General features: G+C 39.1%; 3 protein-coding genes across 3 annotated transcripts; all 3 read right to left on the reverse strand.

The window, feature by feature from the left end:
- Positions 1–18337: 18337 nt before the first annotated feature.
- Positions 18338–21830, reverse strand: LOC133052852 (E3 ubiquitin-protein ligase RLIM-like). Its single transcript, XM_061137681.1, has 2 exons — positions 21587–21830; positions 18338–19929 (listed from the first exon to the last, which is right to left on the reverse strand). The coding sequence occupies exons 1-2, from the start codon at positions 21828–21830 to the stop codon at positions 18338–18340; spliced, it is 1836 nt and encodes a 611-aa protein (XP_060993664.1).
- Positions 21831–36524: 14694 nt separating this feature from the next.
- LOC133052502 (E3 ubiquitin-protein ligase RLIM-like) lies at positions 36525–40059 on the reverse strand. Its single transcript, XM_061137443.1, has 2 exons — positions 39816–40059; positions 36525–38161 (listed from the first exon to the last, which is right to left on the reverse strand). The coding sequence occupies exons 1-2, from the start codon at positions 40057–40059 to the stop codon at positions 36525–36527; spliced, it is 1881 nt and encodes a 626-aa protein (XP_060993426.1).
- A 26400-nt stretch (positions 40060–66459) lies between these two features.
- LOC133052388 (serine/arginine-rich splicing factor 2-like) lies at positions 66460–67008 on the reverse strand. Its single transcript, XM_061137250.1, has one exon. It carries the CDS (start codon positions 67006–67008, stop codon positions 66460–66462), a length of 549 nt encoding a protein of 182 aa, XP_060993233.1.
- Positions 67009–72089: the final 5081 nt, after the last annotated feature.

A 72089-nucleotide genomic window follows, 5' to 3' on the forward strand; every position in this document is an offset into this window, starting at 1 on the left:
ACTTTGCCAACAAAGGTCCATCTGGTCAAGGCTTTGGTTTTTCCAGTGGTCATGTATGGATGTGAGAGCTGGACTGTGAAGAAAGCTGAGCGCCGAAAAATTGATGCTTTTGAACTGTGGTGCTGGAGATGAGTCTTGAGAGTCCCTTGGACTGCAAGGAGATCCAACTAGTCCACCCTAAAGAGATCAGTCCTGGGTGTTCATTGGAAGGTCTGATGCTGAAGCTGAAACTCCAATACTTTGGCCACCTCATGCGAAGAGTTGACACACTGGAAAAGACCCTGATGCTGGGAGGGATTGGGGGCAGAAGGAGAAGGGGACGACAGAGGATGAGATGGCTGGATGGCATCACTGACTCAATGGACACGAGTTTGAGTAAACTCCAGGAGTTGCTGATGGACAGAGAGGCCTGCTGTGATTCATGGGATTGCAAAGAGTCGGACACGACTGAACGACTGAACTGAACTGAACTAAACTGAAGACACAAAGATGAATGTATATTAAGAATCTGTTGTCATTAGAGTATAAAAAAAATTGATCTCCGCAGAGGTGAAGTTACAGTTTTGAGAAGAAAGTGATTTGAGTGGGAGAGAAAATATGTTTCACTGCATTGGGGCTTTATTTTTTTTTTTTTTCAACTTGATGGATTTATTGTCATCTAGAATGTATCTTGGACCCAAATTAGAAAGTCAACAAAAAATTAAAGGATATCATGACTATATACAGCACGTTTACTTCTTTGTTGCTATTATACTTGATTATTTCTGTAGTTTAATAGGAAGGGTTTTAGTTTATTTGCAATATTAGAGTTAACATTCTCAGTATTACAAACAAAAATATCCAAATTTTTGGATATGTTATTTCAGTGTTGTTTTTTTTTTCTTTTTTCTCTCTTTTTTTTATTATTATTATTATTATTTTTTTCCAGTGGGTTTTGTCATACATTGATATGAATCAGCCATGGATTTACATGTATTCCCAATCCCGATCCCCCCTCCCACCTCCCTCTCCACCCGATTCCTCTGGGTCTTCCCAGTGCACCAGGCCGGAGCACTTGTCTCGTGCATCCCACCTGGGCTGGTGATCTGTTTCACCATAGATAGTATACATGCTGTTCTTTTGAAATATCCCACCCTCACCTTCTCCCACAAAGTTCAAAAGTCTGTTCTGTATTTCTGTGTCTCTTTTTCTGTTTTGCATATAGGGTTATCGTTATCACCTTTCTAAATTCCATATATATGTGTTAGTATGCTGTAATGTTCTTTAACTTTCTGGCTTACTTCACTCTGTATAATGGGCTCCAGCTTCATCCATCTCATTAGGACTGGTTCAAATGAATTCTTTTTAATGGCTGAGTAATATTCCATGGTGTATATGTACCACAGCTTCCTTATCCATTCATCTGCTGATGGGCATCTAGGTTGCTTCCATGTCCTGGCTATTATAAACAGTGCTGCGATGAACATTGGGGTGCACGTGTCTCTTTCAGATCTGGTTTCCTCAGTGTGTTGCATTGGGGCTTTAAAAGATGAGTAGGAGTTTTCTAAGTGAACGAAAGGGGAAAACATTTTCAATAGTGATAAGAGCAGTTGCCAACACTTGTAAAACAACAAAGACAGTAGATTTTAATTACTAAAAAAAGACATTAGCTAAATTGGCAGGCCAAGGCCACAAAATGGAGACATTTGTGACATGTTCATGAATTGGACTTTAGTGCAATGGAAAGATGTTAAAGTCTTTAGGCAGATAGTTGATGGTCAAATTTGCATTTTAGAAATAGTATTGTTAGTACTGTTGAGGATAAATATGAAGGGCAACAGGTGAGATGGGAAGGACAGAAATGGATAGAGGGCAGCCTAGGCTAGTGATGACAGGGATGTAAATCAGGGCGAAAGAATTTGATTAAAATGAAGGACTTAAAAGATAGCTAGGCAGCAGAACTGGTTAACCTTGGTAATATATTGGATAAAGGGCGAAGTGGTGAGGGAGAATATCTGAGGGAAATTCTGAGGTTAGGATTTCTTCTGCATTTCCATTTTTGCTTAGTGGGCAGTGGTATCAATACCATCTGATTCTGAGGTTTTATGGTGTAGCTTAAGAGGGAGCATGAGTGCTTGTATTTAGAATAGTGTGCAAGTTTCCTAAAGATTCAAACAGTCATATAGTCTTTCTAAATGTACACACAGAAACACATGAGCTAATAGCCCCAGATGTTTGAGTCCCCTGTAGTTGGCTCACAGTGTCAATGATTCTAGCTTCGTGAACTGTTTGTCCCTGGTTATATCCCAATTCTTGTGCGAGTAACATGGAACAGGGATCATCATCACAGAGACCTATTTGTTGATCTTGATTTTTTCTGAAATGAAAAATGGGGTGTATTTGACCAGATTTAGCTGTTCTTCTATTCTGGTTTTGTAATCAAGAGTTTTCTTTTCGTGACTCAGTCCAAGGAAGCTTCTGAACAAATTCTATGACTCAAAGGGAGAATGAAAATAAGCAAGAGATTTCATTCTCCCTGAATATAGGTAGAATGAGTTCCACGGCTTTAGAACTGTAAGAAATGATCAAGACATATGTGCCAGATACCTACTGAAGTGTAACAAACTACTCCAAAACTCAGTGGCACATACAATAGAATCCATGTTGTTATAGTCAGGGCTTTGTGAGCTAAGAATAAAGATGAAGAATACTGGGAAAGGCTCACCTCTGCTTCATCATGACTGGGCCTCACTCATAGTGGCATGACTGAGTGCAGATATATTAGACAACTTGACTGGTGTCATATGTCTGGGGCCTTGATTCTGGTTGAGTTTTTCTTTGAGTCACATCTTTTGGTACTGATATTCCAACAAAAATGGCGTCTTCATTCACAAATCTGGTGCCTGAGCTGGGCCACATAGATTGGAAAAGCTGGGACTGGTTCTCTTTCTGTCTATAAACTTCTTCAGATAGCTTAGGAGTCTTAGCAAGTAGTTGGAATTCTTACACAGTGAGTGGCTTCGCCTAGAGTAAACATTTCAACAGTTTTGGGTAGAATCTGTAAGGCTTCCTATGACTTAGACTCAGGAAGGCAAGAACACATTTTCTCTTGCATTCTGTTGATTGAATAAGCTACCAAATCAGTCCATATTCAAAAGGAAGGACATCAGACTCTAGCTTTCAATGAGAGAGATAGCCAAAATTTAATGGTTATGCTTAATATATGATAGCTCATGATCAAAGTCTTATAATGATGATTTTTCAATTTAAGTAGAAGTTAATCTCTTCCTCTGTTTTCTGAACTATATTATTTTCTGGGTGAACATTTAAAAAAAGGAAGACAGAATTTGAGGTTCTTTGCATTCAGCCTGATTTTCAAGATACTTGGTTAAGGATCTTCTTATTATGTAATATTAATAGCTTTCCCACACTAGAGACCATCGATAATATTAAGAGCTATTTACTGAGCAACTATAAATGCTAGGCACCCTGCTTATATTTTACTTTTTTGAAACTGAAAGTGAAAGTTGCTCAGTTGTGTCTGGCTCTTTGGACCCCATGGACTATAGCCGGCCAGGCTCCTCTATTCATGAAATTCTCCAGACCAGAATACTGGAGTGGGTAGCTGTTCCCTTCTCCAGGGGATCTTTCCAATTCAGGGATAGAACCCAGGTCTCCTGTATTGCCAGAGGATTGTTTACTGTCTGAGCCACCAGGAAAGTCCCTCAAGCCCCAGGCAGGATAGGTATTAGTATCCTCATATTGCAGATAAAGATCCTGAAGCTGGGGCAAATTAAGTGATTTTCTCAAAGTTACAGCAATAGAGACTATGTTTAGATTCAAACAAAGTCTATAGGATAACTCTCACTGTCTCCAGTATACTCTGCTGTTTAATGAAAAGACAGTTTTAGACATCATTACCCAAAGGTAGCAAAATATCAACTGAGATGCTTGAATAATGTTGGATCATTTTCATATAAAACATTTTATTCTAGGTGCCACTGTGTGTGCCATTTCAAGTTTGCTTTGGAGTTAGTCTAGAATATCTTTGTTTTAAGTTAATAAAGAGTAATTTTAAATTAAGAAGTATACATTAATCAAAGCTTGATATTTCATATTTTTTTTTCTTTCCCACCAGAAGGATGGGTTAAAAAGTTGAAAGCATTGGTACAGAAAAATGATTATAAGTAATGCGTGTTTCATGGAATACTGGAATTGGTTCTTTGATTCAAATCAAATTCAAATCATTGTTTTGAATCTAAACACGGAACTCTGGTTAATTGACATTACAACCTTTCCATTTATATAGGCTTGACACTTAGGAATTATTTTCATCTTTTGCTTATACTTACATCCAATTATGGAAATAAAAATCCATTTATTTAAGAAGGTCTCATCTCTCATGATTTCCTTTCTTCCTGGTTCTGCTCAGATTTAGACTTCTGATAGCCTTTCTGTTAGTGCTGTGTCAGTGGATAATTTGCTTCTATGCTTTCCTCCAGTTTTGAGCCATTTTAAACTTTCTCTAAGGCATGTCCTAGTTCTGTTATTCACAAGCAAGTTAGTTCATATTTCTGCAAATTTGTTTATTTGTAAAGTCTTACCTCATAGTATTCTTTTAATAAATAAGTAAAATTACATATACATGAATAGCATTTTTCTGGTTTTGCTATGTATATCTATATCTATATCTATATATATATATATACATATATATATATATATTTAAAGATGAATTTTATGGTTCCAAGAATAAAACTGATATGAGGTTTGTTTCTCAAAATAAATGAACACAGAGAACACAAAATGAATAAGCAATAGAAAGGCTCACAATATATGAGCGAAATCAAATTAAGCAGGCCTGCCATATACAGATTCACAGGTTGTACACTATAACCTTCCTGGGGGCACCATTCATGTAGAGAGTAAAGTGGAAGACAGTCCTAGAAATATGCAGTGTAGTGCCTGTACAACTGAACATGCAGGCCCTGACGGTGAGCTTTAATGTTATCTTCTGTTTTCCTTAGACCCAGTAGGGAGAAGAGAAGGCTATGATGAGCTCAGGGGAGAGTAAATGGTTACTTTATTATTTGCTCTCCAGGCCTAGTGCTTTGTATGCTCATATTGAAGGGAGGTTGGTGATTTTGTTCAGTAGTCTGTGGTCACAGGGAGCTGTGTTGCCTCTTTCACCAAGTATTTACACCACAGTGACAGCATGTGGTGTGGGTACAAATGGTTACCTCACATCTCTATCATGTGAACTCTCCCTTTTATAGTGCTAATTGGGTGTTGTAATTGCTCTTATGGAGAGTCACTCAATGGTCAGAGTCTGGGTTGCCTATTCAAAGAAACTCAACAGCTTTTCAAATTACATTACAAAAAGGCCCCTACATTTCAAGCATATCATTTTGCTTAAATTCAAACTACTGTACTATAATCAAGTTGCATCTCTTGCTTAGGTCTTAATGCCCACAATCCTCAACAAATTTAGTGGACAGTAGGTTGACCAAAGGGTGAAAGGTGTTTTGTTGTTTTGTTTTTTAAGTAGTGTTTGTATTCGGAACAGAGTTTGGATTTCCTTGTGGTGGGATTTCCTGGGGCTTCTTTAATATTCAGGCTAAATGCAAGTTCTCATCCACACTATTAGAATGCAACCTCTCTCTTCAAACACTTTTGACAACTTAGGCATATAGAATAAAGTAAAATGTATAGGAAGTCCTCATAAAATCAGTCTAAATTTCCCAACATTACTACCTTTTCATCTTTCAAACTTCAGTTTAAATGTTACTTCCATGCAAGCTGTTCTTGACCACTTTATTTGAAATAAAATTGTGTATGTCATGCTTTATCACAAAGCCTTAATAGTGATCTTTATAGCTCAACCTCTGTTTTCTGTCTATTCAGTTCTTTAAAGCAGGTACTACATGAATATGTGTTACATAGTGAAATAAGTCAAGGATGGTAGAAGGGCTACAGGGGGGAAGGGAGGGAAGAAGGACCTTTGGCAAAGACTCTGTCTTAATTCATTCTGGCCACTGTAACAATATACCACAGACGGGGTAGCTTATAAACAGTGGACATTTATTTTGCAATGTTCTAGGGGCCAGGAAGTCTAAGATCAAGATAACAGCATGGTCCCATTCTGGTGAGAGCCCTCTTCCTGATTCATAGCCAGAACCTTCTTGCTATGTCCTCAGAGTGTGGAAGGGAATTAGCAAGCTCTCTGGAGCCTCTTTTAAAAGGCATTAATCCCATTCATGGAGCTTCCCTGGTGGCTCAACAGTAAAGAAGCTGCCTGCCAATTCAGTTTTGATCCCTGGCTTGGGAAGATCCTCTGAAGAGGAAATGCAAACCACACCAATATTCTTGCCTAGGAAATCCCATGGACAGAGGAGGCTGGTGGGCTATACAGTCCATGGGGTTGTAGAGTCAGACACGACTGAGCGCCTAAACAACAGCAGCAGCAGCAGCAATCCCATTCATGAGAGAGGAATATAAAAAATACAACAAACTAGTGATTGTAACAAGAAAGAAACAGATTTATAAGTGAGGAGAAGAAATTAGTGGTTGCCAGTGTAGAGAGAGAAGTGGGGAGAGGCAATATTGGCGTAGGGGTTTTAGAGGTAGAAACTATTATGTATTAAATAAGCCTCAGAGATATATTGTATAACACAAAGAATATAGCCAATATTTTATAATAACTATAAATGGAGTATAACCTTTGAAAATTGTGAATAACTATATTGTACATCGACTATACTTAATACTCACAAAAAATCTGAAAAGGCGTTAATCTCATCCATGAGGGTGCCACCTTCCTGACCTAATCACTTTTCAAAGGCTCTACTTCCTAATACTTTCAATTTGAGGGGTTAGAATTCCAACATATGAATTTTAAGGGAACATAAACATTCAGACCATAGCAGTCTTCTTTGACCAAACTTGCTTCACACTCCTCTGAGTCCTCTTTCTAACTAGTCCCTCACATTAGTCTCTGTCCTTGGCCCATTTAGACTTGTTTTAGCATGAACACTGCTGGATCAGTTTAGCAAAAATCCTCTACTCTTGATAAACGATCAAATTCTTTATCTTTCGCCCTCTATATCTTATTACTCTAGCTTGACTACAAAATTATGTCAAATTCATTTAGCTAGAATTCTCCTTACTCTCAGTATTTCATCCTAGCCTCCTAGTAATTTTCTATCCACCAACCTCCATCCTGCTCCTTGCCTTTAAATCTCTACTTTTTCTATTACATTAGGAGTTGAGTCCAATTTCCCTCTTACTACAAAGTACCCATGATTTATCCTTACTATCTTTAGCAAGTGTCATGCTTACTTGTTTTCTTCACCACCTTCCAAGACTTACTTCCTTTATCCTACATCTCTCTGAATATGCTGTCCCTTTTCCCATGCCTTTGTTCACATGGTAATCTGTGCTTTGCAATGCCCTGCCCTTAATGCCCTAGCTCATATCAAACCCCTCTGCAATATCTGTGCTCTTCTCAGTTCAGTTCAGTCACTCTTTGCGACCCCATGAATCGCAGCACACCAGGCCTCCCTGTCCATCACCAACTCCTGGAGTCTACCCAAACCCATGTGTATCAAGTCGGTGATGCCATCCAGCCATCTCATCCTCTGTCGTCCCCTTCTCCTCCTGCCCCCAATCCCTCCCAGCATCAGCGTCTTTTCCAATGAGTCAGCTCTTCGCATGAGGTGTCCGAAGTATTGGAGCTTCAGCTTCAACATCAGTCCTTCCAATGAACACCCAGGACCGATCTACTTTCGGATGGACTGGTTGGATCTTCTTGCACTTCAAGGGACTCTCAAGAGTCTTCTCCAACACCACAGTTCAAAAGCATCAATTCTTTGGCTCTCAGGTTTCCTCACCATTCAACTCTCACATCCATACATGACTACTGGAAAAACCATAGCCTTGATTAGATGGACCTTTGTTGGCAAAGTAATGTCTCTGCTTTTTAATATGCTATCCAGGTTGGTCATAACTTTCCTTCCATGGAGTAAGCATCTTTTAATTTCATGGCTGCAATCTCCATGTGCAGTGATTTTGGAGCCCCAAAAAAATAAAGTCTGACACTATTTCCACTGTTTCCCCATCTATTTGCCATGAAGTGATGGGACCAGATGCCATGATCTTAGTTTCTGAATGTTGAGTTTTAAGCCAACGTTTTCACTCTCCTCTTTCACTTTCATCAAGAGGCTTTTTAGTTCCTCTTCACTTTCTGCCATAAGGGTGGTATCATCTGCAAATCTGAGGTTATTGATATTTCTCCCGGCAATCTTGATTCCAGCTTGTGCTTCTTCCAGCCCAGCATTTCTCACGATGTACTCTGCATATAAGTTAAGTAAGCAGGGTGACAATATAGAGCCTTGACATACTCGTTTTCCTATTTGGAACCAGTCTGTTGTTCCATGTCCAGTTCCAACTGTTGCTTCCTGACCTGCATACAGGTTTCTCAAGAGGCAGGCCAGGTGGTCTGGTATTCCCATCTCTTTCAGAATTTTCCACAGGTTATTGTGATGCACACAGTCAAAAACTTTGGCATAGTCAATAAAACAGAAATAGATGTCTTTTTAGAACTCTCTTGCTTTTTCTATGATCCATAGAAATGGGAAAGATTAGAGATCTCTTGAAGAAAAATAGAGAAATGGTACGTACTCTTCTAGTCCTGTATTAAATACAATGTCCTTCAAGATGACCTGTAAAACTCCTCTTTACATAACTATTTGCTATCTCTCATCTTCCTAAGTTATTTCCTCTTAGACTCTTAAATAGAACAATGTGTCCTTGTCTTCTACTAGATTGTAAACTGTAATGATGCAAGAACTCGGCATCATTATGTGCTTCCTAATGCCTAACACCAAATGCTACGCACAGTAGAAACTCAGTGAATACCTGGTTAGTAGAACTATGGTCCTACTCTATAGTGAAAAATTCAAAGGCTATTGAACTGGATTCTGATCTTCCCCACTCATGAGCATGTGACATTGAGTTTAATCTCTCAGTTTTAGTTTCATCATTTGTAAAATGCAATGATAACTAAATAAATGGGTTGCAGTAACATTAGATGACATTCTTTGTAAAATAAATAAAGTAAACACGATATTATATGTAAAGGTGTCTTCTGCTTAAGGTCAGAAATCTCTCTGAGGTGGCTCAATGGTAAAGAATCCTCCTGTAGCACAATCTCTGGGCCAGGAAGATCCCCTGGAGAAGGGCATGGCAACCCACTCCAGTATTCTTGCCTGGGAAGTCCCATGGACAGAGGAGCCTGGCTGGCTACAGTCCATGGGGTTGCAAGTAGTTGGACATGCCTGAGGAACTGAGCATGCATGCACGGCCTGTCTCAACCCCAGTAACATCAAAGTTGCACATCCTCTTCTGGGACACTTTGCAGGCTTTCAAAATGTCTACACAAGCGTCTGAAGTGTTGCCCAAAGTATCACAGTTTAACAAGGAAGCAATGAACAGGAGACATTTTGTGGGGTGTAACTTCATATAGGATTGCTAAACATAGTGTTGGGTCTTAATGTTATTTTCTAACATCCTTTCATTATGAATCAAAGTAATTCTAACCATGAGTTTGTTTTCTACATCTGTGGGTTTACTTCTGTTTGTTATTTATTTTTTTTTTTTTACTTCTGTTTGTTATTGAAGTTCATTTGCATCATTTTTTTTTTTTACATTCCGCATATAAGCAACATCAAATTATATTTGTCTTTGGCTTATGTCACTTAGTGTGATAATCTCGCTCTATGTCCATCCATGTTACTGCAAATATCACTATTTCATTCTTTTTATTTATTTATTTTTTCATTTATTTTTATTAGTTATAGGCTAATTACTTTACAATATTGTAGTGGTTTTTGACATACATTGACATGAATCAGCCATGGATTTACATGTGTTCCCCATCCCGATTTCCCCTCCCGCCTCCCTGCCCATCCCATCCCTCTGGGTCTTCCCAGTGCACCAGCCCTGAGCACTTGTCTCATGCATCCAACCTGGGCTGGTGATCTGTTTCACCCTTGATAGTATACTTGTCTCAAAGCTATTCTATCAGAACATCCCACTCTTACCTTCTCCCACAGAGTCCAAAAGTCTGTTATGTACATCTGTGTCTCTTTTTCTGTTTTGCTTATAGGGTTATCTATCTTTGCATATAGGTTATCTTTCTAAATTCCATATATATGCGTTAGTATACTATATTGGTCTTTATCTTTCTGGCTTACTTCACTCTGTATAAGGGGCTCCAGTTTCATCCATCTCATTAGAACTGATTCAAATGAATTCTTTTTAGTGGGTGAGTAATCTTCCATTGTGTATATGTACCACAGCTTCCTTATCCATTCGTCTGCTGATGGGCATCTAGGTTGCTTCCATGTCCTGGCAATTATAAACAGTGCTGTGATGAACACTGAGGTGCTCGTGTCTCTTTCAGATCTGGTTTCTGCAGTGTGTATGCCCAGAAGTGGGATTGCTGGGTCATATGGCAATTCTATTTCCAGCTTTTTGATGAATCTCCACACTGCTCTCCATAGTGGCTATACACTGGTGCATTCCCACCAACAGTGTAAGAGGGTTCCCTTTTCTCCACACCCTCTCCAGCATTTATTGCTTGTAGATTTTTGGATAGCAGCCATCCTGACTGGCGTGTAATGGTACCTCATTGTGGTTTTGATTTGCATTTCTCAGATAATGAGTGATGTTGAGCATCTTTTCATGTGTTTGTTAGCCATCTGTATGTCTTCTTTGGGGAAATGTCTGTTTAGTTCTTTGGCCCATTTTTTGATTGGGTCATTTATTTGTCTGGAATTGAGCTGCAGGTGTTGCTTGTATATTTTTGACATTAATCCTTTGTCTGTTGCTTCATTTTCTATTATTTTCTCCCATTCTGAAGGCTGTCTTTTCACCTTGCTTATAGTTTCCTTTGTTGTGCAAAAACTTTTAAGTTTTATTAGGCCCCACTTATTTTTGCTTTTATTTCCAATATTCTGGGAGGTGGGTCATAGAAGATCCTGCTGTGATGTATGTCGGAGAGTGTTTTGCCTATGTTCTCCTCTAGGAGTTTTATAGTTTCTGGTCTTACATTTAGATCTTTAATCCATTTTGAGTTTATTTTTGTGTATGGTGTTAGAAAGTATTCTAGTTTCATTCTTTTTCAAGTGGTTGACCAGTTTTCCCAGCACCACTTGTTAAAGAGGATGTCATTTTTCCATTGTAAATCCTTGCCTCCTTTGTCAAAGATGAGGTGTCCATAGGTATGTGGATTTATCTCTGGGCTTTCTATTCTGTTCCATTGATCTATATTTCTGTCTTTGTGCTAGTACCATACTGTCTTGATGACTGTGGCTTTGTAGTAGAGTCTGAAGTCAGGCAGGTTGATTCCTCCAGTTTCATTCTTCTTTCTCAAGATTGCTTTGGCTATTCAAGGTTTTTTGTATTTCCATACAAATTGTGAAATTATTTGTTTTAGTTCTGTGAAAAATATTGTTGGTAACTTGATAGGGATTGCATTGAATCTATAGATTACTTTGGGTAGTATAGTTATTTTGACAATATTGATACTTCCCATCCATGAGCATGGTATATTTCTCCATCTATTTGTGTCCTCTTTGATTTCTTTCATCAGTGTTTTATAGTTTTCTATATATAGGTCTTTCATTTCTTTAGGTAGATATACTCCTAAGTATTTTATTCTGTTTTTTTGCAATGGTGAATGGTATTGTTTCCTTAATTTCTTTTTCTGTTTTCTCATTGTTAATGTACTGGAATGCAATGCAAGGGATTTCTGTGTGTTAATTTTATATCCTGCAACATTACTTTATTCATTGCTTAGCTCCAGTAATTTCCTGGTAAAATCTTCCAAAACTGAACCAGGAAGAAATAGAAGATCTTAACAGACCCATCCCAAGCACGGAAATCGAAACTGTAATCAGAAATCTTCCAGCAAACAAAAGCGAAGGACCAGATGGCTTCACAGCTGAATTCTACCAAAAATTGAGAGAAGAGCTAACACCTATCTTACTCAAACTCTTCCAGAAAATTGCAGAAGAAGGCGAACTTCCAAAGCCATTCTATGATGCCACCATCACCCTAATACCAAAATCAGACAAAGATGCCACAAAAAAAGAAAACTACAGGCCAATATCACTGATGAACGTAGATGCAAAAATCCTTAACAAAATTCTAGCAAACAGAATCCAACAACATATGTAAAAGATCATACATCATGATCAAGTGGTCTTTATCCCAGGAATGCAACGGTTCTTTAATATCCACAAATCAATCAATGTAATACACCACATTAACAAATTGAAAGATAAAAATCACATGATTATCTCAAATAGATGCAGAAAAAGCCTTTGACAAAATTCAACATCCATTTATGATAAAAACTCTCCAGAAAGCAGGCATAGAAGGAACATAACTGAACATAATAAAAGCTATATATGACAAACCCACAACAAATATTATCCTCAATGGTGAAAAACTGAAAGCATTTCCCTTAAAGTCAGGAACAAGACAAGGGTGCCCACTCTCACCTCTACTATTCAACATAGTTTTGGAAGTGTTGGCCACAGCAATCAGAGCAGAAAAAGAAATATTTCATTGTTTTTATTGCTGAGGAATATTCCGTTGTATATGTGTGTGTATGTATATAAGCCATACCTTCTTTATCCATTCATTGGTTAGTGGACACTAGGTTGCTTCCATGTCTTGGCAATCGTATATAGTGCTGCAGTGAACATGGGGGTGCATGTATCTTTTCAAATTATGGTTTTCTCCTAGTGCTGTCTTGATAGTGACATACACTCCAGCCCACCTACCTTACCTGTATTTCCATACATTCTGAGTGAGTCAGTCTTATTTTTTTTGGTTTTTAATAAATCTGGATGCTTCCTAGTTAATAATTATCTCCATGTGCACATCTGAACCATTTGCATGGTTTCTTTGTAATGTATTATTAGAGAAGCTTAGAGCAACTTCATAACAACATAGAAAGTAACTGTCTACAAACTCTGTTTTAACTGTAAACTGTCTCTCTACCACTCCCAATACTCCTAGTCTGAAAGGTCATCAGAAATGAGCTTGTCTTTGGGGAGTACAAGAGTGGATAACAGAGAAATGAAGGAAATCATGAAATGACTTCAGTTGAGGATGATGGAGTGGGTAAATGCCCTTTGCTTGGAAACAAGATAAATTTCTTACCAGAGGAGAAATCTCTTAAAATATTCGTCTGTGCCAGTGATTAACTCTATTGCAAATTTAGTTGCATTAGGCAGAGACTGCAAGAAACAACTAGTGTATATGCCTTGGTATAGTAAAAAAAATGTTAACAGAAAGAATATTTCATTTATCTAGTTATTGAATAGCCTGAAGATAGAGCAGTTGAATACTATTTGTAATTTGTGTGTGTGTGTGTGTGTGTGTCTGTGTCTGTGAGCAAAGCTGTGTTTGACACATCCATTTTTTTCTGACTTAAAAACAGTATTTTAATAGATAATTGTGGTTTGAAGAACTGATTGATGTCTGACAGAAAGTTCTCCTCCTATTGATTACATGTGAAAATACCTAGGAGGGGTTGGGACTGACAGTAACCATGAGAAGACTTCAAAACTCAAACGAGAATCTAGTTGACAGCAGGATGTTCAGTACAGAAAATAGTTTCAGCGCTGACACTTTATTCTCAGGTTCAGTATCTATCCATCTATATACCAAATATTTGTGCAAAAGACAGCATAGTGTGGAGGGATGGAAGCTGAACTTGTAGTTGGGACATGGGGATTAGATTCCAGCTGAGTTCTTTCTACTGGTACTGTCTTGAAGATTTACGTCTCTGAGAAAAACATTCTTTGTTTTTAAATGATCTCTAAGGATCTTTTGGGCTCTAAATTTCTATGATACTCTGATCCTGTCTTATCTTTTTAAGGATATTATGTGTTGGAAAATATCTAGATAGATCAATAGATGTATGTATGGGTGAGTGGGAAAATGACAATACATATACACACATACACACATATATATGCACACTATATACACACATAAATATATGCATATATATATGACTATATATGTGTGTGTGTAACACATACAGATTTTTCTGTGCATGGGTGTCTATATAAGGTGACATGGTTTCTTATGAAAATAAATATTCACTTCAAATATGAAAATAAATCATCTATTTAAGAGGTTATTTAAGAGGTAAGGCCTCTTCACAGCAAATGGGTCTTGAAAGAGATTTTGAGATTATGAAAGATGCATTAAAATGATCCACAAATATTCATATGCATGTGTTGTGAAAATACTACTTAGTGGATACAAATATAAAAGGTGAAAATAAAAGTATCATGAATATATCCATAAAGAATCCTAATATTGAAAATTTACTGGGCAGTGCTAAGTAAGTGACTATCAGGAATCAGAGCTTGACAAAATAATGACTTTCACTTTTGATGGATAGAAAGGGGCTTCCGTGGTGGCTCAGATGGTAAAGAATCCACTTGCATTGCAAGAGACCTGGGTTCCATCCCTGGGTTGGGAAGATTCCCTGGAGGAGGGCATGGCAACCCACTCCAGTATTCTTGCCTGGAGAATCCCCATGGACAGAGGAGCCTGGCAGGCTATAGTGCATGGGGTCGCAAAGAGTCAGACATGACTGAGTGACTAAGCACAGTACATAAGTACTATTAGCAGAAACATATTTTTCTATCAGTAACCTTCATAAAAATCAGTTACATGTAAATGACAAACAGTGGAATCTACATTTTACTTCTTTAACCAACGTATTTGGTGGCTCAGATGGTAAAAATCGCCCTGCATTGCTGGAGGCCTGGGTTCAATCCCTGGGTCAGGAAGATCTCCTGGAGAAGGAAATGGCAACCCACTCTGGTATTCTTGCCTGGAAAATTCCATGTATGGAGGAGCCTGGCCGGCAACAGTCCATGGGGTTGCAAAGAGTCGGACACGACTGAGCAACGAACTTAACTTATTAACCAACATATTTAGGTTCATGGGACAGTAAAGACCACAGTCATCATTACTACAGAGCATTTTATTAAGTGTATATACTCACACAGTGAGTGGATAGATATTTAGTTCTGTATCCCAGACAGATTGAGTACATTTCTATAGTGTAGTTGGCTTTATTTGAGTGGAATAGGCCTGTCGGTGAGAGGTCATAAGTAATCAGCTGTCTGTATATACTTGGAAATTTAGAAATAGCTGAGAGTTTATTTAGATGGGTTGTCTTTAAAGGGGCTTCCCTGGTGGCTCAGACAGTAAAGAATCTACCTGAAACTCGGGAGACACGGGTTCAATTCCTGGGAAGGCACAATCCCCTGGAGGAGGATATGGCAACCCACTCCAGTATTCTTGCCTGGAGAGTTCTATGGATGGAGTAGCCTAGGGGGCTTGCAGAGAGTCGGAGACATGACTGAACAATGAACACTTTCACTTTCAGTCTGAAACAGGTGAAACTAAAAGTGACCATGTAATCATCAAACTTTAAAGCTGGAAAAAGTCTCATTCTTTTTCAAATGAAAAAGCATTAAGTGGGTCATTAAATGAGTTTTTAAAGTTTCATGGCAAGAGAGTGACAGGTATAGAATTTTAAACCCATGTTTCTGGTGCCATTGCCCTTTCCATCATACCATGTTTCTCCCCAACATTTCATGAATCAAAACACACACACACACACACACACACACACACCTCACACATGTACATATAAAGACCCAGGGTTTACTCTTCAATTTGCTTTCAAACATATGGAAACTTTAGGGATTCAATCTTTCAGGTAGTATTTCAGAGCAGATAAGCCAAACCCTGTTTCTCTCACTTGGTTTCAAGGATTGTTTAGTCTCTGAGTATAATTATTCATTCGGAATTTCACCTATTGGTCAACATTCAAATTTGTGATGGCCATGCTGTGGACTCCATTGTCTTGAGAGAAAAGCTTACATACTGAAGCATTTGGGTGGGTGAAAGGAACACAAGGAGAAGAAAATAGAGGAGGGGTATTTGTGAATTTGTAGTGAGTTGTTGCTTTTATACCTTTTTTTTTTTAGTTAATCTTTATTTTGTTGTGAGAAATGAATAGAAATAGAAGCTAAATAATGTCTCCTATTCACTTGGCAATTTCTTTTTATCCTCTTTTTATCAGGTAACATCTCTTCGAGGAATCCTCCCATACCCTCAAAAGATAATTCCATTGTTTCTCCTTTTATTTTCTGCAGGTTTCCTTTGGTATTTGTGGAATTCCTATTTGATGTGATGGTGGAAGAGCCCATTAGAGCCACTTCCTGTTACTAAGTTGAGAGGAAATGCTGGGTTTGGGTCACATTTCTTCTTGGTAGAGGTCATAAGGTGCCCCACCATGAAGTTGCTCAGTCATTCTAAGGGTGCCTAGCCAACTCACCTTCTTCTTTAGATCTTTCAGAGCTCACATTTGGTTGTCTTTTATTGTTTCCAGGATATATAGTTGGGTTTATAAAAGGGGAGCAGGGAAAGAGGAGCATAAACCATCTTATATGGATTAGAAGTGCTCTCTGTGCCTTTTAAGTGGTCAACTGATAGGGACATGCTCACTCTGTATAATTTCCCAATCAACTGTGCTGTTTATCATAATCTAACAATGGGAACAATACTCCAGCATATTTACAGGTCTCGTACTCAAGGGGAGGGGCTACTACAAGGATCATTAGGCATCATCTTAGAATTCTGTCAACCACAGAAGGTGCATGTGAATGTACTGAAGCATTAATTAAGCAATTATCATCCTTTGGAAGACTGGAACCTGTTAGGATAGTATGAAAACGAAGTACTGTTATAATTATTCTACTCACCGTAGATGAAGTACACCTGATATCAGAAATGCTTAACAAAAATCAGAATATTCAACAAATTTCAGTATTAGTTAATGTCAGTTTCAGAGGTTTGACCTAAGTCTTCATGTATGGCCATGCAGATATCTTTGTGTGAAAAATCTGCTAGCTGAAAGGTGAATTTAAAAACTTCACCACTACTCCCCATTTATATTTTGTAGTTATGTGCAAATACTGTGGCCACCAGCAAGTCACATAGAAAATAAAGGTCAATGATGTTTCTAACTTTAAATTTTTAGAGCAGGTTTATACTTAACACTACCTGCACTTGTACAGGTTGCAATTGTACAAAGTTACAACTGTTGCTTTAGGTTGTATTATGGTGTACTCTCACCTGTATCAGGATGGAAAATGTTAAGCAAAATTTTTTGCACTGGCCAATAGGGTCTTTTCCAATAGTCGGTTCTTCCCATCAGGTGGCCAAAGTATTGGAGCTTCAGCTTCAGCATCAGTCCTTCAGGTTAGATTTGGCTAATGTGAACTACTGACAAAAGATCAGAAGTCAGGAGGAAAGAAGGTAAGGGTATTCATTTCTGTGATGCGCCCTCTCCAAAACTTTGGATTGGCAGTGGCTGCCATTTTCTCAGCTTATAGCTCTTGCTGGGTGGACTTCTACTACACCTCTTAAGACATTTGGGGTTGCAGGAACTACTATCTCTCTATGTCCCTTCAAACCTAGTGGTTCTAATACTGGCTCCTCAGTTGCTAGCCTCTGGGTATTCATCATCTCTTGGTTTCTGTTCACTATTTTCACATTTTAGTCACCTCATTAAATGATATTCCATCACTCTTTTAAAGTGTGCCATCAGCTTTTGGTTGGACTCTGACTCATACATTGGTAGTGGGGAATAGGAGAAACGTTAAGGTAGTGTTAGGAGGATGGGATAAACTGCTGGAGGGAGATAGGAAGAGAAGGGTTTCTAAGTTTTTTATGGTGTTCTATGAAAATGACATGTCTCCTTTATGTGAATGACTCTAATGCAGTCTTAAATTGCTTCTTAATTATTTAATTGGGCTCCTGTTTGTTTGCATGCACAACCAGGATTGAACAGGGCCAAGAGATATCTGGGATTTATATGACTAGAAGATACTACTAGGATCTATCTGGATTGATTATATCATATTAGAACATTTCTCCCATGGCATCAGGAATATCCCAACCCAGTTCACATACTACATTTCTATTGAAATTCAGTGCACTGCTATGGTGTGTAACTCATTTTTATTGTCAGATAGAACAACACTGTTTGACTTTTTAATATTTCCTTTCGTTATCAAACATAAATTGGGGAAAGCCCAATAATTTCTTCAGGAACAAGTAATTCAGTTCCAATTGTTACATGTAGATTCAGATTGTTATATTTTAACATAAATAACTCTAAAAGTGAACATGAGGCAGCTGACTGTTGTCCAAACTGTAACAATTTATATATCTGACAATTCAGATCTCACATGGAATTATCTGCCTCAGAGGGATCCACTACTGGCCCACGACAAATAGGACAGGTTATGTGCTCAGCCAGCCAGTGATCAATGCAGTGATCATGAAATTCATGGGAGCAAGGTAGGATGCGTAGTGTGTTGCCTTCGGTGTACTCTGTGATACAAATGCTACAGGCTTTAAATTCTTCATTCTCTCCAAAAGATCTTAAAGCCAAGTTGTCAATCTGTGCTTTGGTAAGTCCTATAGTTTCGTATGGGTCATCTTCATTTAGGAGGAAAAACTGATCCAGACTAAGGGAGGACCCAGAGTCACTATCATCAAGTATTATTGGGGTCATTCGTCCACCTTCTTGCCTGGTCTCTGATAAGCCTGTTGATAAGCTTCTTTCTTCATTCTCTACCAAGATCAGAGAGCTAGTTTCTGAATCTTCATCATTTGAGCTAGAAATTAATATAGGACTGGATGCAGAGCTGGAAATCAAATAGGGGCTTGAATCTGATATCACTATTAAACTTGAATCAGGATCATATCTAGCATTTGAAGCAGAACCAGGTCGACTATCACTACCACTGGGTCCATGTCTTTCATTTGGTGACTCTCCCCTTTCTATGTATTCACTTGGAGGTGAGACACTATGCTCTAAATTACTGTCACTGTCCATAAGATTACTTGAGTAACTAAATCCTGTCATTGTCGGCCATAATGTACTCTGAGTTGGAACAGATGTTGTATCACTTAAGCTAGTATTTAAAATTCTATGAGCAGGATTTCCGATTGTATTGACATAAGCACTCTCATTGGCCTCGTCAGAATGTGAAAACACAGGCTTCAGTTCTTCTTTCTCACTTTCTGAAGTGGTAGTGTTGTTTGGTGAGTCAGATGTTAACTGAGTTCTACTAACTCTGCTGTCTCTCTGAGAACATGCTTGATAATGAACTCGTCCTACTTCAAGATTGAAGGGAGTGGTTGGATTTGTTTCCATCACTTTCCAAGATTCACTACTGCATGTTGTATCTGAATAACATTCTTCATGAACAGCATTCCTAGTTGTAGAAGTTTCAATAAGATCCCTATTTTGCAACTCATGTCCAGGCATTTGCTGTCTCAGTGTTTCTTCATGCCCAGTTCTAGAAAATCTCTCATTCTCACTTATGAGAGGTTGCTTAAAAGTCTGAGATGGTATATCTTCATTAATTCTTTGAAAAATTTCCCACAGTGAATGTGGAGGTGACCAACTGTCAGTCCTTGCTCTGGTTCTCCGATAGACTGGGCTCCTACTTCTTAGTCTTCTCTGACTTCCAGTCGGTGGGACTTCCATTAATGTTTCTGTCATATCTTGTTCTGGTGTAGATGGTCTTGTAAATAGTGACTCAGATTGTGGACTTTCCACTTGCCTTTGGCTGTCTTCCATATCTTCTCTTCTGGGAAGTTTTGCAGATGCTACACATTCATTCTCTGGATTTGAGTTCTCATCATCAGGGTCAAGATTTCTTTCTAAGCCAAATCTGAGCTCATCACTGTTAGCACTAATTGGGCTCTCTTCTTTCCAAGAAGGATTTTCTTTTTGTTCACTTGCCACATTTGCATCGCCTCTATCTGTTAATTAAAAAAAAAAGGGGGGGGGGGGGAGAGGCCATAAAAGAACTACCAACATTGGAACCATCATACAATAGCACTCTGAAACTTTGTTTAAAAAGCAAACAAAAATGAGAACTTAAGCACTCAGATGTTTCCAACTGATTTCACATTTACGGAGTTGATACTTTAAAAGCTATATTATCTAGATTTATAAGTAAAGGCAGGGAAGTTTCAATTTCATCTGAAAAAGAGTACACTAATCCTAGATAATTCAGAGGGTATCTGAAGGAAGTCTGTTTTTCAATATTTCATCATATACACAGCCCTGTATACCACTGTGGGAGGCATGTCAAGAGACATTTGTTTTTAGTCCACTGTCAAAACACCAAAGCAATTCTACAAGGTAAACACCAGTTAACATACAGTGCTAGTATTTTAATTCAATTGATATTATTGTCTAATTCTCATTAGTCTCCAACATCACTACTCCTAGGCTCTTATATGCTTTTGATAATGTCTAAGTTGTTTTACAATATAAGATTATTGCCCAAATATAAACAAAGGTTATAGGTTTAAAAGTATATGAATTTTGAATACTTCTTAATATTACCAAGGTTTTTAATTGGCATTAAGCTGAAAGTCAGATCAAATCAATAGACTGAACCTAGCATGGCACATATAAGATCATATTCAAGAACCAAAGTGATAGTATCCTCTTCATTAGATAGTAAAATCCTCTATTTCACACTGGGAGAGAAGGCACCAGATCTGAGGTTCCAGCAGGGTTTCTCAGCCTTAGAACTATTTACATTTTGGCACTGGGCAATTCTTATTTTGGGGAGCTACCCTGTGCGTTGTGTCAAATTTGGCAGCATCCCTGGCCTCTGCCCACTAGATCTAGTCACACCCATGCCTCCCTCTGTGACAACCAAAAATATCTCCAGCTATTGTCAAATGTCCCTAGAGTGGGGGAGAGCAAAACTGTCCCCAGTTGAGAACTATTTGGTTAGAATATAAAATATTTCTTTTTGCTATTTTTTTTTACACATCTATATAGATAGAGAGGGCTTCCCTCATAACTCAGTTGTTAAATAATCTGCCTGCAATGCAGGAGACCCCAGTTGGATTCTTGGGTCGGGAAGATCTGCTGGAGAAGAGATAGTCTACCCACTTCAGTATTCTTGGGCTTCCCTTGTGGCTCAACTGATAAAGAATCCACCTGGAAAATGGGAGACCTGGGTTCCATCCCTGGGTTGGGAAGATCACCTCCATTCCAGTATTCTGACTTGGATATTTCCATGGACTCTATAGTCCATGGGGTTTCAAAGAGTCTGACAGGACGGAGTGACTTTCACTTTCATAGATAGAGAAAATAATTCGGGACACAGGAGGAACGTTCCATTGAGGTACAAAACCAAAAACCAAACAAAAACCAATAGTCTACCTCACACTGTTTCCCAGTTAAAACAACCCAAATGTGAATCAGGAAAAAAAGAACCTACCCTGGCGTTCTCACCGCAAACCAAGTCAATGTCAGTTCTTTTTAATGAGAAGTTCCTTACCTAATAACTTATGCCACTTCTTTATAATTTACTATTTACTATTATGAAGTGATTATCTAATACTATGAAGTTCCTTTTTCATCCCATCCTGTTCCCTCCAAAGAGAAATATACCTGGATTTTCATCTGAGTTTTGTCGTAGGTTTTCTTTCATTAATTGCAGTCTCTGCAACAACTCTTCTTCTGTACTTTCACCTAGGGGGCCGAGCAAATTGTTGTCCCTCATAAGTATGTAATCTTCTTCACTCAGATCACTTACGAATCTGAAGTAATCATCTTCTCGAGCTTTTCGGTCTATCTGATCTCTGCGTCGGACCGAAACTCTGTCTTCTTCATCGTCGGAATCTGAGCTTTCCATCTTGATGAACAAGTGGAAAATTACCTGAATTTCATGACATAGTGCTGAAACGCAACAACCACAGTCAAGTTCGCTTCAGCTTCTACTTCCGCCTGGGAGCGACCGGAACACGTTCAGTCAGATAACGGTCCGGCTTGGTTCCCCGCTACTCCGCTATGGCACCTCAGCTCTGTAGTCTCTGGTGAGGCAATAGTTGAGATCCGCCTCTATCTCTTAACTTGCTGACGCCTTGCCTAGGCATCCATTGTCTTCCTTATGTAACTGAGTAGGGGCTGGATTCAGGTTGGGTTTCGTTTCGATCAAAAGCAGCCAGTATTTCTGAGGGTTTATAATGTACCAAGCACCATCCTTAAACTCTTCCCCCGCACCCCCGCCCCCCACCCCGCCGCAGCCTGTTCTCAGGCTTTCAGAAGGCATTTCATTCGCTACATTTTACATGACACCGGCTTCAAAATGCCACGCCAAGTCAGTCTCCTTAAATGTAGCATTCCTCATTTCCAGGTGCCGCGGGACCGCTGCCTTTTCTCCTCAAGAATTGCTCAGACCATAGACCCTCACTAAGAAAGTAGTTCAGAGTTTTTGATAATTCACCAGGGTTTTAGTTGACTCTCTTCAATGTGTCCTCTCCCTTTTAACTCTTAATTGTTTCGTCTTGGTTATAAGACCCCTCAATCCTGTTTCAAACAAACAGAAAACACAAAACTTGGGCAGGCTTTTCTGCTCATCCAGGGAATTTCTTCTCCACAAAAGCTTCCGTTTCATTTTTGTCCTTGTGTCTCTTGCAAACGAAACTAGCCAGATTATCACAGGAACTTTAAAAAATGGATCCCTAATAGTTATTTTTCCTACGGTATTGAGTACCAACTTTGCTGATTTTGTTCCATGTATCTTAGTGTAACCCGGATGGCTGTATTTATTGGTGAAAATAAACGAACACTTATTTGTAATGCTACCTGACGGAGACCTCTGCGAATTTCTGGACTCGTTAATACTATCAGTCCCACTTAACACTTGTTTGAGATTTTCTTTCAAATTATTCATGTAAAGACAAGATTTGGCTACTGAATTTGAGATTATTTAATTTGTCTTATTTAATAATTAATCCATCCAACATAAACTGGGTCCGTTTTTGTCCTAGCTCTACAGATATGTCAATTGTTGAAGCAGTTTGTACTCCCAAGTCAGTAGGAAACACCATCTGCAAACTATCACAATACAGTATATTTTAGAATAGATTTATATATGTCTTATTGTGTAAGTACAGAGACTTGTGCAACACTTATTTAATGGGCATTTCACAGAGGTATTATGTTTAAATCTGAATCTTTAAATATAGTTATCAGTTTCTATAGATGGAAAATGGCAGTTATGTGTTGGTAGAGAAAGGCTCTGTCAGAAAAAGTAGACTTGAAAGACCTTGGCTTATTTGGGCATCTGTGGCCACAATTTTGGTGTAGGGGTGGAAATACAGAATTAATCTCAGAAAGGATAACTGACACAAGCTGTAAATAGAGTTTTGATTTTTTCAAATGTAAGAAATAGGATACTGATTAAGATGTTTTGGTATATTTTGAGATCAAGTAGTGAATTTTATTTTCGCTTGCTTAGTGTCCACCCGTAACAACTCGTGCTGATAGCATCCTGATTTTCGTGGTGGAAAAACTCATTCTACAGCATTAGTCCAGTTGATTTAGGTTTAGCTGAATTCACTACCATGGCTAAAGGAAAGGATATATGATACAGCCATGTCCCATCAGCATGTCTCAAATTGGTAATGGTAATTGGTCAAAGCATGAGCATGTGAACAAAAGTATGTTTAAGAGCTAAATCTGAAATGTTAGCTAGATCTGGTGAAAATGAGAAATTCTTTTCCACTGAGGTTACTAAGCTGGTAAGATACAAACCTAAAGATGCTTGTGGCTATGTTATATACAGAGAATGAGAAAAATTGGCATAAATAGAGGAAAGCAAAGATGGAGAAAGAACAAGATATTTGAGAAAGAAAAAAATTGAGAAGTACCTGAAGCTATATTTGCCTTAGGACTTTTAGACCTTTAAAACAATGTATTTCATTTGTAAAACTATAAGCTTATGATTGGAAGGCTGATAATAGTTGTCATAGGAGAGTGATATGAGTGTTGATGATATAGTAGTAGTTGTTGTTATGTCGTTCAGTCGTGTCCAACTCGTTGTGACCCCATGGCCTGCAGCATGCCAGGCTTCCCTGTACTTAACCATTTACCAGAGCTTGCTCAAATTCATGTCCATAGAGCTGGTAATGTAGTTAGATGTCAAAAAGTAATTTGATAGAGGGGAGGTGGTCAGGCAATGAGTGAAATAGGTGTGGGAAATTAGTACAAACTTCCAGTTGTAAAATAAAGGAGTGAAAAGCATGAAATGTACAGTGTGGAGAATATAGGCAATAGCAATGTAATATTTTTGTAGGATGACAGATGGTAACTAGGCTTGTGATCACTTTATAATATACAGAAATATCTAATCACTATGTTGTGCACCAGAGACAGTGTTGTAGTGTTGTAGGCCAAGTATACTTCAAAAGACCAACAAACAAACTCATAGAAAAAAAGATAAGATTTGTGGTTACCAGAGGTTGGTGGGGGGGTTGGATGAAGGTGGTCAAAATGTGCATTCTTCTAGTTACAGGATAAATAATATAGGAATGTTATATACATTAATCATGTTGTATATGAAAGATGTTGAGTAAATCCTAAGAGTTCTCATCACAAGGAAAAAAACATTATTTCTCATTTATTTTGTCTCTATATGAGGTGATAGATGTTTGCTAAATTTTTCATGGTTATCACTTCATGATGTATGTAAGTGTAGGAGAACAAAACTTGCAACCCCAAAATGTTTCTTTGGCATGAAGATTATCTCAAGCTGGAGAAAGAAAAAATTTAGGTCCAAAAGTCTCAGGAAGAAATTTTGACCTTGCTTCTAACTGCCTAAAAATTTTAGATAAAAGGCCTATTCCCCAATAGAGCTATCAGCAGAGATATCTATAAAGAATATGGCTAGTTGTGGTGGGGAAAACACAGCAGGGCCTAGAGATCTAAGGCAGTTCTGTGTCCTATTGTCTACATGGTCCATTTGCCAAACATTTCCTTTGCTGTCGTCATATGAATCACTTTGCTTTCCTTTGAAGTCTCAAATACTATCTATGACATCCTCTTTTGTCTTTAGTTAAAGATGGTATTTAAGTTGAGGGTTTCAGCCATAGTTTTTAAACTTTGATTTTTTTTTTCCAGTTAATTTGTCTCATGACGTTTTACTTCTTAGACTAACTGGAAGAATCTAGATAGGTAAGGGAAAATTTCTTACTGCCCAACATAATTCAAATCATTATGCTGTGTGCCTTTAACTTAGTCTTAAATATCAATGTCAATTATATCTCTAAAACCTGGTATAGAAAACAAATAATTTATAATTAAGTTGCCAAGTAAAACTTATTTGCTTTTGTCCAGCCTATAAAATTAATATGTTCATATAATATGAATTTAATTAGATTTAGTTTTTATGAAAAAAATAAGAAAAGAGAATATTTCTGTCATTCATTAGTTTAATAAGTATTTATTAGGCATTGAAATTGTGTAAAGTTGAAAGAAATGAGCAATCATTTTCATTTGATTATGTGTAAAATGTAGTTATGACATATAAATATAATGTTAATATTGTGGGTAAATTTCTTGTATCTTTGTACCATGAGATCCTCTCAAAATGCCCTTACATGCATTTCATTTATTATACCGTGTATTCTGATACCTTGGCCCAGTAATCCTCATTTAATTCTTATATGAAGAGAAAATATGCTGAGGTGACATATCAGTGAGTGTTTGGTTTATATTAAGAAACAGAATGGCCCTGGTGGGAACTAAAATGTCTTTCACTGATATCTTAATAAAGAGTAAGATAATGTTATGTGACCAGTTAGCTCCCTCGTGGGATTTTAAGGATGCCTAAGTCAAGAGATATCTTGTGCAACAGGCAAATTTGGCCTTGGAGTACAAAATGAAGCAGGGGAAATGTTAACAGAGTTTTGCCAAGAGAACACACTGCTCATAGCAAACACCCTCTTCCAACAACACAAGTGATGACTCTACACATGGACATCACCATATGGTCTATACCGAAATCAGATTGATCTTTGTAGCCAAATATGGAGAAGCTCTATACAGTCAGCAAAAGCAAACCAGAGCTGACTGTGGCTGAGATCATGAACTCACTGCAAAATTCAGACTTAAATTGAAGAAAGTAGGGAAAACCACTAGACCACTCAGGTATGAAAGTGAAAGTCGCTCAGTGGTGTCTGATTCTTTGCAACCCCGTGGACTATGTACTCCATGGAATTCTCCAGGCCAGGATACTGGACAGATAGCCTTTCCCTTCTCCAGGGGATTTTCCCAACCCAGGGACTGAACCCAGGTCTTCCGTATCGCAGGTGGTTTCTTTACCAGTTGAGCCACAAGGGATGCCCAAGAATACTGGAGTGGGTACTGAAGAAGACTATCCCTTCTCCAGCAGATCTTCCAAACCCAGGAATTGAACGAGGGTCTCCTGCATTGCAGGCAGATTCTTTACCAACTGAGCTATCAGGGAAGCCCAACCATTCATGTATGACCTAAATCAAATCCCTTACTGTAATACAGTGGAAGTGACAAATAGATTCAAGGGCCCATTCAGGTATGACCTAAATCAAATCCCTTACGATTATACAGTGGAAGTACAAATAGATTCAAGGGATTAGATCTGATAGAGTGCCCGCGGAACTATGGACAGAGGTTTGTGACTTTGTACAGGAGGCAGTGATCAAGACCATCCCCAAGAAAAAGAAATGTAAAAAGGCAAAATGGTTGTCTGAGGGGCCTTACAAATAGGTGAGTTAAGAAGAGAAGCTAAAGGCAAAGGAGAAAAAGGAAGAAATACCCATCTGAGTGCAGAGTTCCAAAGAATAGCAAGGAGAGATAAGAAAGCCTTCCTCCATGATCAATGCAAGGAAATAGAGAAATACAATAGAATGGGAAAGATTAGAGATCTCTTCAAGAAAATTAGAGATACCGAGGGAACATTTCATGCAGAGATCGACACACTAAAGGACAGAAATGGTATGGACCTAAGAGAAGCAGAAGATATTAAGAAGAGGTGGGGAAAATGCACAGAAGAACTATACAAAAAAGATCTTCATGACTTAGATCAGCATGATGCTGTGATCACTGACCTAGGGCCAGACATCCTGGAATGCGAAGTCAAGTGGGCCTTAGGAAGCATCACTATGGACAAAGCTAGTGGAGGTGATGGTATACCAGCTGAGCTTCTTCAAATCCTAAAAGATGATGCTGTTAAAGTGCCACACTCAATATGCCAGCAAATTTGAAAAAATCAGTAGTGGCCACAGGTCATATTTCATTCCAGTCCCAAAGAAAGGCACTGCCAAAGAACGTTCAAACTACTGCACATCAGTGTTTTATAGTTTTCTATGTATAGGTCCTTTGTTTCTTTAGGTAGATATACTCCTAAGTGTTTTATTCTTTTTGTTGCAATGGTGAATGGTATTGTTTCCTTAATTTCTCTTTCTGTTTTTTCATTGTTAGTATATAGGAATGCAAGGGATTTCTGTGTGTTAATTTTATATCCTGCAACTTTACTATATTCATTGATTAGCTCTAGTAATTTTCTGGTAGAGTCTTTAGGGTTTTCTATGTAGAGGATCATGTCATCTGCAAACAGTGAGAGTTTTACTTCTTCTTTTCCTATCTGGATTCCTTTTACTTCTTTTTCTGCTCTGATTGCTGTGGCCAGAACTTCCAACACTATGTTGAATAGTAGTGGTAAGAGTGGGCACCCTTGTCTTGTTCCTGATTTCAGGGGAAATGCCTTCAATTTTTCACCATTGAGGGTGATGCTTGCTGTGGGATTGTCATATATAGCTTTTATTATGTTGAGGTATGTTCCTTCTATTCCCGCTTTTTGGAGAGTTTTAATCATAAATGAGTGTTGAATTTTGTCAAAGGCTTTCTCTGCATCTATTGATATAATCATATGGTTTTTATCTTTCAGTATGTTAATGTGGACTATGACATTGATTGATTTGCGGATATTAAAGAATCCTTGCATTCCTGGGATAAAGCCCACTTGGTCATGGTGTATGATTTTTTTAATATGTTGTTGGATTCTGTTTGCTAGAATTTTGTTAAGGATTTTTGCATCTATGTTCATCAGTGATATTGGCCTGTAGTTTTCTTTTTTTGTGGCATCTTTGTCTGGTTTTGGAATTAGGGTGATGGTGGCCTCATAGAATGAGTTTGGAAGCTTACCTTCTTCTGCAATTTTCTGGAAGAGTTTGAGTAAGATAGGTGTTAGCTCTTCTCTAAATTTTTGGTAGAATTCAGCTGTGAAGCCATCTGATCCTGAGCTTTTGTTTGCTGGAAGATTTTTGATGACAGTTTCGATTTCCTTGCTTGTGATGGGTCTGTTAAGATCTTCTATTTCTTCCTGGTTCAGTTTTGGAAAGTTATACTTTTCTAAGAATTCGTCCATTTCATCCAAGTTGTCCATTTTATTGGCATAGAGCTGCTGGTAGTAGTCTCTTATGATCCTTTGTATTTCAGTGTTGTCTGTTGTGATCTCTCCATTTTCATTTCTAATTTTGTTGATTTGGTTCTTCTCTCTTTGTTTCTTAATGAGTCTTGCTAATGGTTTGTCAATTTTGTTTATTTTTTCCAAAAACCAGCTTTTAGCTTTGTTGGTTTTTGCTATGGTCTCTTTAGTTTCTTTTGCATTTATTTCTGCCCTAATTTTTAAGATTTCTTTCCTTCTACTAATCCTGGGGTTCTTCATTTCTTCCTTCTCTAATTACTTTAGGTGTAGAGTTAGGTTATTTATTTAACTTTTTTCTTGTTTCTTGAGGTAAGCCTGTAATGCTATGAACCTTCCCCTTAGCACTGCTTTTACAGTGTCCTATAGGTTTTGGGTTATTGTGTTTTCATTTTCATTCATTTCTATGCATATTTTGATTTCTTTTTTGATTTCTTCTATGATTTGTTGGTTATTCTGAAGCGTGTTATTTAGCCTCCATATGTTCGAATTTTTAACAATTTTTTCCATGTAATTGAGATCTAATCTTACTGCACTGTCGTCAGAAAAGATGACTGGAATGATTTCATTTTTTTTGAATTTTCCAAGACTAGATTTATGCCCCAGGATGTGACCTATTCTAGAGAAGGTTCCATGTGCACTTGAGAAGAAGGCGAAGTTGATTGTTTTGGCGTGAAATGACCTACAGATATCAATTAGGTCTAGCTGGTCCATTGTGTCGTTTAAAGTTTGTGTTTCCTTGTTAATTTTCTTTTTAGTTCATCTATCCATAGTTGTGAGTGGGGTATTAAAGTCTCCCACTATTATTGTGTTACTATTAATTTCCTCTTTCATACTCATTAGGGTTTGCCTTACATATTGTGGTGCTCCTATGTTGGGTGCGTATATATTTATAATTGTTATATCTTCTTCTTGGATTGATCCTTTGATCATTATGTAGTGGCCTTCTTTGTCTCTTTTCACATCAAAGTAATGTTGAGAAAGAAGATTGGAACTGAACAAATCAACCTGCCTGAATTTAGGCTCTACTACAAAGCCACAGTCATCAAGACAGTATGCTACTGACACAAAGACAGATATATAGATCAATGGAACAGAATAGAAAGCCCAGAGATAAATCCACGAACCTATGGACACCTTATCTTCGACAAAGGAGGCAAGGATATTCAATGGAAAAAAGACAACCTCTTTAACAAGTGGTGCTGGGAAAACTGGTCAACCACTTGTAAAAGAATGAATCTAGAACACTTTGTAACACCATACACAAAAATAAATTCAAAATGGATTAAAGATCTAAATGTAAGGCCAGAAACTATAAAACTGCAAGAGGAGAACATAGGCAAAACACTCTCTGACGTGAATCACAGCAGGATCCTCTATGACCCACCTCCCAGAATATTGGAAATAAAAGCAAAAATAAACAAATGGGACCTAATGAAACTTAAAAGCTTTTGCACAACAAAGGAAAGTATAAGCAAGGTGAAAAGACAGCCCTCAGATTGGGAGAAAATAATAGCAAACAAAGCTACAGACAATGGATTAATCTTAAAAATATACAAGCAACTCCTGCAGCTAAATTCCAGAAAAATAAATAACCCAATCAAAAAATTGGGCCAAAGAACTAAACAGACATTTCCCCAAAGAAAACATACAGATGGCTAACAAACACATGAAAAGATGCTCAACATCACTCATTATCAGAGAAATGCAAATCAAAACCACAATGAGGTACCATTACATGCCAGTCAGGATGGCTGCTATCCAAAACTCTACAAGCAATAAATGCTGGAGAGGGTGTGGAGAAAAGGGAACCCTCTTACACTGTTGGTGGGAATGCAAACTGGTACAGCCGCTATGGAGAACAGTGTGGAGATTTCTTAAAAAACTGGAAATAGCACTGCCATAGGACCCAGCAATCCCACTTCTGGGCATACACACTGAGGAAAACAGATCTGAAAGAGGCACGTGCACCCCAATGTTCATCTCAGCACTGTTTATAATAGCCAAGACATGGAAGCAACCTAGATGTCCATCAGCAGACGAATGGATAAGGAAGCTGTGGTACATATACACCATGGAATATTACTCAGCCGTTAAGAAGAATTCACTTGAATCAGTTCTAATGAGATGGATGAAACTGGAGCCCATTATACAGAGTGAAGGAAGCCAGAGAGATAAAGAACATTACAGCATTCTAACACATATATATGGAATTTAGAAAGATGGTAATGATAACCCTATATGCAAAACAGAAAAAGAGACACAGATGTACAGAACAGACTTCTGGACTCTGTGGGAGAAGGCGAGGGTGGGATATTTCAAGAGAACAGCATCGAAACATGTATATTATCTATGGTGAAACAGATCACCAGCCCACGTTGGATGCATGCCACAAGTGCTCAGGCCTGGTGCACTGGGAAGATCCAGAGGAATCGGGTGGAGAGGGAGGTGGGAGGGGGGATCGGGATCGGGAGTACATTTAACTCCATGGCTGATTCATGTCAATGTATGACAAGACCCACTTCTATATTGTAATTAGCCTCCAACTAATGAAAATAAATGGAAAAAAAATAAAATATGTTTCAGATTAAAAAAAAAATAAAGTCAATATACTGAGGCATTCAGTATACAGGAAAGAGGACTGGCTTGAGGATTTAGAGACCTGGGTTGAAGTCTAATCATTAATCCATTATTCACCCAAATACTTACTCTTCCTAGACTCCGGTTTCTTAAATTCTAATATGTGAAAATTGAATCTATTTTTCATGGTTTAATTTAGTAAGTTTCTCAGACAAAGAGAATTGGGCAGTGAGAATTGAAAATGAGGCAGCAAAAGACACATATTTTATTATCTCACTTTATGTGGAATCTTAAAAAAAGAGAAAAGACAAAGCCAAAATACCAAGGTCTTTGGAAAAGAGCTCAGACTAGTGTTTACCATAGGTAGGGGAAGAGGGGTGGGGAATTAGAGCTATGTGTTCAAAAGGTACAAACTTCCAATTATAAGAAAAGTAAGTACTAGGGATGTAATGTACAACATGCCTATAGCTACCACTGCTGTGTGGTATATAGGAAAGGTGTTAAGAAAGTAAATTCTAAGTATTCCCATCACGAGGAGCAATTATTTTCCTTTCTTTTCTTCTTTCTTTTGTTTTTGTTGTATGTATATGAGGAGATGTATGTTAGCTGGACCTCTTGTGGTAATCATTTCTTGAGATATATAAATCAAACCATCATTCTGCATGTCTTAAGCTTATACAGGGATGTATGTCAATTATTTTTCAATAAAACTGGAAAAGAAAAAAAGAAAAAATAATGTCTGAAACAGAGTGTCACATTGGCCACTATAAATTAAAGAGGAGAGGTTGAGTGGGGCTACAGTTAGGACCAATAATGCTGAGATGAATTCCAAAGTCAAGCTAGAGTTAACTGTCTCCCATAATATTCACTCAAAACCAGTAAGTTACAATAGAGTGTTGAGCCAAAGAAGACAATTCTAAAAGATTCAGAGCAGAGCCACAGTAAAGTCATACCCAGCTTGGGGATCAAAGCCATAAGGTAGTAGCAGATGTGTGTGACATTGATTTTAACTTGCTAAATTATATTTATACCTTGGATCTCTAAAAGTTGATACTCAATTGTTTTGATATCTTTGTTTATAACACATGTGAGATGTATGACCTCAGTTATCTTTTCTGCTTCCTACTTTTATGAGTGAGAATATAATCACAACAAATTTTTTAAAACACCAGGAAAAATGCTTGCTCAGAAAAATACAGTACATACATAAACAAAAAGATGTAGCATGTTACTAGCACTTAGCAAACAACAAATTCTTAGCATCTTTCCTACTTAAGTTCGTAACTGAAGGTGGTCAGATTGACAACTTTGAGTGTGAAAGGAAAAAATAAAGACACATATACTTTTCAATTCACCTGCTAGGTGTGTTCACTGTATGCTCCCTTATATATGTGAGGCCTGGGCCTGGGTGACTGCAAGTACAGTTGTCAGGGTTTTTAACAAACTGGAGAACCATTTGTTTCTGCACAGCACATTACCTTTACATAGGAGCAATCAGCGGAAAACGTCAAGTAGCCAAGCATTCTGTATTACACAACACCACCGTCACAGTTAACCATCATTGCCCAACTGTTGTACAACTGTGTCTACTGCACAAAAATACATGCAACTAGAAATATGTTTGATAAATAATTCTTTAAAACTTTATTTTCACCTTAAATTTCTCTGTATCAACACAGATCCAGATTACCATTTAAATCCCAAGGTGAGTAACACATGTACATACACTTTATATTGCTATCAAAAACCTATCCATAGGCTCTAACTGCTTTCAAAAAGAATTTGTTATTCAGATAAGATTGTTAGTTTATTTTTTTGGAATTAGGCCAAAATAAATACATATTTTAAAACCTAGAAAGAAAATACAGAGAAAATTCTCACGATAGAATTATTAATGTTCACAATGACAGTAATTGATGTTGTGTATTTAAACTGATACACTCCAATGGAAAAAACAGATCAGGTGGAGCTCAGATGATTCTGGTATAAGTCTTAATGTGATTTGTCAGGGCAGATAGAAGGAGTATGATTTGGAAGATCAATATATGATAATAATTATTACTATTAGGTTAATAATACTACTCAGCAGCTGTGTTGAGACAAATTAAGTGGCTACATAGTTTGAAAGTCAGAGTGTTAAGTTAGGTTTATGATAAAAGCCGCGTACGCTGGTAGAATGAGAGAGGGTAATATGAAGTCAAGTTAGAGCTATGAGGTGTTGGTGGTTGTTCGAACAGGAAGCATATAGTCTTCTAAGAGCTTCAGTAGCAGGAATTAGGGATTCCATTCTCAGGAAAAATGGTAGATTATAATGTCATAATAGGCCTAGAACTGAGGCATTAAGGCATTTACTTGTCTTGTTGCCGTTCAGTTGCTAAGTCATGTCCGACTCTTTGTGACCGTCTCGGGCTCATTATAATCATTTTCTGGGTACAGGATGGATCCTATAGAAGACATTGTCCTAGTTTTCTTTTGCTGCATAAGAAATCAGTACAAATGTAGTGGCTTAAAACAACACCCGTTTAGTAGCTCACAGTTCTGTAGGTTGGGATACTGCCATGCAGTGGCTTGGTTCTCTGTTCAAGGTCTTAAAGGTCTGAAATCAGCATTTAAATACTTGTAAGATAATTCTAACATCTAACTCATCCTGATTTGGCATCATTTGTCATTTCTTATTCAAGTTGTTATGTGTCAATTTGTTATGGTATGAGTAGTGATATTTTATTTGGACATTTTGTTTTTTGGACATTTTGGCTATTATATTAGGATACTTTGGTCCCCATTTAAAGTTTTGTTTTGCTTTCTCATTTTGTCAGGCCTTTCATTTTTATAGGTTTGGCACATAGTGCCAAATTTTGTGGACCATGGTTCCATGACAATCTAATTTTCAGAACCTTTATGGTACCTTTTGTGTTGTGCAGGTGGAGCTACTTCTGCCCTACTTCTACTTACTTCCATAAGTAGCTGATGCAGCTACTTCCATAAGCAGCCTCCTCATGCTGCTTCTGGAGGATTGGGCCACTTGGTGCTACTGGTGGGGGAAGGGAGTCTCTGGACCACTTGATGAGGAGTACTTCCTGTGCCAGGCACTTGTGACAGGTTCTCCCTTGACTGTAGAGAATGAAGGGTACTTCCCAGGTTGAAAACCAGCAAGTTGGCTAATGTCTCTGGATAGGGGAGAGGAGTCTCAGGCCCTTCTGAGGAGGAGAGCATTTTCCAAGTGTGAGCTTATTGGTGGGATCACTTTTTCTGGCTAAGGAGCCACTGGTGTATATGGGTGGTGAAGGGGAATCTCGGGTTGAGTGGGGAGGAAATCACTTTATCTGGGGACTTATTGTCAGCAGGGATTTCAATTGCTCCTTCTTTTAGGTTCATCAGTGCTCATTTGGTATTTGTGGGATTCCTATTTGATGTGATGGTGGAGGAGCCCATCTGAGCCGCTTCCTATTACTAAGTTGAGAGGGAATGCTGGGTTTGGGTCACATTTCTTCTTGGTAGAGGTCATAAGGTGCCCCAGCATGAAGTTGCTCAGTCATTCTAAGGGTCCCTATCCAATTCACCTTCTTCTTTAGACCTTTCAGAGCTCTTTTTTGGTTGTCTTATACTGTTTCCAGGATATATAGTTGGGCTTATAGAAAGGGAGCAGGGAAAGAGGAGCATAAACCATCTTATATGGATTAGAAGTCCTTTCTGTGCCTTTTAAGTGGTCACCTGATTGGGACAAGCTCACTCTGGATAATTTCCCAATCAACTGTGCTGTTTATCATAATCTAACAATGGGAACAATATTCCATCACATTTACAGGTCTCACACTCAAGGAGAGGGGCTACTACAAGGATCATTAGGTGTCATCATAGAATTCTGTCAACCACAGAAGGTGTATGTGAATGTACTGAAGCATTAATTAAGCAATTATCATCCTTTGGAAGACTGGAACCTGTTAGGATAGTATGAAAACCAAGTACTGTTATAATTATTCTACTCACTGTAGATGAAGTACACCTGGTATCAGAAATGCTTGATAAAAATCAGAATATTCAAACAAATTTCAGTATTAGTTAATGTCAGTTTCAGAGGTTTGACCTAAGTCTTCATGTATGGCCATGCAGCTATCTTCTGTGTGAAAAATATGCTAGCTCAAAAGTGAATTTAAAAACTTCACCACCATTCCCCATTTATATTTTGTAGTTATGTGCAAATACTGTGGCTACCAGCAAGTCACATAGGAAATAAAGGTCAGTGATGTTTCTGACTTTAAATTTTTAGAGCAGGTTTATACTTAACACAGCCTGCATTTGAACAGGTTGCACATTGTACAAAGTCATGATTGTTGCCACAATGTACTCTCACCAGGATGGAAAATGTTAAGGAAACTTTTTTGTACTGGCCAATAGGGTCTTTTGCAATAATTGGTTCTTCCCATCAGGTAGCCAAAGTATTGGAGCTTCAGCTTCAGCATCAGTCCTTCAGGTTAGATTTGGCTAATGTGGACTACTGACAAAAGATTAGAAGCCAGGAGGAAAGAAGGTAAGGGTATTCATTTCTGTGATGCACCCACTCCAAAACTTTGGATTGGCAGAGGCTGCCATTTTCTCAGCTTATAGCTCTTGCTGGGTGGACTTCTACTACACCTCTTAAGACATTTGGGGTTGCAGGAACTATCATCTCTCTATGCCCCTTCAAACCTGGGGGTTCTAATACTGGCTTCTCAGTTGCTAGCCTCTGGGTATTCATCATCTCTTGGTTTCTGTTCATTATTTTCACATTTTAGTCACCTCATTAAATGATATTCCGTCACTCTTTTAAAGTGTGCCATCAGCTTTTGGTTGGATTCTGACTAATACATTGGTAGTGGGGAATAGGAGAAACGTTAAGGTAGTATTGGGGAGGGTGGGGTAAACTGCTGGAGAAGGGATAAATGGAAGAGATAAACTGGATAAGGGATAAACTGGAAGAGAAGGGTTTCAAAGCTTTTTATGGCATTCTGTGAATATAACATGACTTTTTTATGTGAATGACTCTAATGCAGTCTTAAATTGCTTCTGAGTTATTTAGTGGGTTCTTGTTTCTTTGCATGAACAACCAGGATTGAACACGGCCAAGAGATATCTGGGATTTATATGACTAGAAGATACTACTAGGATCTATCTGGATTGATTATATCATATTAGAACATTTTTGTCATGGCATCAGGAATATCGCAACCCAGTGCACATACTACATTTCTATTGAAATTCAATGCACTGCTATGGTGTGTAACTCATTTTTATTGTCAGATAGGATAACACTGTTTGACTTTTTAATATTTCCTTTTATTATGAAACAGAAATTGGGGAAAGCCCAATAATTTCTTCAGGAACAAGTAATTCAGTTCCAATTGTTACATATAGATTCAGATAGTTATACTTCAACATAAATAACTCTAAAAGTGGACATAAGGCAGCTGACTGGTTTTTTTTTTTTTATCATTATAACACTTTATATATCCGAGAATTCAGATCTCACATATAATTATCTGCCTCAGGTGGATCCACAACTGGCCCACGACAAATAGGGCAGCTTGAATGTTCTTCCAGCCATCGATCGATGCAGGCAGAATGGTATTCATGGGAACATGGAAGGATGCGTAGCATGTTGCCTGCAGTGTATTCTGTGATGCAAATGGTACACACTTCATGTGAATCATTCTCTGCAAAATATCTTAAAGGCAAGTTGTCAATCTGTGTTGTCGTAAGGCCTGTAGTTTGGTGTGGGTCTGCTTCATTTAATAAGAGAAACTCATCCAGGCTAATGGAGGACCCAGAGTCACTGTCATCAAGTATTATTGGGGTCATTCGTCCACGTTCTTGCCCAGTCTCTGATAAGCCTGTTGATAAGATTCTTTCTTCATTCTCTACCAAGATCAGAGAGCTAGTTTCTGAATCTTCATCATTTGAGCTAGAAATTAAGATAGGACTGGATGCAGAACTAGAAATTGAATAGGGGCTTGAGTCTGAGATCACTATTAAACTTAAATCAGGATTATATCTAGCATTTGAAGCAGAACCAGGTCGACTCTCACTACCACTGGGTCCATGTCTTTCATTTGGTGATTCTGCCCTTTCTATGTTTTCACTTGGAGGTGAGACACTATGCTCTAAATTACTGTCACTGTCCATAAGATTACTTGAGTAACTAAATCCTATCATTGTCTGCCATGATATACTCGGAAATGAAACAGTTGTTATATTTAAAATTCTATGAACGGGATTTCTGATGGTATTGACAGAAGCACTCTCATTGCCCTCATCAGAATATGAAAGCATAGGCTGAAGTACTTCTTCCTCACTTTCTGAAGTGGTAGTGATGTTCAGTGAGTCAGATGTTAACTGAGTTCTACTAATTCTGCTGTCTATCAGAGAACATGCTGGACAATGAACTCGTTCTACTTCAAGATTGAAGGGTGTGGTTAGATTTGTTTCCATCACTTCCCAAGATTCACTACTGCATGTTGTATCTGAATCACATTCTTCATGAGCAGCATTCCTAGTTTTAGAAGTTTCAGTAAGATCCCTATTTTGCAACTCATGTCCAGGCATTTGCTGCCTCAATGTTTCTTCATGCCCAGTTCTAGAAAATGTCTCATTCTCACATATGAGAGGTTCTTTAAAAGTCTGAGATGGTATATCTTCATTAATACTTGGAAAAAATTCCCACCGTGAATGTGGAGGTGACCAACTGTCAGTCCTTGCTCTGGTTCTCCGATAGACTGGGCTCCTACTTCTTAGTCTTCTCTGACTTCTAGTCAGTGGGACTTCCATTAATGTTTCCATTGTATCTTGTTCTGATGCAGATGGTGTTGTAAATAGTGGCTCAGACTGTGGATTTTCCACTTGTCTTTGGCTGTCTTCCGTATCTTCTCTCCTGGGAAATTTTGCAGATGCTACACATTCATCCTCTGGATTTGAGTTTTCATCATCAGGGTCAAGATTTCTTTCTAAGCCAAATCTGAGCTCATCACTATTAGCGCTACTTTGGCTGTCTTCTCCCCAAGACAGACATTCTTTTTGCTCACTTGTCACATTTTCAGTTTGTCCGGAAGTAGTAAGGCAGTCTAGTACAGAGTCATCACTGGATGTATCATCTGAAGCATGTCTCTCTGTTAATTAAAAAAGGGGGGGAGGGGCCATAAAAGAACTACCAAAATTGGAACCATCATAAAGTAGCACTCTGAAACTTGGCTTAAAAAGCAAACAAAAATGAGAACTTAAACACTCAGATGTTTTCAACTGATTTCATATTTACAGAGTTGATACTTTAAAAGCTATATTATCTAGATTTATAAGTAAAGGCAGGGAAGTTTCAATTTCATCTGAAAAAGAGTACACTAATCCTAGATAAATTCAGAGGGTATCTGAAGGAAGTCTGTTTTTCAATATTTCGTCATATACACAGCCCTGTATACCACTGTGGGAGGCATGTCAAGAGACATTTTTTTTTCAGTCCACTGTCAAAACACCAAAGCAATTCTACAAGGTAAACACCAGTTAACATACAGTGCTGGTATTTTACTTCAATTGATATTATTGTCTAATTCTCATTAGTCTCCAACATCACTACTCCTAGGCTCTTATATGCTTTTGATAATGTCTAAGTTGTTTTACAATATAAGATTATTGCCCAAATATAAACAAAGGTTATAGGTTTAAAAGTATATGAATTTTGAATACTTCTTAATATTACCAAGGTTTTTAATTGGCATTAAGCTGAAAGTCAGATGAAATGAATAGACTGAACCTAGCATGGCACATATAAGACCATATTCAAGAACCAAAGTGATAGTATCTTCTTCATTAGATAGTAAAATCCTCTACTTCACACTGGGAGAGAAGGCACCAGATCTGAGGTTCCAGCAGGGTTTCTCAGCCTTAAAACTATTTACATTTTGGCACTGGGCAATTCTTTTCAATTTTGGGGAGCTACCCTGTGCGTTGTGTCAAATTTGGCAGCATCCCTGGCCTCTGCCCACTAGATCTAGTAACACCCATGCCTCCCTCTGTGACAACCAAAAATATCTCCAGCTATTGTCAAATGTCCCTAGAGTGGGGGAGAGCAAAACTGTCCCCAGTTGAGAACTATTTGGTTAGAATATAAAATATTTCTTTTTGCTATTTTTTTTTTTTACACATTTACATAGATAGAGAGGGCTTCCCTCATAACTCATGGTAAATAATCTGCCTGCAATGCAGGAGACCCCAGTTGGATTCCTGGGTTGGGAAGATCTGCTGGAGAAGAGATAGTCTACCCACTTCAGTATTCTTGGGCTTCCCTTGTGGCTCAACTGATAAAGAATCCACCTGGAAAATGGGAGACCTGGGTTCCATCCCTGGGTTGGGAAGATCACCTCCATTCTAGTATTCTGACTTGGATATTTCCATGGACTCTATAGTCCATGGGGTTTCAAAGAGTCTGACAGGACGGAGTGACTTTCACTTTCATAGATAGAGCAAATAATTTGGGACACAGGAGGAACGTTCCATTGAGGTACAAAACCAAAAACCAAACAAAAACCAATAGTCTACCTCACACTGTTTCCCAGTTAAAACAACCCAAATGTGAATCAGGAAAAAAAGAACCTACCCTGGCATTCTCACCGCAAACCAAGTCAATGTCAGTTCTTTTTAATGAGAAGTTCCTTACCTAATAACTTATGCCACCTCTTTATAATTTACTATTTACTATTATGAAGTGATTATCTAATACTATGAAGTTCCTTTTTCATCCCATCCTGTTCCCTCCAAAGAGAAATATACCTGGATTTTCATCTGAGTTTTGTCGTAGGTTTTCTTTCATTAATTGCAGTCTCTGCAACAACTCTTCTTCTGTACTTTCACCTAGGGGGCCGAGCAAATTGTTGTCCCTCATAAGTATGTAATCTTCTTCACTCAGATCACTTACGAATCTGAAGTAATCATCTTCTCGAGCTTTTCGGTCTATCTGATCTCTGCGTCGGACCGAAACTCTGTCTTCTTCATCGTCGGAATCTGAGCTTTCCATCTCGATGAACAAGTGTAAAATTATGTGAATTTCATGACATAGTGCTGAAACGCTAAAACCTTAGTCAAATTGTATTTAGTTCATGCTTCCACCCGGGAGTGACCGGAACACACTCGGTCAGACCGTCAGCCTAAGTTCCCCGCAGCTCTGCTACTCGGCTATGGCACCTCAGCTCTGTACTCTCTGGTGAGGCAACAGTTGACATCCGCCTCTACATCCTAACTTGCTTAGGCGTTGCCTAGGCAACCATTGTCTTCTGTAAGGAACTGAGTAGGGGCTGGATTCAGGTTGGGTTTCATTTCATTCAAAAGCAGCCAGTATTTCTGAGGGTTTATAATGTACCAAGCACCATCCTTAAACTCTTCCCCTTCCCCCCTAGCTCTGCCCCGCCGCAGCCTGTTCTCAGGCTTTCAGAAGGCATTTTCATTCGCTACATTTTACATGACACCAGCTTCAAAATGCCACGCCAAGTCAGTCTCCTTAAATGTAGCATTCCTCCTTTCCAGGTGCCGGGGCACCGCTGCCCTTTCTCCTCATGAATTGCTCAGACCGTAGACTCTCACTAAGAAAGTAGTTCAGAGTTTTTGATAATTCACCAGGGTTTTAGTTGACTCTCTTCAATGTGTCCTCTCCCTTTTAGCTCTTAATGGCTTCATCTTGATTATAAGACCCCTCAATCCTGTTTCAAAAGATCAAAAAACACCAAAATTTGGGCAGGCTTTTCTGCTCATCCAGGGAATTTCTTCTCCACAAAAGCATTCGATTTCATTTTTGTCCTTGTGTCTCTTGCAAACAAAACTAGTCAGACTATCACAGGAACTTTAAAAAATGGATACGTAATATTTATTTTGCCTATGGTAATGAGTACCATCTTTGCTGATTTTGTCCCATGTGTCTTAGTGCAACCCGGATGTCTTTATTTACTGGTGAAAATAAACGAATGCTTATTTGTTATGCTACCTGAAGGAGACCTCTAAGAATTTCTGGACTCGTTAATACTGCAAGCCCCACTTAACACTTGTTTGAGAGTTTTTCATTCAAATTATTCATGTAAAGACAAGATTTGGCTACTGAATTTGAGATTATTTAATTTGTCTTATTTAATAATTAATCCATCCAACATAAACTGGGTCAGTTATTGTCCTAGCTCTACAGATATGTCAATTGTTGGAGCAGTTTGTATTGCCAAGTGATACAGACCAGGTGAGGCAAACACCATCTCAGCTCAGTTCAGCCGCTCAGTCATGTCCAACTCTTTGCGACCCCATGAATCACAGCACACCAGGCCTCCCTGTCCATCACCAACTCCTGGAGTCTACTCAAACTCATGCCTATCGAGTCAGTGATGCCATCCAGCCATCTCATCCTCTGTCATCCCCTTCTCCTCCTGCCCCCAATCCCTCCCAGCATCAGGGTCTTTTCCAATGCGTCAATTCTTCGCATGAGGTAGCCAAAGTACTGGTTTTAGCTTCAGCATCAGTCCTTCCAATGAACACCCAGGACTGATCTCCTTTAAGATGGACTGGTTGGATCTCCTTGCAGTCCAAGGGACTCTCAAGAGTCTTCTCCAATACCACAGTTCAAAAGCATCAATTTTTTGGTGCTCAGCTTTCTTCACAGTCCAACTCTCACATCCATACATGACCACTGGAGAAACCTTAGCTTTGACCAGACGGACCTTTGCTGCAAAGTAATGTCTCTGCTTTTTTCTTTTTTTTTTTTCCCCATTTATTTTATTTTTTTTTTAATTTTTTTTTTATTTTTATTTTTTTTTTATTAGTTGGAGGCTAATTAGTTCACAACATTTCAGTGGGTTTTGTCATACATTGATATGAATCAGCCATAGAGTTACACGCATTCCCCATTCCGATCCCCCCTCACACCTCCCTCTCCACCCGATTCCTCTGGGTCTTCCCAGTGCACCAGGCCCGAGCACTTGTCTCATGCATCCCACCTGGGCTGGTGATCTGTTTCACCATAGATAATATACATGCTGTTCTTTCGAAACATCCCACCCTCACCTTCTCCCACAGAGTTCAAAACTCTGTTCTGTACTTCTGTGTCTCTTTTTCTGTTTTGCATATAGGGTTATCGTTACCATCTTTCTAAATTCCATATATATGTGTTAGAATGCTGTAATGTTCTTTATCTTTCTGGCTTACTTCACTCTGTACAATGGTCTCCAGTTTCATCCATCTCATTAGAACTGATTCAAATGAATTCTTTTTAATGGCTGAGTAATATTCCATGGTGTATCTGTACCACAGCTTCCTTATCCATTTGCCTGCAGATGGGCATCTAGGTTGCTTCCATGTCCTGGCTATTATAAACAGTGCTAAGATGAACATTAGTGTGCACATATCTCTTTCAGATCTAGTTTCCTCAGTGTGTATGCCCAGGAGTGGGATTGCTGGGTCATATGGCATATCTATTTCCAATATTTAAAGAAATCTCCACACTGTTTTCCATAGCGGCTGTACTAGTTTGCATTCCCACCAACAGTGTAAGAGGGTTCCCTTTTCTCCACACCCTCTCCAGCATTTATTTCTTGTAGACTTTTGGATAGCAGCCATCCTGACTGGCATGTAATGGTAACTCATTGTGGTTTTGATTTGCATTTCTCTGATAATGAGTGATGTTGAGCATCTTTTCATGTGTTTGTTAGCCATCTGTATGTCTTCTTTGGAGAATTGTCTGTTTAATTCTTTGGCCCATTATTTGAATGGGTCATTATTTTTCTGGAATTTAGCTGCAGGAGTTGCTTGTATATTTTTGAGATTAATCCTTTGTCTGTAGCTTAGTTTGCTATTATTTTCTCCCAATCTGAGGGCTGTCTTTTCACCTTGCTTATAGTTTCCTTTGTTGTGCAAAAGCTTTTAAGTTTCATTAGATCCCATTTGTTTAGTTTTGCTTTTATTTCCAATATTCTGGGAAGTGGGTCATAGAGGATCCTGCTGTGATTCATGTCGGAGAGTGTTTTGCCTATGTTCTCCTCTAGGAGTTTTATAGTTTCTGTTCTTACATTTAGATCTTTAATCCATTTTGAGTTTATTTTTGTGTATGGTATTAGAAAGTGTTCTAGTTTCATTCTTTTACAAGTGGTTGACCAGTTTTCCCAGCACTACTTGTTAAAGAGTTTGTCTTTTTTCCATTGAATATCCTTGCCTCCTTTGTCAAAGATAAGTTGTCCATAGGTTCATGGATTTATCTCTGGGCTTTCTATTCTGTTCCGTTGATCTATATTTCTGTCTTTGTGCCAGTACCATACTGTCTTGATGACTGTGGCTTTGTAGTAGAGCCTGAAGTCAGGCAGGTTTATTCGTCCAGTTCCATTCTTCTTTCTCAAGATTACTTTCGCTATTCTAGGTTTTTTGTATTTCCATACAAATTGTGAAATTATTTGTTCTAGTTCTGTGAAAAATACCGTTGGTAGCTTGAAAGGAATTGCATTGAATCTATAGATTGCTTTGGGTAGAATAGCCATTTTGACAATATTGATTCTTCCAATCCATGAACACGGTATGTTTCTCCATCTGTTTGTGTCCTCTGTGATTTCTTTCATCAGAGTTTTATAGTTTTCTATGTATAGGTCTTTTGTTTCTTTAGGTAGATATACTCCTAAGTATTTTATTCTTTTTGTTGCAATGATGAATGGTATTGTTCCCTTAATTTCTCTTTCTGTTTTTTCATTCTTAGTATATAGGAATGCAAGGGATTTCTCTGTGTTAATTTTATATCCTGCAACTTTACTATATTCATTGATTAGCTCTAGTAATTTTCTGGAAGTGTCTTTAGGGTTTTCTATGTAGAGGATCATGTCATCTGCAAACAGAGAGAGTTTCACTTCTTCTTGTCCTATCTGGATTCCTTTTACTTCTTTTTCTGCTCTGATTGCTGTGGCCAAAACTTCCAACACTATGTTGAATAGTAGTGGTGAGAGTGGGCACCCTTGTCTTGTTCTTGATTTCAGGGGAAATGCTTTCAATTTTTCACCATTGAGGGTGATGCTTGCTGTGGGATTGTCATATATAGCTTTTATTATGTTGAGGTATGTTCCTTCTATTCCTGCTTTTTGGAGAGTTTTAATCATAAATGAGTGTTGAATTTTGTCAAAGGCTTTCTCTGCATCTATTGATATAATCATATGGTTTTTATCTTTCAGTATGTTAATGTGGACTATGACATTGATTGATTTGCGGATATTAAAGAATCCTTGCATTCCTGGGATAAAGCCCACTTGGTCATGGTGTATGATTTTTTTAATATGTTGTTGGATTCTGTTTGCTAGAATTTTGTTAAGGATTTTTGCATCTATGTTCATCAGTGATATTGGCCTGTAGTTTTCTTTTTTTGTGGCATCTTTGTCTGGTTTTGGAATTAGGGTGATGGTGGCCTCATAGAATGAGTTTGGAATTTCACCTTCATCTGCAATTTTCTGGAAGAGTTTGAGTAAGATAGGTGTTAGCTCTTCTCTAAATTTTTGGTAGAATTCAGCTGTGAAGCCATCTGGTCCTGGGCTTCTGTTTGCTGGAAGATTTATGATTACAGTTTCGATTTGCTAGCTTGTGATGGGTCTGTTAAGATCTTCTATTTCTTCCTGGTTCAGTTTTGGAAAGTTATACTTTTCTAAGAATGTGTCCATTTCTTCCAAGTTGCCCATTTTATTGGCATAGAGCTGCTGGTAGTAGTCTCTTATGATCCTTTGTATTTCAGTCTTGTCTGTTGTGATCTCTCCATTTTCATTTCTAATTTTGTTGATTTGGTTCTTCTCTCTTTGTTTCTTAATGAGTCTTGCTAATGGTTTGTCAATTTTGTTTATTTTTTCCAAAAAACCAGCTTTTAGCTTTGTTGATTTTTGCTATGGTCTCTTTAGTTTCTTTTGCATTTATTTCTGCCCTAATTTTAAAGATTTCTTTCCTTCTGCTAACTCTGGGGTTCTTCATTTTCTACTTCTCTAATTGCTTCAGGTGTAAAGTTAGGTTATTTATATTACTTTTTTCTTGTTTCTTGATGTTAGCCTGTAATGCTATGAACCTTCCCCTTAGCACTGCTTTTACAGTGTCCCATAGGTTTTGGGTTGCTGTGTTTTCATTTTCATTCATTTCTATGCATATTTTGATTTCTTTTTTGATTTCTTCTGTGATTTGTTGGTTATTCAGAAGCGTGTTATTTAGCCGCCATATGTTTGAATTTTTAACAATTTTTTTCCTGTAATTGAGATCTAATCTTACTGCACTGTGGTCATAAAAGATGACTGGAATGATTTCAATTTTTTTGAATTTTCCAAGACCAGATTAATGGCCCAGGATGTGATCTATTCTGGAGAAGGTTCCGTGTGCACTTGAGAAAAAGGTGAAGTTGATTGTTTTGGGGTGAAATGTCCTATAGATATCAATTAAGTCTAGCTTGTCTATTGTGTCATTCAAGGTTTGTGTTTCCTTGTTAATTTTCTGTTTAGTTGATCTATCCATAGTTGTGAGTGGGGTATTAAAGTCTCCCACTATTATTGTGTTACTATTAATTTCCTCTTTCATACTCGTTAGTGTTTGCTGTACATATTGTGGTGCTCCTATGTTGGGTGCATATATATTTATAATTGTTATATCTTCTTCTTGGATTGATCCTTTGATCATTATGTAGTGTCCTTCTTTGTCTCTTTTCACAGCCTTTATTTTAAAGTCTATTTTATCTGATATGAGTATTGCAACTCCTGCTTTCTTTTGGTCTCCGTTTGTGTGAAGTATTTTTTTCCAGCCCTTCACTTTTAGTCTGTATGTGTCTCTTGTTTTGAGGTGGGTCTCTTGTAGACAGCATATATATAGGTCTTGTTTTTGTATCCATTCAGCCAATCTTTGTCTTTTGGTTGGGGCATTCAACCCATTTACATTTAAGGTAATTATTGATAGGTATGGTCCCGTTGCCATTTACTTTGTTGTTTTGGGTTCACGTTTATACAACCTTTCTGCATTTCCTGTCTAGAGAAGATCCTTTAGCATTTGTTGAAGAGCTGGTTTGGTGGTGCTGAATTCTCTCAGCTTTTGCTTGTCTGTAAAGCTTTTGAATTCTCCTTCATATCTGAATGAGATCCTTGCTGGGTACAGTAATCTAGGTTGTAGGTTATTCTCTTTCATTACATTCAGTATGTCCTGCCATTCCCTTCTGGCCTGGAGGGTTTCTATTGATAGATCAGCTGTTATCCTTATGGGAATCCCTTTGTGTGTCATTTGTTGTTTCTCCCTTGCTGCTTTTAGTATTTGTTCTTTGTGTTTGATCTTTGTTAATTTGATTAATATGTGTCTTGGGGTGTTTTCCCTTGGGTTTACCCTGTTTGGGACTCCCTGGGTTTCTTGGGCTTGGGTGGCTAGTTCCTTCCCCATTTTAGGGAAGTTTTCAGCTATTATCTCCTCGAGTATTTTCTCATGGCCTTTCTTTTTGTCTTCTTCTTCTGGGACTCCTATGATATGAATTTTGGGGTGTTTCACATTGTCCCAGAGGTCCCTGAGGTTGTCCTCATTTCTTTTGATCCTTTTTTCTTTTTTCCTCTCTGCTTCATTTATTTCCACCATTTTATCTTCTACCTCACTTATTCTATCTTCTGTCTCCGTTAGTCTACTCTTGGTTCCCTCCCGAGTGTTTTTGATCTCATTCATTGCATTATTCATTTTTAATTGACTCTGTTTTATTTCTTCTAGGTCTTTATTAAACACTTCTTGCATCTTTTCAATCTTTGTCTCCAGGCTATTTATCTGTAACTCCATTTTGTTTTCAAGATTTTGGATCATTTTTATTATCATTATTCTAAATTCTTCTTCAGGTAGATTCCTTATCTCCTCCTCTTTTGTTTGACTTGGTGGGCATTTTTCATGTTCCTTTACCTTTTGGGTATTTCTTTGCTTTTTCATCTTGTTTAGATTGCTGTGTCTGGAATAGGGCTTCTTTCTTTCTTTTTTTTTTTGTAAGGTTATCGTGTATTGAAAATGAAAATTAAGGAGTAGTAGAGGAGTACTAGAGGACTTTAAAAGAAATAAGAGAAAAAGAAAAATAGAAAATAGAAGAGAAAAGGGAAAAAAAAGAAAGAAGGAAAAAAAAGAAAAAGAAAGAAAAAACATTTTTTTTCCTAATTAAAAAAATCGTAAAAATCTATGAAAATAAAAGTTAAGGAGTAATTTGGGAGTAATAGGGAATTTTAAAGGAAAATAAAAGAGGAAAAAAATAAAAAAAGAAAAAAAAATTTTTTTTCCTACTAAAAAAAAAAATTAAAAATATATCAAAGAATTTCTCTGGAGCTGTTGCGGTCAGTGTGGGTTAGGCTCAGTTTCAGATAGCTCCTCATTCCAGCTTACACTTCTCGGTATCTACAGGCCCCTTCCGGTGTAGTCGGTGTTTTCTACAGGGATTTAATCTGTTTCACTGGTCCCTTCTGAAGCGGTTCTCTTTGTTTATTTGGCTTCTGTTTTCAGGTCTCTTCAGAGCCTCATTTCTGCCCTGACACAGGCGACGGAGGTGGACTCTTATTCAGGTAGCTAGTTTCGTCACGGTGTGGGGAGGTGCTGGCGCTGTGGGGAGGGGCTGTCGCTGCTGTCTCCACCTGTGCTGCTCAGGCTCCTGGCTGCTCTATGTGGAGCGCGCCCCGCGCTGCCGCCTTCGGGTGTTCCACAAAAGCGCGGAACAAAAAGCTGCGCCTGCTCTTTGTGCCTTCCCCGTCAGAGTGGTCCAGGCAGCCAGGGGCTTGACGGGCGCACTCTCCCCGGGTGTGGCGCGCCCACTCCCTTCCATGGTCCCAGTCTCAGTTTCCGCCGGTGCCATTCGGGTGCGTGCGCCTTCTGCCCTCCTCGTCCCCAGCCCCAGTCCCCGCCCGCGCCGGTCGGGTGCCTGCGCCCAGTGTCTCGCCGCAACCCTCCTGGCAGATGTCGACCATCCAGAATCTCAGGAGGTCTTTGATTAGAATGTGGAGGCCTGTTTGCAGTGTGGCAGGGGATGCGGTCCTTGGGGCCGAGCCTGCCCCCTTCCCCTCCCGTCTGCCTCCTGCCTCCGGCGGGGCTGGGCCGGTCCACAGCCTGCGAGCTCTTCTCTGGACTTTCTCAGTCCCTTTGTTCTGCGGACGGCCGGCAGTGTGTTCGGGCCAGTTAATTTTCTCTCTCTCTTTTGCTGTCCCACAGTTTAAGTTGGCAACTCACAAAAGCTCCCTACGATTGTCCTCAGGGCACTCAGGCCCGAACCCACCCCAAGCAATGCTGCCCGCTCCTCTCCGTTCCGCCCCCACTTGCTGGTGGCGGATGCGGGTGTCTGGGGTACTTTTCTGCTGGGAGTTGCTTTTAGGCTCGTAATCTGTGGGTTTTATTTATTGTTTCCCTCCCAGTCAGGTTGCCCTCGGAGATTCAAACACTTCCCCCAGGCCCGCCAGTGCGAGGGTTTCCCGGTGTCTGGAAACGTCCTCTATTGAGACTCCCTTCCCGGGACAGATCTCCGTCCTTAGCTCTTTTGTCTCACTTTTTATCCTTTTTATTTTGTCCTACCTCCTTTCGAAGACAATGGGCTGCTTTTCTGTGCGCCTGATGACCTCAGCTAGCGATCAGAAGTTGTTTTGTGAAGTTTGCTCTGTGTTCAGTTATTCTTTTGATGAATTTGTAGGAGAGAAAGTGGTCTCCCCGTCCTACTCCTCCGCCATCTTGGCTCCTCCCCGTCTCTGCTTTTTAATATGCTATCTAGGTTGGTCATATGAGAACCTCATGAACAGTATGAGAAGGCAAAATGATAGGATACTGAAAGAGGAACTCGGAAGGTCGGTAGGTGCCCAATATGCCACTGGAGATCAGTGGAGAAATAACTCCAGAAAGAATGAAGGGATGGAGCCAAAGCAAAAACAATACCCAGTTATGGATGTGACTGGTGATAGAAACAAGGTCCTATGCTGTAAAGAGCAATATTGCATAGGAACCTGTAATGTTAGGTCCATGAATCAAGGCAAATTGGAAGTGGTCAAACAGGAGATGGCAAGAGTGAATGTTGACATTCTAGGAATCAGCGAATTAAAATGGACTGGAATGGGTGAATTTAACTCAAATGACCATTATACCTACTACTGTGGGCAGGAATCTCATAGAAGAAATGGAGTAGCCATCATGGTCAACAAAAAAGTCCGAAATGCAGTACTTGGATGCAATCTCAAAAACGACAGAATGATCTCTGTTCATTTCTAAGGCAAACCATTTAATACCACCGTAATCCAAGTCTATGCCCCAACCAGTAACACTGAAGAAGCTGAAGTTGAACGGTCCTATGAAGACCTACAAGACCTTTTAGAACTAATACCCAAAAAAGATGTCCTTTTCATTATAGGGGACTGAAATGCAAAAGTAGGAAGTCAAGAAACACCTGGAGGAACAGGCAGATTTGGCCTTGGAGTAAAGAATGAAGCAGGGCAATGGTGAATAGAGTTTTGCCAAGAGAACGCACTGGTCACAGCAAACACCCTCTTCCAGCAACACAAGCGAAGACTCCACACATGGACATCACCAGATGGTCAACACCAAAATCAGATTGATTATATTCTTTGCAGCGTAAGATGGAGAAGCTCTATACAGTCAGGATAAACAAGACCAGGAGCTGACTGTGGCTCAGATCATGAACTCTTCTTGCCAAATGCAGACTTAAACTGAAGAAAGTAGGGAAAACCACTAGACCATTCAGGTATGACCTAAATCAAATCCCTTATGACTATACAGTGGAAGTGAGGAATAGATTTAGGGGACTAGATCTGATAGAGAACCTGATGAACTATGGACGGAGGTTCGTTACATTATACAGGAGACAGGGATCAAGACCATCCCCATGGAAAAGAAATGCAAAAAGGCAAAATGGTTGTCTGAGGAGGCCTTACAAATAGCTGTGAAAAGAAGAGAAGTGAAAAGCAAAGGGAAAAAGGAAAGATATTCCTATTTGAATGCAGAGTTCCAAAGAATATCCAGGAGAGACAAGAAAGCCTTCCTCAGTGAACAATGCAAAGAAATCGAGGAAAACACCATCTAGAAACTATGAAAATACACAATATTTTAGAATAGATTTATATATGTTTTATTGTGTATGTACAGAGAATTATGCAGCAATTATTTAATGGGAGTTGGGAAATGTTTCACAGAGGTATTATATTTGAATCTGAATCCTTAAATATAGTTATTAGTTTCTATAGATGGAAAATGGCAGTTATGTGTTGGTAGAGAAAGGCTCTGTCAGAAAAAGTAGACTTGAAAGACCTTGGCTTATTTGGGCAACTGTGGCCACAATTTTGGGGTAGGGGTGGAAACACGAAATTAATCTCAGAAAAAGTAACTGGCACAAACTATAAACTGAGTTTTGAGTTTTTTGAATGTAAGAAATAGGATACTGATTAAGATGTTTTGGTATATTTTGAGAACAAGCAGTGGATTTTATTTTTGCCTGCTTAGTTTCCCCGTAACATACCTGTGCTGATAGCATCCTGATTTTCATGGTGGAAAAACTCATTCTACAGTCTTAGTCCAGTTAGTTTAAGTTTAGCTGAATTCCCTACCATGGCTAAAGGAAAGGACATATGATACAGCCATGTCCAATCAGCATATCTCAAATTGGCTATGGTAATTGGTCAAAACATGAGCATGTGAACAAAAGTCCCATTTAAGAGGTAAACCTGAAATATTAGCTAGGACTACTGAAAATGAGAAATTCTTTTCCACTCAGGTTACTAAGCTGGCGAGATATGAACCTAAAGATGCTTGTGGCTATGTTTTATCCCAAGAATGAGGAAAATTGACATTAAGAGACAGAGGAAAACAAAGATGGAGAAAGAACGAGATATTTGAGAGAAAAAAAAAATTGAGAAGTACCTGAAGCTAGATGTGCCTTAGGATTTTTATATCTTTAAAACAATGTATTTCATTCGAAAACTATAAGATTATGATTGGAAGGCTCCTAATAATGTCAGGAGAGTAATAGGATTGGTGATGATGTAGTAGTAGTTGTTGTTGTTAAGTCGGTCAGCTCTGTCCAACTCTTTGTGACATCAAGGACTGCAGCATGCCAGGCTTTCCTGTCCTTTACCATCTACCAGAGCTTGCTCAAATTCATATCCATTGAGTCGATGATATAGTTAGATGTCAAAAAGTAATTTGATAGAGGGGAGGGGGGTCAGGGAATGAGTGAAATAGGTGTGGGAGATTAAGTGGTACAAACTTCCAGTTGCAAAATAAAGAGTCAAAGGGATGAAGTGTACAGTCTGGAGAATATAGTCAATAGTAATATAATGTTTTTGTAGGATGACAGATGGTAACTAGGGTTGTGATGATTTTATAATGTACAGAAATATCTAATCACTATGCTGTGCACCAGAGACAAACAGTGTTGTCGGCCAAGTATATTTCAAAAGACAAATAAACAAACTTATAGAAAAAGAGATAAGATTTGTGGTTACCAGAGGTTGGGAGGGTGTTGGACGAAGGAGGTCAAAGGGTACATACTTCTAGTTAGAGGATAAATAAGTACAGGAATGTAATGTGCAACATGATTAATATAATTAAGACTGCTATGTTGTATATGAAAGTTGTCAGGAATAAATCCTAAGAGTTCTCATCACAAGGAAAAATATTATTTGTCTTTTCTTTTCTATCTGTATGAGGAGATAGATGTTTACTAAACTTATCATGGTTATCATTTCATGATGTATGTAAGTGTAGGAGAACAAAACTTGCCACCTCAAAACGTTTCTTTGGCATGTAGATTATGTCAAGCTGGGAAAAAACAAAAAATCTAGGCCCAAAGTCTCAGGAAGACACTTTGACCTTGCTCCTAACTGCCTAAAACTTTTAGATAAAGGGCCTATTTCCCAATAGAGCAATCACCAGAGACATCTACAAAGAATATGGCTAGTTGTGGTGGGGAAAACACAGCAGGGCCTAGAGATCTAAGAGAGTTCTGTGTCCTATTGTCTACATGGCCCGTTTACCAAACATTTCCTTTTCCGTCTTCATATGAACCACTTTGCTCTCCTTGGAAGTCTCAAATACTATCCATAACATCCTCTTTTGTCTTTAGTTAAAGATGTTCTTTAAGGTGAGGGTTTCAGCCATTTGGGTTTTTCAGATTTCATGGGTCTTTCTCATATGTTGATGTTATTAAACTTTGATTTTTTTCCAGCTAGTTTGTCTCATGCCAGTTTAATTTTTAGACCAGACAGATGAATCTAGACAGGTAAAGGAAAATTTCTTACTGCCCAACATAAGTCAAATCATTATGCTGTGTGCCTCAAACTTAGTGTTAAATGTCAATGATATCACCAAAATCCCGTAGAAAAAAATAGATAATTTATAATTAAGTTACCATGTAAAATTTATTTGCTTTTGTCCAGTCTATAAGGTTAGTTTGTTCATATAATTTCAATTTAGTTGGATTTAGTTTGTATGAAAAGTTCAGAAAGCAATATTTCTGTCATTCATTTGTTTAATAACTATTTATTAGGCATTGAAATTGTGTAAAGTTGAAAGCAATGAGCAATCGTTTTCAATTGATTATGAGTGAAATGTAGTTATGACATATCAATATAATGTTAATATAGTGGATAAATTTCCTACATCTTTGTACCTTGAGATCCTTTCAAAATGTGCTTATATAGGGAAGGGAGCTAAGATGGCAGAGGAATAGGATGGGAGACCACTTTCTCCCCCACAAATTCATCGAAAGATCATTTGAACTCTGAGCAAACTCCACAAAACAACTTGTGATCACTAGCAGAGGACATCAGACACCCAGAAAAGCAGCCCATTGTCTTCAAAAAGAGGTAGGACAAAATATAAAAGATAAAAAGAGAGACAATAGAGTTAGGGAGAGATATCCGTCCCAGAAGGGGTGTCTTAATAGAGGAAGTTTCCAAACACCAGGAAACCCTCTCATCTGCGGGTCCACGGGAAGTTTTCGAATCTCGGAGGACAACCCAACTGGGAGGAAAAATAAATAAAACCCACAGATTACATGCCTAAAAACAATTCCCAGCAGAAAAGTACCCCAGACGCTCGCATCTGCCACTAGCAAGTGGGGGCTGAACGGAGAGGAGCGGGTGATAATGCTTAGGGTAAGGACCGGGCCTGAAAGCCCTGAGGGCAATCGGAGGAAGCTAAGGAGAGAGAGCAACTTAAATTGTGGGATAGCAAGAGAGAGAGAATTAACCTGGGGAAAGCCCTAAATTTATGCACTATCCGCCCGGTCCCAGAACAAAGGACTGAGCAAATACCAGAGAAGAGCTAGCCAGCTGCGGACCGGCCCAACCCCTGCTGGAGGCAGGAGGCAGCGGGGAGGGGAAAGGGGCAAACTCGGCCCCAGAGACGGCATCCCCTACCAAACTGCAAACAGGCTTCCAGCTTCTAACCAAAGACTTCCTGAGATTCTGGATAGTTGACATCCGCCAGGAGGGTCGCAGCCAGAATTCAGCTCCCCAGAACAGACACAAGGAGCACCCGACCGGTGCACCTGGAAACTGAGGCTGGGACCTCTGAGGGGAGAAGGCCCACTGCACCCGGGGAGAGTGCGCTCGTCGAGCTCCTGGTTGTCTCAGCTGCTCTGACCGGGAAGGCACAAAACGCAGGCCCAACCGAGTCTGCGTCTTTGTGGAGTACCCGAAAACCTGAACCTGAGCGGCTTAGGCCTGGGAAGTGCACGCGACTCAGGGCCCTCTCCCTGGAGAGCAGCCTGGAGCCTGAGCAGTGTAGACGGGGAAAGCACACACGCTGTGAGCGGGGGCAAACCCAGTGTAGCCGGAACACTGTGGGTACTCCCCTCACATGCCAGTGATATTTGTCTGCAGGGCCCCTCCCTCTCCACAGCATGACTGAACAAGCGAACCTAAACAAGAGACCACATCTGCCCACTTGTGTCAGGGTGGAAATTAGACACTGAAGAGACCTGCAAACAGAAGCCAAATAAACAAAGGGAACCGCTTTAGAAGTGACAGGTGCAACAGATTAAAATCCCTGTAGTTAACACGACTACACTGGAAGGGGCCTATAGATATCGAGAAGTGTAAGCTGGAACAAGGAGCTATCTGAAACTGAACCAAACCCACACTGCCCACAACAGCTCCAGAGAAATTCCTAGATATATTTTTACTATTATTATTTTTTTAATTAAAAAATTTTTTTCTTCTCTCTTTTTTTTAGAGTCCTCTATTACTCCTCTCTTATACCTTAATTTTCATTTTACAACCCACTATAACCTCGCAAAAAAAGGACGCTCTTTTTAAAGCAAACTTCATATATGTTTCTTACATTTTTTGTGTTTTTGTTGTTTTTTAATATTGTATTTTTAAGAGTCTAACCTCTACTCGAGATTTTTAATCTTTGTTGTTCAGTATTGGAAATCAATTTTGGACATTTAAGACTTCAACCTTCAGTACCCATTTTTACCCAGGAGTGTGATTACTGGTTTGATCACTCTCTCCCCCTTTTGACTCTCCTTTTTCTCCCCCAGATTACCTCTATTTCCTCCCTCCCCCTTCTCTTCTCAATCTAAATCTGTGAATCTCTGTGGGTGTTCTGGGCTGTGGAGAACACTTAGGGAACAGAGTACTGCCTAGATCTGTCTATCTTCTCTGAATCCCCTGTTTTCTCCTCCTGCTCACCTCTATCTCCTTCCTCCCTCTCCTCTTCTTCATGTAACTCTGTGAACCTCTCTGGGTGATGCTCACTGTGGAGAATCCTTTTACCATTAACCTAGAAGTTTGATTATCAGTGCTGTATGGATGGAGAAGTCTTGAGGCTACTGGAAGAATAAGACTGAAATCCAGACGCAAGAGGCTGAAGCCCAAAACCTGAGAACACCAGAGAACTCCTGACTACAGGATACATTAATTAATAAGAGATCACCCAAAAGCCTCCATACCTACACTGAAACCAACCACCACCCAAGAGCCAGTAAGTTCCAGAGCAAGACATACCATGCAAATTCTCCAGCAATGCAGGAACATAGCCCCGAGTGTCAATATACAGGCTGCCCAAAGTCACACCAAACCCATAGACCCATCTCAAACCTCACCACTGGACACTCCATTGCACTCCAGAGAGAAGAAATCCAGCTCCATCCACCAGAACACCGACGCAAGCTTCCCTAACCAGCAAACCTCGACAAGTGAAATATCCAGCCCCACACACTGGGAGAAACCTCCCCAATAAAAAGGAACCACAGACTACCAGAATACAGAAAGGCCACCCCAAACACAGCAATCTAAATAAGATGAAAAGGCAGAGAAATACCCAGCAGGTAAAGGAATATGAAAAATTCCCACCAAGCCAAACAACAGAGGAGGAGATAGGGAATCAACCTGAAAAAGAATTTAGAATAATGATAATAAAAATGATCCAAAATCTTGAAAACAAAATAAAGTTACAGATAAATAACCTGGAGACAAGGATTGAGAAGATGCAAGAAATGTTTAACAAGGACCTAGAAGAAATAATAAAAGAGTCAATTAAAAACGAATAATGCAATAAATGAGATCAAAAACACTCTGGAGAGAACCAGCAGTAGAATAATGGAGGCAGAAGATAGGATAAGTGAGGTAGAAGATAAAATAGTGGAAATAAATGAAGCAGAGAGGAAAAAAGAAAGAGGAATTAAAAGAAATGAGGACACCCTCAGGGACCTCTTGGACAATGTGAAACGCCCCAACATTCGAATCATAGGAGTCCCAGAAGAAGAAGACAAAAAGAAAGGCCATGAGAAAATACTCGAGGAGATAATAGCTGAAAACTTCCCTAAAATGGGGAAGGAATTAATGACACAGGTTCAAGAAACCCAGAGAGTCCCAAAGAGGATAAAGCCAAGGCGAAACACCCCAAGACACATATGAGTCAAATGAACAAAGATCAAACACAAAGAACAAATATTAAAAGCAGCAAGGGAGAAACAACAAGTAACACACAAGGGGATTCCCATAAGGATAACAGCTGATCTATCAATAGAAACTCTTCAGGCTAGAAAAGGAATTGCAGGACATACTTAAAGTAATGAAAGAGAATAACCTATAACCCAGATTACTGAACCCAGCAAGGATCTCATTCAGATATGAAGGAGAATTCAAAAGCTTTACAGACAAGCAAAAGTTGAGAGAATTCAGCACCACCAAACCAGCTCTTCAACAAATGCTAAAGAATCTTCTCTAGACAGGAATCACAGAAAGGTTGGACGAACTCAAACCCAAAACAACAAAGTAAATGGCAACGGGACCATACCTATCAATAATTACCTTAAATGGAAATGGGTTGAATACCCCAACGAAAAGACAAAGACTGACTGAATGGATACAAAAGCAAGACCCCTATATATGCTGTCTACAAGAGACCCACCTCAAAACAAGGGACACATACAGACTGAAAGTGAAGGGCTGGAAACAAATATTTCACACAAATGGAGACCAAAAGAAAGCAGGAGTCGCAATACTCATATCAGATAAAATAGACTTTAAAATAAAGGCTGTGAAAAGAGACAAAGAAGGACACTACATAATGATCAAAGGATCAATCCAAGAAGAAGATATAACAATTATAAATATATATGCACCCAACATAGGAGCACCGCAGTATGTAAGGCAAATGCTAACAAGAATGAAAGGGGAAGTTAACAATAACACAATAATTGTGGGAGACTTTAATACCCCATTCACACCTATGGATAGATCAACTAAACAGAAAATTAACAAGGAAACACAAACTTTAAATGACACAATGGTCCAGCTAGACCTAATTGATATCTGTAGGACATTTCACCCCAAAACAATCAATTTCACCTTTTTCTCAAGTGCACACGGAACCTTCTCCAAAATAGATCACATCCTGGGCCATAAATCTAGCCTTGGGAAATTCAAAAAAATTGAAATCATTCCAGTCATCTTTTCTGACCACAATGCAGTAAGATTAGATCTCAATTACAGGGAAAAAACTATTAAAAGTGCAAACATATGGAGGCTAACTTACACGTTTCTGATTAACCAAGAAATCAGAGAAGAAATCAATAAAGAAATCAAAATATGCATAGAAATGAATGAAAATGAAAACACAACAACCCAAAACCTATGGGACACTGTAAAAGCAGTGCTAAGGAGAAGGTTCATAGCAATACAGGCTTACCTCAAGAAACAAGAAGAAAGTCAAACAAATAACCTAACTCTACACCTAAAGCAACGAGAGAAGGAAGAAATGAAGAACCCCAGGGTTAGTAGAAGGAAAGAAATCGTAAAAATTAGGGCAGAAATAAATGCAAAAGAAACAAATGAGACCATAGCAAAAACCAACAAAGCTAAAAGCTGGTTTTTTGAAAAGGTAAATAAAATTGACAAACCATTAGCCAGACTCGTCAAGAAACAAAGGGAGAAGAACCAAATCAACAAAATTAGAAATGAAAATGGAGAGATCACAACAGACAACACTGAAATACAAAGGATCATAAGAGACTACTACCAGCAGCTCTATGCCAATAAAATGGGCAACTTGGAAGAAATGGACAAATTCTTAGAAAAGTATAACTTTCCAAAACTGAACCAGGAAGAAATAGAAAATCTTAACAGCCCCATCACAAGCACGGCAATCGAAACTATAATCAGAAATCTTCCAGCAAACAAAAGCCCAGGATCAGATGGCTTCACAGCTGAATTCTACCAAAAATTGAGAGAAGAGCTAACACCTATCTTACTCAAATGCTTCCAGAAAATTGCAGAAGAAGGCAAACTTCCAAACTCATTCTTTGAGGCCACCATCACCCTAATACCAAAAGCAGACAAAGATGCCACAAAAAAAGAAAACTACAGGCCAATATCAGTGATGAACATATATGCAAAAATCCTTAACAAAATTCTAGCAAAGAGAATCCAACAACATATTAAAAATATCATACATCATGACCAAGTGGGCTTTATCCCAGGAATGCAAGGATTCTTTAATATCCACAAATCAATCAATGTAATACACCACATTAACAAATTGAAAGATATAAACCATATGATTATCTCAAATAGATGCAGAAAAAGCCTTTGACAAACTTCAAATTCCATTTATGATAAAAAACTCTCCAGAAAGCAGGAATAGAGGGTACTTAACTCAGCATAATAAAAGCTATACATGACAAACCCACAGCAAACATTGTCCTCAATGGTGAAAAATTGAAAGCATTTCCCCTGAAATCAGGAACAAGACAAGGGTGCCCACTCTCACCTCTACTATTCAACATAGTTTTGGAAGTGTTGGCCCCAGCAATCAGAGCAGAAAAAGAAATAAAATTAATCCAGATAGGAAAAGAAGAAGTAAAACTCTCACTGTTTGCAGACAACATGTTCCTCTTCATAGAAAGCCCTAAAGACTGTACCAGAAAATTACTAGAGCTGATCAATGAATATACTAAAGTTGCAGGATATAAAATTAACACACAGAAATCCCTTGCATTCCTATACACTAACAATGAGAAAAACAGAAAGAGAAATTAAGGAAACAATACCATTCACCATTGCAACAAACAGAATAAAATACTTTGGAGTTTATCTACCTAAAGAAATGAAAGACCTATACATAGAAAACTACAAAACACTGATGAAAGAAATCAAAGAGGACACAAATAGATGGAGAAATATACTGTGTTAATGGATGGGAAGAATCAATATTTTGAAAATGACTATACTACCCAAGCAATCTATAGATTCAATGCAATCCCTATCAAGCTACCAATGGTATTTTTCACAGAACTAGAACAAATAATTTCACAATCTGTTTATGGAAATACAAAAAAACCTCGATAGCCAAAGCAATCTTGAGAAAGAATAATGGAACTGGAGGAATCAACCTGCCTGACTTCAGGCTCTACTATAAAACCACAGTCATCAAGACAGTATGGTACTGGCACAAAGACAGAAATATAGATCAACGGAACAGAATAGAAAGCCGAGAGATAAATCCACGAACCTATGGACACCTTATCTTCGACAAAGGAGGCAAGGATATACAATGGAAAAAAGACAACCTCTTTAACAAGTGGTGCTGGGAAAACTGGTCAACCACTTGTAAAAGAATGAAACTAGAACACTCTCTAACATCATACACAAAAATAAACCCAAAATGGATTAAAGATCTAAATGTAAGACCAGAAACTATAAAATTCCTAGAGGACAACATAGGCAAAGCACTCTCCGACATGAATCACAGCAGGATCCTCTATGACCCACCTCCCAGAATATTGGAAATAAAAGCAAAACTAAACAAATGGGACCTAATGAAACTTAAAAGCTTTTGCACAACAAAGGAAACTATATGCAAGGTGAAAAGACAGCCCTCAGATTGGGAGAAAATAATAGCAAATGAAGCAACAGACAAAGGATTAATCTCAAAAATATACAAGCAACTCCTGCAGCTCAATTCTAGAAAAATAAATAAGCCAATCAAAAAAATGGGCCAAAGAACTAAACAGACATTTCCCCAAAGAAAACATACAGATGGCTAACAAACACATGAAAAGATGCTCAACATCACTCATTATCAGAGAAATGCTAATCCAAACCACAATGAGGTACCATTACATGCCAGTCAGGATGGCTGCTATCCAAAATTCTATAAGCAAAAAATGCTGGAGAGGGTGTGGAGAGAAGGGAACCCTCTTCCACTGTTGGTGGGAATGCAAACTAGTACGGCCGCTATGGAGAACAGTGTGGATATTTCTTAAAAAACTGGAAATAGCACTGCTATAGGACCCAGCAATCCCACTCCTGGGCATACACACCGAGGAAACCAGATCTGAAAGAGACACGTGCACCCCAATGTTCATCGCAGCACTGTTTATAATAGCCAAGACATGGAAGCAACCTAGATGCCCATCAGCAGACGAATGGATAAGGAAGCTGTGGTACATATACACCATGGAATATTACTCAGCCATTAAAAAGAATTCATTTGAATCAGTTCTAATGAGATGGATGAAACTGGAGCCCCTTATACAGAGTGAAGTAAGCCAGAAAGATAAAGACCAATACAGTATACTAACTCATATATATGGAATTTAAAAAGATGGCAACTATACCCTATATGCAAGACAGAAAAAGAGACACAGATGTATCAAACAGACTTTTGGACTCAATGGGAGAAGGCAAGGGTGGGATTTTCTGAGAGAATAGCATTGAAACAAGTATACTATCAAGGGTGAAACAGATCACCAGCCCAGGTTAGATGCATGAGACAAGTGCTCAGGGCTGGTGCACTGGGAAGACCCAGAGGGATGGGATGGGGAGGGAGGCGGGAGAGGGGATCGGGATGGGGAACACATGTAAATCCATGGCTGATTCATGTCAATGTATGTCAAAAACCACTACAATATTGTAAAGTAATTAGCCTGCAACTAATAAAAATAAATGAAAAAAAATCCTTATATTTGCAAGTGTTTCATTTATTATACAATGTATTCTGATACCTTGGCCTAGTAATACTCATTTAATTCCTATATGAGGAAAAAAATATCCTGAGATGAAATATCACTGAACATTTGGTTTATATGAAGAAACAGAATGGTCCTGGTGGGAACTAAAATATCTTTCACTGATACCTTCATAAAGAGTGAGATAATGTTATGTGACCAGTTAGTTTCCTAGTGGGTCTTTTAGGATGCCTAAGTCAAGAGATATCTTTAGTGATAGCAAGTTTGGCCTTGGAGTACAAAATGAAGCAGAGGAACGGCTAACAGAGTTTTGCCAAGAGAACACACTGCTCATAGCAAACAGCCTCTTCGAACAACACAAGAAATGACTCTACACATGGACGTCACCAGATGGTCAATACCAAAATCAGATTTATTATATTCTTTGCAGCCAAAGATGAAGAAGCTCTATACAGTCAGCAAAAACAAGACCATGAGCTGACTGTGACTCAGATCATGAAGTGCTCCTTGTAAAATTCAGACTTCAATTGAAGAAAGTAGGGACAAACGAGATCATTCAGGAATGAAAGTGAAAGTGAAAGTCACTCAGTTGTGTCCAACTCTTTGTGACCCCATCAGAATACTGCAGTGGATTGCCTTTCCCTTCTCCAGGGGATCTTCCCAACCCAGGGATTGATCCCAGGTCTTCCGCATTGCAGGTGAATTCTTTACCAACTGAGCCAGAGGGATGCCCAAGAATAATGGAGTGGGAATGGAGAAGCCTATTCCTTCTCCATCAGATGTTCCTGCCCTGGGAATCAAATCAGAGTCTCCTGCATTGCAGGCGAATTGTTTACCAACTGAGCTATCAGGGAAGCCCAACCATTCAGGTATGGCCTAAATCAAATCCCTTAGATTTACACAGTGGAAGTGACAAACAGATTCAAGGGATTAGATCTGATAGTGTGCTTGAAGAACTATGAACAGAGGTTCGTGACATTGTACAGGAGGCAGTAATGAAGACCATCACCAAGAAAAAGAAATGCAACAAGGCAAAAGAGTTGTCTGACGAGGCCTTACAATAGCTGAGAAAAAAAGAGAAGTGAAAGGCTAAGGAGAAAAGGGAATGTATACCCATCTGAATGCAGAGCTCCTAAGAATAGCACAGAGAGATAAGAAAACCTTCCTCAGCGATCAATGGACTGAGGAATAGAGGAAAACAATAGAATGGGAAAGACTAGAGATCTCCTCAAGAAAATCAGAGATACCAAGGGAACATTACATGCAAAGATGGGCACAGAAAAGGACAGAAATTGTATGGACCTAACAGAAGCAAAAGATATTAAGAAAATGTGGCAAGAATACACAGAAGAACTAAACAAAAAAGATCTTCATGAACCAGATGACCAGGACGGTGTGATCACTCACCTAGAGTCAGACATCCTCTAATGTGAAGTCAAGTGGGCCTTAGGAAGCATCACCATGAACCAAGCTAGTGGAGGTGATGGAATTCCAGTTGAGCGATTTCAAATCCTAAAAGATGATGCTGTGAAAGTGATGCACTCAATATGCCAGCAAATCTGGAAAAGTCGCCAGTGGCTACAGGACTTGAAAAAGTAATTTTTCTTTCCAATCCCAAGGAAAGGCAATGCCAAAGAAAATGTTCAAACTACCACACAATTGTACTCATCTCACACATTAGCAAAGTAATGCTCAAAATTCTCTAAGCGAGGCTTCAACAGTATTTGAACCAAGACCTTCCAGGTGTTCAAGCTGGATTTAGAAAAGGCAGAGGAACCAGAGATCAAATTGCCAACATTTGTTGGCTCATCAAAAAAGCAAGAGAGTTCCAGAAAAATATCTACTTCTGCGTCATTGACTACACTAAAGTCTTTGACTATGTAGATGACAACAAACTGTGGAAAATTCTTCAAGAGATGGGTAGACCACCTGACCTGCCTCCTAAGAAATCTGTATGCAGGTCAGGAAACAACAGAATCAGACATGAAACAATGGACTGGCTGAAAATTGGGGAAGGAGTACGTCAAGGCTGTGTATTGGCACCCTTTTTATTTAACTTCTATGCAGAGTACCTCACGTGAAATTGCGGGCTGGGTGAAGCACAAGCTGGAATCAAGATTTCTGGGAGAAATATCAATAACCTCAGGTATGCAGATAACACCACCCTTAAGGCAGAAATAGAGAGGAGCTGAAGAGCCTATTGTTGAAATTGCAAGAGGAGAATGAAAAAGCTGGCTTAAAACTCAGCATTAAATAAACGAAGATCATGGGATCTGGTCCCATCACTTCATGGCAAATAGATGGAGAAACAATGGAAACATTGAGAAACTTTATTGTCTTTGGCTCCAAAATCACTGCAGATGTTGACTGCAGCCATGAATTTCAAAGATGCTTGCTCCTTGGAAGAAAATGTATGGCCAACCTAGACACCATATTAGAAAGCAGAGACATTACTTTGCTGACAAAGGTCTGTTTAGTCAAAGCTATCATTTTTCCAGTAGTCATGTATGGATGTGAGAGTGGGACCATAAAGAAAGCTAAGCACTGAAGTGTTGATGCTTTTGAACTGTGGTGTTGGAGAAGACTCTTGAGAGTCCCATGGACTGCAAACAGACCAAACCAATCATTTCTGAAGGAAATCAGTCCTAAATATTCATTGGAAGGACTGATGCTGAAGCTGAAGCTGAAATTCTTTGGCCACCTTATGCGAAGACCTGACTCATTGGAAGAAACCCTAATGCTGGGAAATATTGAAGGCGGGAGGAGAAGGGAAGGACAGAGGATGAGATGGTTGGATGGCATTACTGACTTGATGGATATGAATGTGAGCAAGCTCAGGGAGTTGGTGATGGACAGGGAAGCCTGGCATGCTACAGTCCATGGGGTCGCAAAGTGTTGGACACAACTGAGCAACTGAACTGAACTGAATTGGAGTTTAGCAGTCTTAATTTGCATGCTAGGTGTGTAGTTATGTGTGTGTGTGTGTGCATGCATGCATATGTTTTCTATATTTATACAGTTTTAACAGATGTTTGGTTCCGTTAATAACCTTTGACTGAAGTGTGATTTCTGGTTACTAGTGCAAGTGAAAGTCACTGAGTCGTGTTTGACTCTTTGCACCCCATGGACCGTAACCTGCTGGCTCCTCTGTTCATGGAATTCTTCAGGCAAGAATTCTGGATTTGTTAGTCCTTCCCTTCTCCAGGGTATCTTTTCAACCCAGGGATTTAACAAGGTTTCCCGCATTGCGGGTGGATTCTTTACCATCTGAGCTACCCGTTTGACCACCTCTTCCATTTCCCCTTCCCCCACTCCCCACCCCTCCTTCTCCTACCTCTGGTAACCACTAGTCAGATCTCTTTTTCAGTGAGCTTGGTTTTTTGTTTTTGTTTTCTTTAGATTCCACATATAAGTGAAATAATAGAGTATTTGACTTTCTCTGTGTTATTTCCAGTTCTCACTGCCCAATTCTCTTTATCTGAGAAACTGACTGAATCAGTTGTAGACAATAACTATTGTGTTATAGGAATTCAAAGTTTGAGATAAAGTGCATTCATAGCACAGAGGAACTTTCAAAATTTCGGTGAGATAGGGCTCTGTTACTAGTATCCAGCTGAGCTACTCACTGAAAAATAAATTTCTCAAAGTATTGTTTGGAGTCTTGTTTTGAATATTTGTTCCCAAATACCACAATTGATGTTCCTAAACCTCATTTCAATTCCGTGTATTTAAAGGCAATATACTGAGGCATTCAATATACAGGAAAGAGGACTGGGTTGAGAATTTAGAGACCTGGGTTGAAGTCTAATCATTAATCCATTATTCTCCCAAATACTTACTCTTTCTAGATTCCAGTTTCTTAAATTCCAATATGTGAAAATTGAATCTATTTTTCATGGTTTAATTTAGTCAGCTTCTCAGACAAAGAGAATTGGGCAGTGAGAATTGAAAATGAGGCAGCAAAAGACACATATTTTATTATCTCACTTTATGTGGAATCTTAAAAAAAGAGAAAAGACAAAGCCAAAATACCAAGGTCTTTGGAAAAGGGCTCAGACTAGTGTTTACCAGAGGTAGGGGAAGGAGGGGTGGGGAATCAGAGCTATGTGGTCAAAAGGTACAAACTTCCAGTTATAAGATAAGTAAGTACTAGGGATGTAATGTACCACATGCCTATAGCTGCCACTGCTGTATGATATATAGGAAAGGTGTTAAGATAGTAAATTCTAAGTATTCCCATCACGAGGAGCAATTATTTTCCTTTCTTTTCTTCTTTCTTTTGTTTTTGTTGTATGTATATGAGGAGATGTATGTTAGCTGGACCTCTTGTGGTAATCATTTCTTGAGATATATAAATCAAACCATCATTCTGCATGTCTTAAGCTTATACAGGGATGTATGTCAATTATTTTTCAATAAAACTGGAAAAGGAAGAAAAGAAAGAAAATAATGTCTGAAACAGAGTGTCACATTGGCAACCATAAATTAAAGAGGAGGGGTTGAGTGGGGCTACAGTTAGGACCAATAATGCTGAGATGAATTCCAAAGTCAAGCTCGGATTAACCGTCTCCCAAAATATTCATTCAAAACCAGTAAGTTACAATAGAGTGTTGAGCAAAAGAAGACAATTCCAAAAGATTCAGAGCAGAGCCACAGTAAAGTCATACCCAGCTTGGGGATCAAAGCCATAAGGTAGTAGCAGATGTGTGTGACATTGATTTTAACGTGCTAAATTATATTTATACCTTGGATCTCTAAAAGTTGATACTCAATTGTTTTGATATCTTTGTTTATAATACATGTGAGATGCATGACCTCAATTATCTTTTGTTTCCTAGTTTTATGAATGAGAATATAATCACAACAAATTTTTTTAAAACACCAGGAAAAATGCTTGCTCAGAAAAATACAGTACATACATAAACAAAAAGATGTAGCATGTTACTAGCACTTAGCAAACAACAAATTCTTAGCATCTTTCCTACTTAAGTTCGTAACTGAAGATGGTCAGATTGACAACTTTGGGTGTGAAAGGAAAAAATAAAGACACGTATACTTTTCAATTCACCTGCTAGGTGTGTTCACTGTATGCTCCCTTATATATGCGAGGCCTGGGCCTGGGTGACTGCAAGTGCAGTTGTCAGGGTTTTTAACAAACTGGAGAACCATTTGTTTCTGCACAGCACATTACCTTTACATAGGAGCAATCAGCGGAAAACGTCAAGTAGCCAAGCATTCTGTATTACACAACACCACCGTCACAGTTAACCATCATTGCCCAACTGTTGTACAGCTGTGTCTACTGCACAAAAATACATGCAACTAGAAATATGTTTGATAAATAATTCTTTAAAACTTTATTTTCACCTTAAATTTCTCTGTATCAACACAGATCCAGATTACCATTTAAATCCCAAGGTAAATAACACGTGTACATACACTTAAAGTAACTTTAAGTAGGTCTTTATTTTTCAAAGAATGTTGGCAATGAAGAATCAATCACTAGACAGTCTTTGACTTCTCAAAAAGAAAAGGCTACACACATTTTCTTAAGTCTAGAGGCCACAAATTAGATAACAACCTGTTCACTTTCAAAGAAAATGCAGTATATAAAGATAAATGAAACTTTACCTCAAATATTGAAACCAATAACAAAGTTGTTCATCTCACTAACTTAAAAGATATGTGAATAAAAGAAACAAAAAACCATTATAAAATGAAGTGTACCGCTTGAGGCAAAATTTGAAACAAGTAAAAAGTTACACAATGTATTAAAGAACAACCTTTTCAACAGGTAGTGGCTAATTTCAAAGACTGTCTGATCAACTGGGATGTTGTTCCTCTCCCCCCTCTCCCCGCTGACCCCTCATTCCCTACCAAGCCCCCAGTTTTCAGGTTGTTCGTTCATTACTTATTCTAATATGACACCGCGCCTTCCTCTTCTGGAAACCTGGAGGGATTTTTTTTTGATTGTCCTCAGGACCTGTACTTTCTTCCTGGTGGAAGGCTTCTGAATCTAGACCTAGACGTGGTTGCTGAGAAAGATCTGGACTCTGAGGATGATGGAGAACTGTCACAGGAGCGAGATGGAGACTTGGAGCGGCTGAAGCGAGATCGGGCCTGACATGGCGATCGGCTCCTGGTGCTGGACCTGCGGCAGCGACGAAGCCTCAGGCTGTGGCTCTGGCCTTCTTGACCCTGGGGAGGAGTTTCCTGGCGGCGGCCTTGGTGGAAATCTAGGAGGCGACCGTGGCGTGCCATCTGCACCCACAGCTCACGGCCATCCAGCATGACCCCGTCTAGGGCGTCCATGGCCTCCTCGGCGTGGTGCTTGTCGTAGAAGCGGACGAAGGCAAAGCCGCGGGACTCTAGAGTGAAGCGGTCCCGGGGGATGTACACATCGCCGACAGGCCCGTACCTCTCGAAGATGCGCCTTAGGGTGCGGCGTGAGATGCGGTCAGTCAGGTTGTCCACCTTGAGGGAGATCAAGTCGCCCACGTTGGGAGGAGGGCGGCTGTAACTCATGACCTTTGCGAGCTAAGCGGGGAGCCCCCGCGAACTGAATTCTGAGCCAGCTGCAGTCTGCGAAGGCTGCGAGGACGACGCAGGCACTCTTAAGGTTGCCTTGGCTTTGTTCAGCCTGAAGACTCTGCCTCTCTGCGTCAGTTGACCTCAGCCGGTGGCTGCTTAGAGACCCCCGAATGTGGAACCGTCGCTCTGCGCGGATGGTCTCCAGAGCTACGACTGCTGGAGGAACAGTTTTGTACCAGTTTTCCTTTTTTTAAAGTGAAAGTTCATGACTATAACATCATTTTATGGCTTTTCCGGTATATGTCTAAACACCCAGTTTTAATTATGGGCAAAAGTATATACGTATGGATGTAATTATGTGACCAAGTACATGGCAGTGCTGATTCATGTATGCTAAAACCATTTGTTGCCTTTGGAGACAGAAACAATTTCAAAACAGATCATGAACAGATAGGTTGAGTCAGTAACACTAACAGGCAGGAGAACATGAGAGCCACCTAGAGGGTATGAGCTGTAATCGGAAATGCAGTATGAGATCTCTTATTCTGCTTGAAAAAAATAAAAAATAAAAGTCAAAGTTATGACCTGTCATTCCAAATTACATAATTGAATATAACTCAGATTACTAACATTTACTGTTTTCTTATTCATTAACTAGATATATTTTTGATGGGGTAAGTTCATTTGATATGACTTGCATTTTAAAAATGCTTTTAGAATTAATAATTATATTTCATCAGATTGTTGGCAAGGCATCTTTTCTCATGAATCATGTCTTTCAGGATCTAATAAATGAGTTTGATAGCAATGGGTGTAGAAAATAGTATTTTGTTAATTATTTCTCACTTTCAGTGAGCATTATATACTCTTTACAAGTGTGTAGGAGAGGGAAAATTTCCCCTCTATCCCTCTTGAGTTCTTTTGGCTGGATTGATAAGAAAATTCGCATAAGGCAGATTAACAGGAGACAAAGGAACACTTTAGTTCTTGTGCACCGAAGTCTCACAGAAATGGCGCCTAAGAAGTAGCCAAAGCAGGCAACTTTTATACTTTTTATGTAAACAATAAATTTACGAGAAATTGACAGGGCAAAGAATTTAAGCTTTGGGTACTTAGTTAGCCGCTATGGAGAACAGTGTGGAGATTTCTTAAAAAAACTGGAAATAGAACTGCCAGCAATAGACCCAGAAATCCCACTTCTCGGCATACACACTGAGGAAACCAGATCTGAAAGAGACACTTGCACCCCAACGTTCATCGCAGCACTGTTTACAATAGCCAGGACATGGAAGCAACCTAGATGCCCATCAGCAGACAAATGGATAAGGAAGCTGTGGTACATATACACCATGCAATATTACTCAGCCATTAAAAAGAATTCATTTGATTCAGTTCTAATGAGATGGGTGAAACTGGAGCCCATTATACAGAGTGAAGTAAACCAGAAAGATAAAGATCAATACAGTATACTAACACATATATTTGGAATTTAGTGAGGAATTTAAAACAGTGTGGGCCTGGGGTAGTCAGTTAAAGAAGTAACAAGGTTTGTGTATACTGGCATCTCAGCCTGAACTCCCCCTCTCTGGTGATAAGGGTGTCCTTCAGCCTCTAGATGCATGGAGAGATTCATCTCCTGCTTTCAGAGAGAGAAAGAGAAAAGTCTTAAGGGTCCCTTTTGTATTGGCTGTTTCTTAAGTAAATATAATTTAAAATAATCCATATGCTATTGAGGCACATGGGGCCCTGGGCCCCAACAAAAGTCACTGTATCTTCTGCATGTTATTAATTCCTATGTATGTGCTCTGGTTATCCACTATTGCATAGAAACCTACATCAAAATTTAGTGGCTAAAAATTTTATCATTATTTTATCTCATAATTCTAAGACACTGAAATCCAGGCAGTAGACTGTAGGACTCGTTTCTTCATTTTATCCACTGAATTAGCTAGGGTGACTGGGATGGCTCTCTTGGAACTACTGGGTGTTGGCTGGTTCCCATCCCCCAGCCCCCCAGCCCCTTTATCAGAGCCTCTCGGTGTAGTCTGGCAGATTTCTACTCTAGTTAGACTTCTTAGATAATGGTCAGGTTTATAAAAGATCATAGCAGAAGCATCAGTCTTCTTAAAGTCTAGGACCAGGCAAATATATAGTATCAGTTCTGCATCTCTTCTATGAGATTCCATTTTCAAAGCAACCATGGGCCAGACTAGGTTCAAAGGAAGGAAAAAATAATCTCTCAATGAAAGAAGTGTGAGGACTTGTGGCCATTTTTCATTACCAGAGTCAATTCCCTGGACAGATAATATCAACATTCTCACATTAAAAAGTATATCCACCCCCTTTCAAGACCATTAAGCTCTTATTTTCTTATGATAACATATGACCATCTAGAACTTTGCCACTTTAATTAGGTCTGGATATAGAAAACACTTCAGGTGTATTGCCTCAAGTTTTATTCCTCTTAAACAGAAGACCTATGGAGTAGAAAGACAGGTTATCCGCCCTTTTCACATCTGATACTGAGATGGGCATGAAACTGAAACTCTTAGTCGCCCAGTCATGTCTGACTCTGCAATTCCATGTACTGTAGCCCGCCAGGCTGCCTTGTTCATGGGATTCTCCAGGCAAGAATACTAGAGTGGATTGCCATTTCTTTCTCCAGGGGATCTTCCCAACCCAGGGATCAAACCCCATTCTCCTGCCCTGGCAGACAGATTCTTTACCATCTGAGCCACCAGGGAAGCCCTAAGATGGACATAGGATGGCCTTAGTTGACAGTTCTATTCAAAAGGAGGAATAGTTCACAGTAATTCTAAAATTCTACTGGGCTTTTGAGTCCAGTTTCTTGGTTTAGGGCCCAGGCCCATTCCTGGGTCACCAGTTAGTCCTTTAATATCTTAGTTCAGCCTTCTGAGTCATCCTGCTGCTGCTGCTAAGTCACTTCATTCGTGTCTGACTCTGTGCGACCCCATAGACAGCAGCCCATCAGGCTCCTCTGTCCCTAGGATTCTCCAGGCAAGAATACTGGAGTGGGTTGCCATTTCCTTCTCAAATATGTGCATGCATGCTAAGTTGCTTCAGTGTGTCCGTCTGAGTCATCCTATCTTCCTTAAATGGTCTGTGTTTGTAGCTAAGTAGCTTTCTTAGTGTGCACACAACATTGAGGGTACCAAGTATTCTTTTCATTCTGAACTGCGTCCGTCCCTTATAGTCTTATCTCATGGTGCTTCTAACAAGCACAAAATTTCCCTCTCCCTTTCTCCCCCCCCCCCCCCCTGCCTCACTCTATTGGGCCTGCCTGAGATTCTTATTAGGTGTTCACTCCATTAAACAAAATCTACATTCACATTTCTTTCTAAGATAAGACCTTATCTACCTTGGGCCACCTGTGTCTGAGGCTACTGTAGGTGGCCTAGCAAAGAGATTTGGAGAGGAATGCTCTCAAATCATTCTAAGATCCTAAACAAAGATTGTATAGCTCCTTTGCTTTACTTCTTTACCCTGAGACTACATTTTACTTTTCCAGGTTTTATTTTTGCTCTGAGGTCATTGTTGAACTTTGATTCTTTTTTTAGCTTGGAAGTCTACCCTGGGCATTCTATGTTTTATGTACATTCTTTTCTAAAACTGAATAATTCCTTCTTTAGTTTATCTCTTTCTTATATTATCAGAGGCATTTAAAGAAGTCAATCAATTTTTTTACCCTTTCTAGATGTCTCCTTAGCCAGATTTATGAGTTTACTAGGTCCACTTGCTATTTTCCAAAATACTCCAGGTGATAGTTTTGCTAATCATTTTGCAGTAAACAACTTACAGTCTAGTTCTCCATGTATTCATTGACTTTCTTTGAGTTGTTTCAAATTTTGATAGAATTATGTCATGGTCCACTGAGGGACACATAATATGCATTTCTTTTAGTTGTTTGAGCTCCTTTATCACTTTCTCAATAGAAAGGATTTTAGTTCTTAATTGCCTCAGTTTCCTTAAGAGAAACTATTCCCAGGTAAAGGTGAATTGATGGGTGTGCTATGCTTAGTCCCTCACTCGTGTCCGACTCTTTGTGACCCCATGGACTGTACCCTGCCAGGTCCCTCTGTCCATGGGGACTCACCAGGCAAGAATACTGGAGTGGGTTGCCATGCCCTGCTCCAGGGGATCTTCCCAATCCGGGGATCAAATCCAGGTCTCCTACATTGCAGGCAGATTCTTTACCATCTGAGCCACCAGGGGAGCCCAAATTGATGGATCAGTTCAGTTCAGTTCAGTCACTCAGTTGTGTCCAACTCTTTGTGACTCCATGGACTGCAGCACAGCAGGCCTCCCTGGCCATCACCAACTCCCAGAGTTTACCCAAACTCATGTCCACTGAGTTGGTGATGCCATCCAACCATCTCATCCTCTGTTGTCCACTTCTCCTCTTGCCCTCAATCTTTCCCAGCATCAGGGTCTTTTCAAATGAGTCAGTTCTTTGCATCAGGTGGCCAAAGTATTGGAGTTTCAGCTTCAACATTAGTCCTTCCAATGAACATTCAGGACTTCTTTCCTTTAGGATGGACTGGTTGAATCTCCTTGCAGTCCAAGGGACTCTCAAGAGTCTTCTCCAACACCACAGTTCAAAAGCATCAATTCTTCGGCACTCAGTTTTCTTTATAGTCCAACTCTCACATCAATACATGACTACTGGAAAGACCATAGCCTTGATAGTTTGCCCCAATTAATAAAAATAAGAATGTACATGTCAGAAGTGTTAAAAATTGTATGGACTTTTATCCATTTAAAGCAGCAGTGCCCAACCTTTTAGGTACCAGGGACCGATTTCATGGAAGACAGTTTTTTCCACAGACCCGGGGTCAGGGGGATGGTTTCAGGATGATTCAAGTGCATTATGTTTATTGTGCACTTTATTTTTAATCTAGTGCCACTGCTGATTTAAGAGGAGGTACTGGTCTGAGGCCTGGAGATTGGGAACCAGTGATTTAAAGCACTCTGCCTTTACTAAATTAGTTTCATCAGAAGAAGACATATATTCTTCATGAAAATTGGGTCTGATTTATGTCAGAAAGGAGAGGATG

This window comes from Dama dama, chromosome X (genome assembly GCF_033118175.1).
Source record: "Dama dama isolate Ldn47 chromosome X, ASM3311817v1, whole genome shotgun sequence".
Lineage (NCBI taxonomy): Eukaryota > Metazoa > Chordata > Mammalia > Artiodactyla > Cervidae > Dama > Dama dama.

Bases quoted from the DNA above. Each gene is read 5' to 3' on its own strand.
- LOC133052502 (XM_061137443.1), bottom strand. From the start codon at position 40,059: ATGGAAAGCTCAGATTCCGACGATGAAGAAGACAGAGTTTCGGTCCGA. The intron at 38,162-39,815 runs GTATATTTCTCT...TTTAATTAACAG, and splicing joins AAACTCAGATGAAAATCCAG to AGAGACATGCTTCAGATGAT.
- LOC133052852 (XM_061137681.1), bottom strand. From the start codon at position 21,830: ATGGAAAGCTCAGATTCCGACGATGAAGAAGACAGAGTTTCGGTCCGA. The intron at 19,930-21,586 runs GTATATTTCTCT...TTTAATTAACAG, and splicing joins AAACTCAGATGAAAATCCAG to ATAGAGGCGATGCAAATGTG.
- LOC133052388 (XM_061137250.1), bottom strand. From the start codon at position 67,008: ATGAGTTACAGCCGCCCTCCTCCCAACGTGGGCGACTTGATCTCCCTC.